This window comes from Phoca vitulina, unplaced genomic scaffold (genome assembly GCF_004348235.1).
Source record: "Phoca vitulina isolate PV1807 unplaced genomic scaffold, GSC_HSeal_1.0 scaffold40, whole genome shotgun sequence".
NCBI lineage: Eukaryota > Metazoa > Chordata > Mammalia > Carnivora > Phocidae > Phoca > Phoca vitulina.
The window spans coordinates 19,520,372-19,591,351 of NW_022589743.1; the positions used below are offsets into that span (position 1 = coordinate 19,520,372).

The following is a 70,980-nucleotide window of genomic DNA, read 5'->3' on the forward strand; positions in this document are numbered from 1 at the left end:
GCAGGGAGCCCAACGTGGGGCTCGATCCCAGAACCCTGGGATCATGACCTGAGCCAAAGACAGACGCTTAACCAACTGAGCCACACAGGTGCCCCCATAAAGTGCGCAAATCTTAAATGCATACCTCAATGGATGGATTTCTACATATGCATACACCCATACATATGTATAATGACCACCCAGATCAACTAAGTATAGAACATTTCCAACTTTCAGAGGGCTCCCTGGTACCTCCTACCAGGTAGTACATGTTTACCAATCTGACATCCATGGTGAGTTTTGAAGATCAAAGAAAAGACTAAAAGAAATACCAAGTTTTCTGCAGTACACCTTAGAGCTCCCGACTCAAGAGCACTTTTTCTCTGGACTTCCGGTTCCTTAACTAGGTGTGCTCATCTAAGGATTCTGAGACTCAGTGGGCATTATTCAAACACAATTTCTTCTGCCATATTGGGCTTTCTCTAGCAGGTGTTTTTTTTTTTTTTTTCCTCTTCAAGAGCTCCTTGAGTTGATATTTTAAAATATTTGTGATCAGAGTAGGTGAGTTAATATATAAGGAACTTAGTGCACATAGTAGCTCAGCATCTAGAAGCCCTAGATAAGAGATAGCTATTATACTGATATTCAGAGGAAACAAAAGAAGGCTTTGCCATTATTATTATTATTTATCTATTTATTTAAAGATTTTATTTCTGAGAGCGCATGTGTGCACGCTCACACACAAGTGGGGGCAAGGGTGCTGAGAGAAGGGGAGAGAGTGAGAAGCAGACTCCCCACTGAGCAGGAAGCCTGATGCCGGGCTCCATCTCGGGATCTAGAGATCATGACCTGGGAGATGAAGACAGGTGCTTCACTGACTGAGCCACATAGGTGCCCCTGCCATTAATATAATAATTCTTAGAGCAAGATAAACATAGATGCGAAATTTGAAAATAAGTGAGGAGAGTATTTATAGTTGGATTGATTTAAAAATCATAGTTAGCTATCAACTTTGCCTTGAAATGAAAGATTAAAATCTCTCAGCTTGCTGAACCCCTTGGACCTGAAGAAATTCAGCAAGTGCCTTTTGTTATTCTGTCATGCATTTATTTATTGAGTGCTTATTATTTTCTAGGCACTGTTCTAAGCTCTCAGATATCTAGTGAACAAAACAAATATTCCCTACCTGTTTGGAACTTACTATCTAGTAGCATCCCTACTTTTACTGTTAACACAGGCCGGGGATTTTCTTTACAAAGAAATTTCATCTTTGTTTTACATCCATGAGTTTCTTCCCCTCTCTCATGTCTTACAGCTGAGGGATCAAGAAATGAAGCTGAAGCCAACCTTTGCTTCAATTCTGAGACCAGTGGGGTAAAATGTGAAAGGGGAAAAGAAAAAAAAAAAAAAAGGAAAGGCAGAGAGGTGGAACATGGTTAATTGCTAAACTTAGTCCCCTTTCATAAATCACAAGGTGTTAATGCCAATGTTGAAATAAACAGGTCTAGCAAGAACTCCTGCTTTGGTTTTTTATCATCTTCCAGAACTTAAAAAGAATTCAGCTATGAAGTTATTATTTTAGGTTTAGTAATTATACCAACAATGTCGCTTCCAAGCTGAGTTGTCTGATGATTCCTTTAGAAATGCTAACTTGCTTGAGCAATGGTTTAAGGAGGGTCTATACCGTACTGATTTATTTCGGTAACTCCCAAACTTTTCAATACCAAGCTCCCCTCTTCTAAAAAATATATACTTTCTGATACCCACCCAGGGCCATGTGTTTTATTAAACGATCTTGTCTACAAAGGCAGAATAATTATTTAAATAATGAAAAGGCCTTCCCATTTAAAAATTAATCGGGCAATTAGAGATTCTAATTGGCAAGTGAAAAACCGGTGTTGTCACACTGGTTTACTAAGTCTAGTCGAAAGCAAAGCCATAGTATTAATGGACAGTCCGGCCAGTTTCAGCGTCCTTTACGATTTTCATTACTGACATTTTCAAATGTTTGCTATTGGAAAACGAGGACATAGGACGGCATCACAATAAAAGGAGACAATATTCCACAGAAAACGCATAGCACGTCTCTCTCAGGTAACCCCTCTAGACCCCGGGAGGTGCTTTCTCGGATCCCCGCCTTCGTCTAGCCTAGCGCGCGTTTAGCACCGCCCCCACGCCGGCTCCGCCCCGCCCCCACGCCGGCTCCGCCCCGCCCCCACGCCGGCTCCGCCCCGCCCCCACGCCGGCTCCGCCCCTCCACTCCCGTCCACGTGAGTAATCCTGCGTCGACCGGGTCCTCGCGGCAACCCCACAATCGGCCACAGAGAAGTGAAAGCCGCCGCGAGGGCCAGAGGGCCTTCTCCAGCGACGGAGGCGGTGGCGGCGGCGGAAGCGGAAAAGGCGGGACCTAGGGCGCACGTTGCGTGAGCACGTGCGAGCGCTAGGGCTGGGTCTCCGGAATAGAAGGTGGGCTCTTCCTGCGCTGGTTGGCGGTTGAGAGGTTCGTTGGTGGGTTGTAGACTTGTGACCTCATGGCGGAGATAATTCAGGAACGCATAGAAGATCGACTCCCCGAATTGGAACAGCTGGAGCGCATTGGACTGTTCAGTCATGCGGAGATTAAGTGAGAGAGAGCTGAGGAAGTGGAGGGGCTGGGGCGGGCTGAGGGGAGGGGAGGGAGTCTGGCGGGGGCAGGGATGCGAGGGGCACTTAATTGGGCTTATTTTTCCTAATCTGGCAGAAGCCCATTTTCATATTTTGTTGATGCCCAGAATTTCTCCTTCGATGCAAGGTGGTCTGTCCACTCACCCACCAAACGTCTGACAGCTCTTCATGGAACCAGTTCTTAGGGCTATAAAGGTGATAAAACTAGGATGCCTACCCATCAGGAGCTACCTGCCTTGTGTGTGCTGGGGGAGACAAATTAAACATTTTGCTTACGGTGCAGCGTACTGTACGTTGATTGTACTAGAGTGTACTGCCCTAGAGATGCAAAGAGTGCTGTGGGAGCCCAGGAGGAGTGGTTAAATCTTTCTAATAAGACTTGAAGATGGGGACCATTTAATTCAATTTCGTGTTCTACCCCAGGGCTTGGCCAACAACGTCTGGCACATGGTTGGCATTCAGTAATTTGTTAGAATTAAGTTGAATATTTTTTAATGGTTTTCTGCATTTTACAATGGTTGTGAATGTAGTAATGTGACTATGGGAGCCTTAAACATTTGTTAGTGAAATGGAACATAGCAATGTGGATTCTTAATGAGTGTTCAATAAATGTTATTATTACTGGTTTTTTTTTGAGATTTTATTTATTTATTTGACAGAGCACAAGCAGGGGAAGCAGCAGGCAGAGAGAGAGGGAGAAGCAGGCGCCTACTGAGGAAGGAGCCCGATGCAGGGCTCGATCCCAGGACCCTGGGATCATGACCTGAGTAGAAGGCAGATGCTTAACCGACTGAGCCACCCAGGCACCCCTGTTATTTTATTATTATTTTATTATTACTGTTAACTAAAGATAGTTATTAGTCTTGCACATCTTGCGTTAAATTCTTCTAATATACACATGTTGTGTTCTCTCTAGCTAAATACAGTGAATCTCTTCCTGTGAATCCTTTGTAGTGTTAATAAACCTTCCTAGGTAGAAACAGTAGGGACAATTGAGGTCTTTTTTTTTTTTTAGTCTGCATGTTGAAAACTCAGAAGTAAGAGGAGTTTAGAAAAGATACTTGATTATTATTAAAATCTCAGTGACCAGAATTTGGAGGAAAGTAAATCTTTACTAGTATCACATAAAAATACTGTAAAGTACTTAACATTATTTGCTTTGGTGGTGGGAATGTCAGTGGTCCTGGCAGTCTATTAAGATGATTTTCATGGAAGTTTTAAAATACATCCTGATGCCCCTAAGCACACAGAAGTAATCACATAAGAGAATACTTGCTTACGAAGGATAATTATTTGGGAATTTCAGGTTTTGGCAAATGGGTTTTAAATATATTAAAAATAAACTTAAAAAAACCCCAAAGTTCTTTAACTTATGCTCTTTTCAACTCTTACATCTTAAATGGCTTTCTCCTCAGGGCTATCATTAAAAAGGCTTCGGATCTGGAATATAGAATACAGCGAAGAGCTCTTTTTAAGGATGACTTTATCAATTATGTTCAAGTAAGTGTATAAGTTCATTACATTTTAATCCCTTCACAAATTTTAAATCAGTTCTAGAATGGTGAGCTTGATTCAGATTTCTATAAAATTCTAGAATTGACAATTAAATGGTAATTTTTGACCAGGAATAAAGGTGATTTAGGAATAACTGTAGCTAAGGCTATAGTCCTTGGCAAACTGAACTTTTTTTTTTCTTTTATAGTGTTAGTAAATCAGGTACTGCCAAATATATTGTGTATCAGGATGTCAGCAAGAGAATTGACTTACTATTTCTTGTGGGTTGGGAGGAGAGTGGGTTTGACGACAATAGGTGGTTGGAAAGTTAATATTTATGTGTCTGTAAGTCTGCTACCTTAGAAAGAGGTATGCTTCAAATTCTTCAGTACTATAAATAGAAGATTTGAGTGAATATAAAGTATATATGCTGGACCAATTTTCAGATGGAGAATAGCTAATATGTTGGATGATAAACTCTAGCTTCAGAACCCAGTAGTAAGATGAAATGTTACAATACTGAAGATTCTGACCTTAGATTTAACAAAACAACAGGTGAACAAGTGCGACCTGGCTATGAATCCTATATTTGGAAGAGGTTTGAGAGCTCATAGTAGTTTGCTAAATCAAAATGAGCCAAGAGCATATTACATCAAAAAATATAATCTCTATGTCAACTAAACTTCAGTAATAAGTTTTAGGTTTTTTTTTTAAGATTTTATTTATTTGACAGAGACACAGCGAGAGAGGGAACACAAGCAGGGGGAGTGGGAGAGGGAGAAGCAGGCTTCCTGCAGAGCAGGGAGCCTGATGTGGGGCTCGATCCCAGGACCCTGGGACCATGACCTGAGCCGAAGACAGATGCTTAATGACTGAGCCACCCAGGCGCCCCCAGTAAAAAGGAAAAAGGGAAAGAATAATCTAATTGACTCTATAACAAAAGTAGAGTGTTGGGCAAGTTAGCTGAAGACATTGCAAACAGTAGGCATTGAGAAGATGTTAGTTTGAGAAAAAGTGTTTTGCACTTATCAGACCATGCCTGGAGCATTGTGTTACGCTTGAGACTACATTTTTTTTTTTTTTTTTAAAGATTTATTTGTTAGAGAGAGGGAGAGCATGAGTGTGGGGAGGGGCAGAGGGAGAGGGAAGTAATTTTTTTTTTTTTAAGATTTTATTTATTTGTTTGACAGAGAGACACAGCAGGAGAGGGACCACTAGCAGGGGGAGTGGGAGAGGGAGAAGCAGGCTTCCTGCCGAGCAGGGAGCCTGATGTGGGGCTTGATCCCCGGACCCTGGGAATATGACCTCAGCCAAAGGCAGATGCTTAATGACTGAGCCACCCAGGTGCCCCGAGAGGGAGAGAATCTTAAGCACACTTCCCCCTGAGTGTGGAGCCCAATATGGGGCTCGATCTCATGACCCTGAGATCATGACCTGAGCTGAAATCAAGAGTCGGATGCTTAACTGACTGAGCCACTCAGGGGCCCTGAGACTACATTTTAAGAACTTTTTTTTTTTTAAGATTTATTTATTTATTTGAAAGAGATAGAGAGAGCACGGGGGTGGTGGGGAGAGGCAGAGGGAGAGGGAGGGAGTCCCAAGCAGACTCTGTGCTGAGCCCAACCCCACAACCCTGGGATATTGACCCGACCTGAAACTAAGAGACGGACACTTAACTGACTGCGCTTCCCAGGTGCCCCTCTTCTTTTTTTTCAAGTTTATTTATTTAAATAATCTCTATACCCAACGTGGGGCTGAAAGTCATGACCCTGAGATCAAGAGTCATGTGCTCTTCTGACTGAACCAGTGGGAATCTTTTAAGTGTTATGATTTTGATAACATGCATTTTTTGTATCTAAGATGTTTATAACCATGCTAATGCATGGATTTATGAGTTTTGCAGATGTAAGGTGAATTTTCAGTGACTGTTAAGACATTTACTACAAATTATGCTTGATAGCAAGTTATCTTGTTTTATATTCTTTTTTATTTTTAATTAAGCTGTCTGCCCAATGTGGGGCTTGAACTCATTACCTGGAGATCAAGAATTGCATGCTGTACTGACTGAGCCAGCTAGCTGCCTCAATCTTGTTTTATTTATTTATTTGTTTTTTTTATTTTTTTTAGAGAGCGAGTGAGAGAGCGAGAGCATCCAACCGGGGGGTGGGGGGAGTACGGGGAGAAGGAGACAATCTTACGCAGGCTCCACACCCAGTGCAGAGCCTGATGTGGGGCTCAGTCTCATGATCCTGAGATCATGACCTGAGCTGAAATCAGGAGTCAGTTGTTTATTTATTTTTTAAAAGATTTTATTTATTTGACAGAGAGAGACACAGCGAGAGAGGGAACACAAGCAGGGGGAGTGGGAGAGGGAGAAGCAGGCTTCTCGCTGAGCAGAGAGCCCAATGTGGGGCTCGATCCCAGGACCCTGGGATCATGACCCGAGCCGAAGGCAGGCGCTTAACGACTGAGCCACCCAGGTGCTGCCACCCCCAATCTTGTTTTATGTTCTTGATTTTTATTTATTTTATGATTTTAGCTAAATGTATTTCCTGTATTTAAAAGGTTATAAATGTTAATTGTTTTCTCTTTTTTTGTATGTTTTTTTTCCATAGTATGAAATTAATCTTTTGGAGTTGATTCAGAGAAGGAGAACTGTAAGTAGATATTCTGGAAGTTGGAAAAATTTAAATATTTTATTTATTTGAGAGTGAAAGAGTGCGAGAGAGAATGAGCAGGGAGAGCGACAGAGGGAGAGGGAGAAGCAGACTTCCCACTGAGCAGGGAGCCCGATGTGGGGCTCGATCCCAGGATGCCGGGATCATGACCTGAGCCGAAGGCAGACGCTTAACGATTGAGCCACCCAGGCACCCCTGGAAGCTGGAAAAATTTAGAATTAAGCAGTGTGGCTCTGTAGCTAGAACTTCGGTTTGGGAAGCAGTTGGTATTGATAAATTGTGTGGTGTGTGCTCATAATGGATATTTGTAATTATTTGTTTTCTTTATCACCAGTACTGTTTAAGATTAAGAATATTGCTGTGGCTAAATGTGATTAAATTGAGGCTTTGTGTATGTCCTTTCTTAGCGCATCGGCTATTCATTTAAGAAGGATGAGATTGAGAATTCCATTGTACACCGGGTACAAGGTGTCTTCCGACGAGCTTCAGCAAAATGGAAAGTAAGTGATCAGAACATCTTTAATTATAAGAGATGTGAAGATATGTATTTTATATACTGTGATTTCAATATTCAAATGCATTATTTATACTTGGGTGTGTCAATATTTAACCGAATTATAATATCATTGTTTGAAACTACTTACCAAACCATTAAGAAAATTGATCTCATTACCTCACCATTATTCTTTGAGGATGGTACTGAAAATGGTAGATTTGATACGTAATTAAGGATTAGAAATTTGGAATTTGTTTGGATAAATCTCTAAGTGAAGTACACCAAAGACTTGGAGGTAGAAGATGAATGGTTTAGAGTAGGGGCAGGACCTCACTCACTTGATATTCTTCGAGTGGGCTCTGGGACTGGGATATAGTATATAGAGAATACTTTGGATCTTGGGAATGACAAATTTTGGGTTGCTACCTCTGATTGAGACCATTTAAGAGCTGCATTGAACACCCTGGGTAGACAACACATTTTGTCTTGGTGCATGGTAGGTGGGAGTGGTGTCCAGATGGAGTTACCATGTTTAAGAGATCTAGGGCCTCAGTGAGGAAAAGCCTAATAGGCTGAGCAATGTGTTACCACATTGGCCTTTCTGAAATCTACCTCTGTTTCTAAAAAAAAAAATTAATGCAAAGTTGTATTATATATAAATTTAAAATTCACGCAGCTCACTACATTGCTTTTCTTGCAGGATGATGTTCAACTTTGGCTATCCTATATAGTCTTTTGTAAGAAATGGGTGAGTATTGGGCAGCTGTGTCTTGCTTCCTTATTCCTTCTTTCAGTTAGTCTGCCTTTTAAGTCCCACAGTTGGTTACTGAACTCCATGTTTTCTCCAAAGTTGTAGGGTTAGCAAGTGGGAAAAGAACCCAAGAAGGCTGAACTTCAGTATAACCTTTGTATATCTGAATGACTATGTAAATGGCTTCTAAGCCAGAAAATGATCTTTATGTGTGTATTTCTTCAGAAAAGTTGAAAATTTTTAGATATTTAGGATGTTTACATGTAGTGGTTTAGGTAGAAGAAAACCATGAATGTATCTGTATTTATATGTCCCTACAGCAGGAGATCTTGCCCCATTGGATTTTAAGTTAGTAAGGAAACAGTACCAGATCACTTAGAGATTAGTAACAATGATTTCACTGGATAGGAAGTAGAATTGCTTTTTCTCTTTTACAGGCTACCAAAGCTCAACTTAGCAAGGTATTTTCTGCCATGTTGGCCATTCATTCAAACAAACCAGGTATGGTGAGATCCTCGTCAGTTTTTCTTCTACCTTTTATTTTATTTTTTTTTTAAAGATTTTATTTATTTGACAGAGAGATCGTGAGAGCAGGAACACAAGCAGAGGGAGTGGGAGAGGGAGTAGCAGGCTTCCCGCTGAGCAGGGAGCCCGATGTGGGGCTCGATCCCAGGACCCTGGGATCACGACCCGAGCCAAAGGCAGACGTCTAACAACTGAGCCACCCAGGCGCCCCCTCTTCTGCCTTTTATGTAGACTCAAGCTATTTTGGAATTTACTTTGCTTAATAAACCTACAAGAAATCATTTTGAGAACTTGAGCATTAGGTACTTGGCCTTAACACTTTTGGTTTCCAAATAGCTGCCTCTTAGTTCATCCCAGCATATTGTGTACCACTTATTGCGTCAGGTATTGTATTTGTGGGTAAGAAGGACTAAGTTTCTTCTTACTTATTTCTTTGTTTTTAAAAGTATTTTATTTATTATTTTTTTAAAGTATATTATTTTATTTTTTTAAAGATTTTATATGTTTATCTGACAGACAGAGACACAGTGGGAGAAGGAACACAAGCAGGGGGAGTGGGAGAGGGACAAGGAGGCTTCCCGCCGAGCAGGGAGCCCGATGTGGGGCTCAATCCCAGGACCCTGGGATCATGACTTGAGCCGAAGGCAGACGCTTAAAGACTGAGCCACCCAGGCGCCCCTCATTTTTTGTTATTTATTTATTTTTTAAAAATATTTTATTTATTTATTTGACAGAGACACAGAGAGAGAGGGAACACAAGCAGGGGGAGTGGGAGAGGGAGAAGCAGGCTTCCTACCAAGCTGGGAGCCCGATGTGGGGCTCGATCCCAGGACCCTGGGATCATGACCTGAGCCGAAGGCAGACGCTCAACGACTGAGCCACCCAGGCGCCCCAATTTTTTGTTATTTTTTTAAAGGAAGCTCTACACGCAGGGCATCTGGATGGCTCCGTCTGTTAGGCATCTCCCTCTTTTTTTTTTTTTTTTTTAAGATTTTATTTATTTGAGAGAGAGAGCACATGAGAGGGGGAAGGGTCAGAGGGAGAAGCAGACTCCCTGCTAAGCAGGGAACCTGATGCGGGACTTGATCCTGGGACTCCAGGATCATGACCAGAGCTGAAGGCAGTCGCTTAACCAACTGAGCCACCCAGGTGCCCAAGGCGTCTGACTCTTGATCTCAGCTCAGGATCATGAGTTTGAGCCCTGCATTGAGTTCCACACTGGGTGAGGAGCTTACTTTAAAAATAAATAAATAAATAAAGTAAAGCGCTACGCCTAATGTGGGGCTTGAACTCACAATCCAGAGATCAAGAGTTGCATGCTGTCTTGACTGAGCCAGCCAGGCACCCCACTAAGTTTCTTTTTTTTTTTTTTAAAGATTTTATTTATTTGAGACAGAGAGAATGAGAGAGAGAGAGAGCACATGAGAGGGGGGAGGGTCAGAGGGAGAAGCAGGCTCCCTGCCGAGCAGGGAGCCCGATGCGGGACTCGATCCAGGGACTCCAGGATCATGACCTGAGCCAAAGGCAGTCGCTTAACCAACTGAGCCACCCAGGCGTCCCTAAGTTTCTTTTTAGATGATGATCAAATGAACTCTTTGGTCCTTTGAGGGACATTCTGTTTGGATGCAGTCACAGTTAAGGAGAATTTAAAGGGGAAAACCTAAAAACTTAAAGGGGAATATGTTAATACAGATTTTGCAAGAGTGACTGGCACAGGGTAGATACTCATGTTTTCTAAGAGAAAGACTTCCCTTGTGAATACTGTGAAATGGTACGTAATTTTATTTTATTTTATTTATTTTTTATTTTTATTTTTTAAAGATTTTATTTATTTTTTTGACAGAGACATAGTGAGAGCAGGAACACAAACAGGGGGAGTGGGAGAGGGAGAAGCAGGCTTCCCGCCGAGCAGGGAGCCCGATGTGGGACTCGATCCCAGGACCCTGGGATCATGACCTGAGCCGAAGGCAGACGCTTAACGACTGAGCCACCCAGGCGCCCGGTACATAATTTTATAGTGGAGGTGCTCCAGTGCCTATTCTCAAGTATTAGGCTCAACCAGGTTCACACAGCACAGGCTAAGGTAGGCTACATTTGGCACCAGTTAATTCAGAAGGATACGGCAGGACAGCATTAGGTGTGTATCTTTAGTAGAGTGCTCTTAGCAGTTAGGAGGCTGGTCTCTGTTTCCCAAGATGACAGTTCAGGTATGAGGGAATGAGATCACACGAATGGGTTGAGGAGCCACTCTGGCTTGGAAGACCTATGCATGGGCATAGCTTCCAGGGTTCCTAGAAAGGACTGTGCTCAATTTCAGGAGTCACATGTGCAAGAAAGCCCAGAGCAATGCTCTCTCTCATTCACAACCCTTCTAGTCCAGATGTGGTTACCAACCATAAGTCGTTTTTACCAAAAGAAATCTTGTCTGGTGACATAGCTGACTTTTTTTTTTTTTTTTAAGATTTTATTTATGTATTTGACAGAGAGAGACACAGCGAGAGAGGGAACACAAGCAGGGGGAGTGAGAGAGGGAGAAGCAGGCTTCCCGCTGAGCAGGGAGCCCGATGTGGGACTCGATTCCAGGACCCTGGGATCATGACCTGAGCCGAAGGCAGACGCTTAACGACTGAGCCACCCAGGCACCCTGACATAGCTGACTTTTATTAAGTTGGGAAATAGCTCGAGTGTTAAGGTTAATTTCTTATGTAGAAAGACAAAGGTTTTTGATTTTTATTAAGCCTTTATTCCCAACAGGTGTGATAAAAAATTTATTTTTAAAATTGAGCCATTCAAAAAAAATCATGAACTATTTAATAATAAAGCAAAAGAGCGAAATATTTTTATTTCGTTGATTCTAAAATGCATAATTTTCCAGCATTTTCACACTTTTAAAATTTGTATGTGAGTTATAATGATGTTGACTTCAGATTGGATGAGGCACATAAATATCCACGGATATTATCATTTACGTCTTTGCTTCAGACTACTCTAAATAAAGCAGTAATACTTTACAGTTAACCACTAGAAACAGTCTCCATCCCCTTTCTCTTTTGATAAGATTAAAAAAAAGTTCTTTAAGTATTAAAATTGGAACATTGATCTTTTTTGGTCTGACTCGGTCAACTTACTGAAATGAAGTCTGATGTTTTTCATTTATAGCTTTGTGGATTATGGCAGCCAAATGGGAAATGGAAGATCGCTTGTCTTCAGAAAGTGCAAGACAGCTATTTCTTCGAGCTCTGCGCTTTCATCCAGAGTGCCCGAAACTTTATCAAGAAGTGAGTTGTGTACCTGTAAGATGAGAGAGTGATGTCTGAGTTTTGGTCCTTTATGGACATACATTCTTTATTAAGTTAAAAAAGACTCTGAGTTATGGAGGCTAGGGATAAGTAGGGATTGCTGCTGGAGAAAAGGGGTAACAAAGATATTTCTTGGCCATTAATAGGTGTTGACCATGTGCAACTTCCATCTTGTTAGTGAGAGATGAGAACTCTGACCTACCCATTATGGTTGGGAGGGGTAGGGAATTGGACCCTACCTTTTTTAGTTGTGGGGCCAGGGTTCAGCCATCTTTATACGTTTTTTTTTTTTTTTTAAGATTTTATTTATTTGTCAGAGAGAGAGAGAGCGCACAAGCCAGGGGGAGGCGGCAGGCAGAGGGAGAGGGAGAAGCAGGCTCCTCGGTGAACAAGGAGCCCAATGTGGGTCTTGATTCCAGGACCCTGGGATCATGACCTGAGCCAAAGGCAGACGCTTAACTGACTTAGCCACCCAGGCACCCTGAATCTTTTTTTTTTTTTTTTAAAGATTTTATTTTAGGGGTGCCTGGGTGGCTTAGTTGGTTGAGCGACTGCCTTCGGCTCAGGTCATGATCCTGGAGTCCCGGGATCGAGTCCCGCATCGGGCTCCCTGCTCGCCGGGGAGTCTGCTTCTCCCTCTGACCCTCCCCCCGTCATGCTCGCTCTCTCTCTCAAATGGATAAATAAAATCTTTAAAAAAAAAAAAAAAGGATTTTATTTATTTTAGAGAGAGCATGCGTGCATGCATGTGAGCGGGAGGAGGGGCAGAAGGAGAGGGGAGAATCTCAGGCTGACTCTGCGCTGAGTGCGGAGCCAGACGCAGGCCTTGATCTCATGACCCTGAGATCATGCCCTGAACAAAGTTCCTTTTTATGCCCTGAGCTGAAACCAAGAGTTGGACGCCCAAACGACTGAGCCATCCAGGTGCCCTACGGTATAAACATTTTTTAAGAACTTGTTATTTTCACATGTCTTGTAACATAAAGTTCAAAGTACTAAAAATTCTGGGGAAGTCCAAGTTTACATGTTAGTTGTGCATGAGTTTTTCTTCATAATGTTTGACGGTAAATATTTGCCATTGATTTTTTATTTTGAAATAATTATGGATTGACAGGAAAGTACAGCGAGGTCCTGCATTCCACTAATCAATTTCTCCTGATGGTTGCATTTTGTAAAATTACATAATATGAAAATCAGGAAATCAGCATTGGTATGATGTGTCCTTATGGTTCTATGTCATTTTTTTTTACATGTGTAGATTTGTGTAACCACTACCACAATCAAAATACAGAGCTGTTCTACCATCACAAAGATCTCCTTCCTTATAAATGTCTGGTAGTTTCATAACAAAATATTATACTACTCCCAGACTTTCCCAGATCTGATACTTAATGGGTGTAAAATGACATCTTATGTATTTCTGATAAAAAGAAATTATTTCCAAAGGTTTTTAGTTTATTTTTTCCCTTGTGTAGTACTTTAGGATGGAGTTGATGCATGCTGAGAAACTGAGGAAAGAAAAACAAGAATTTGAAAAAGCCAAAATGGATGTGGTAAGATCCGAGTGTGTTGTCCCATGTCAACGATTTGTAGTGTTTCGAGCCTGCTTAGGAGTAAGAGAAAATTTTTGGAAGGTATTTTTGTTCCCAATTTAATGTCTTATTTTGAAACTTTAGAGTTGATTTAATTAAATGGGCTTATTAATAAAAATGGAATTTTGTGCTTTAAAAATAGACATTTGGAGTAATTGAAGTAGTCCTCAAGATTATTTATTACTGATGGAATGGTAAATGGTTTTCTTTAATACTTTATAGTTTCATTAAATGATGTACTAATCAGTTGAAGGAGTTTGAGGGAGGGTTATGAAATCTGTGGTTCCTAGCCTTCTTTCTTTTTTGTTTTATACAATTTTTTTGGTGTCAGTAATTTTAAATAAGTTTTAGAATGTTAGAGCTGAAAAAGGAACTTTGCTATCATCTGTTATTGTGGTTTCCAGCTGTGAACTTTTTTATTCAAATAAGAGTTGACACATAAGGATAAACAAGGCGTGTAAATTCTGACCTGTTTGGGTCTAAATAGAGAGTCCGACCTTAAGCCATGTGATCTTGCTATCACTCTAGGAGCCTGAGAGAACTTTCACTGTGGAAGTTCAGTGGTCTGGTTCAAGCTGCACATTTTACAAGTGAGGGAACTGGCCCAGAGAGACGTGATTTGCCAGAGGTCATACCTATGGCACAGGTAGTCTAGGACTGTTAATTTTCATCCTGGTGCTTTTTCTAGTTACTGGCCTGTTAAGTTATGTTTAATATAATACTCTTTAGGGGAATCTTGATTATCCTGAAGAAATCCTTAAGGGCGAGTTGGCACGGATCATCTACAAAAATTCTGTAAGCATAATTAAAGGTACGCATATTTTGAATATTTATGATGGGAGAGTGAAACATTCTATTTATAATAAGAAAGACCTTTAGCTAATTTGGAAATTTTCTATTAGAGATTCTGTTAGACTGTGCATAAAAATTCTGTACGAATAGTGTCCTCTTTCTTTAAGAAAAGGTTGATTGCCCCTTAGGATATACTTGAACATTTCAGTAAGTTTATTGAGTACTTTAGTTACGGTGGGGTGTTGAAAAGAAACAGGTGATTTAGAACATTTCTTTATATTGGGAAGAAGTTTAGAAGAAAGGAAGAACTTATGAATACTCCCGAATATCAATAATGGTTTTGATTGTGTAGTGGGTGCTTTGTTTATCTGTTTTGTCCTATTTCTCAATTAAAACCCCAAAACAAAAGAACTCTAGCATATAAGAAAGTAGTACTTTCTTGTAGAAGAAAGTGATACTTTAGAGTAAAATGATACTTGAGAGTCTTACTACCCTCCCCCACTTTTTAAATTTTAGGTGCAGAATTTCATGTGTCACTGCTTTCAGTTGCACAGCTATTCGACTTTGCCACAGATCTGCAAAAAGAAATTTATGATGAGTAAGTAAAGTCATGGAAAGGTGAATATGTCTATTTCTAATCTTGTGGTAAAAGTTTGAGATTGGGTGTTTAGAAAGGGGGAGAGAAGTTACCACGCTAAATCCTTGGAAGAAAGCAAAGTCTTAGGACTGTTGTATCATAGTAAGTTGTATAAAAAAATAGATTGCTGGAAAAGTTGTTTGACACCCTTATGGGCTTCCCTTGGGAAATAGTTTGCCTTTATTCAATAACAGATATCCTACAGCTTATATCAAAATGTATATTCCTGCTTTGCTGGCATGTCTTTTGTCCATAAAATGAGAGTGGTCCTTGTGAATGTTTATAGTTGATTGCTGCAGGTAATTTTATTCTTTAATGTTTGAGCGTATGGTTTGAGAATTATTTGCAGCCTACCTTATGAGTACTTCACTCTTACGTAGCACCCCTTACTTTCACAGGAGATAAAATAGAACTTGGATCAGTTTGCTCTTCGGATTTTTCAGGGCTTTGGTAGAGGATTAGGTTGTGCTTTTTCTTTGCCTCTATTATAGAAAATCAAGAGCCTGGATATAATAAGGTTCTCCAGGGCTTGAAGAGAATTGTCTTGTCACACATACCTGTTGATTTGACTTTGAGAGCTAACTTGAAAACTAACATTTGAGAATGATATCTAAAACATTCTGAAACCTAATGTGGCACAACTCTGATCGATTGACAAAATTTATATGGTGAGTGTGAAGCTATCTGGAGAGCCTAGTGGGGAGTTGTCTCATGGTAATGGAATTGTTAAAGGGGTGTCCTGGGTCTGTTTTTAGAGCATAGGGAACTGTCTCTGATATTCTGAGTTAGTCTCATGTCATAGGGCTGACATGAGTAAACTACTTTGCAGCCTTCAGGCTCTGCACACAGATGACCCTCTTACTTGGGATTACGTGGCACGGCGAGAATTAGCGATGGAGATGCAGCCAGCCGGAGAGCAGCCTGCCACGAAACAAGCCAGAGCAGTGGAGGTGGGCCGGAAGGAGGAGAGGTGCTGTGCTGTGTACGAAGAGGCAGTAAAGACTCTCCCCACAGGTGAACTTCGCCAGACCTTGGTGTGGTATACAAGTGGTAGTATTCACAAATGTGAAACCGAAGCTTCTGTTTCTGTTTCCAAAATCAGTTTTCAGGAATCTTTCTGTGGTAGTTGACCATGTGCCTGGCTTTCCAACTTCTTGTTTGCTGGTGGAAGATGGAGCTTTTATGACTTTCCTCGACAGTAGTGATGTTTATGTTCATCTGTTTGGGGGAGATGATACTTAGGAAATAGTAATTCAGAAGATTGTCCTTCCCTAATTATCTTTTGACACAGATTTACTTTCAGATTTTGTAATATGGGAGTATTAAGGTAGAAGGGATATATAACATGGATGAGGCTTTTACTTTTTTTTTTTTTTAAAGATTTTATTTATTTATTTGACAGAGAGAACACAAGTAGGCAGAGCGGTAGGCAGAGAGAGAGGGAGAAGCAGGCTCCCCGCTGAGCAGGGAGCCCGACGCGGGGCTCGATCACAGGACCCTGGGATCATGACCTGAGCCGAAGGCAGACGCTTAACTGAGCCACCCAGGCACAGGTGTCCCCGAGGCTTTTACTTTTTATATGTTACTCAGTTGCTTTTCCCCCCAGTGTTTGAGATGTTGATTGGCTGTAATGGGAATAACTAGTTTTTTTTTTACCAGACTAGTTTAAATTCTTCTTCTGGGGAATCTTTCCTTCACAGAAAAGATGTATGATGACTGTTAAACAGAGAGACTGGCGATCTGATCAGTGTAATCTCTCTGACTTTTCCAGAGGCCATGTGGAAGTGTTACATCAACTTCTGCTTGGAAAGGTTCACTAAGAAGACCAGCAGTCAGTTCCTCAGAGAGAGGGTAAGGGACTTAAGTTACATGCTTATAGTGGCTGACTAGAAAGTGACTGTTTTCTGGAAGAAGAGCAGACACATGGCTCCTTTGGGGCCTGGGACAGCTTCCAAGAGCTTCATGCTTAACCTAAGTTCTTTCTCTTTGTGGGTGACCTAGTCATTCTAAAGGTCTGAGTCTGTTGCATCCTTATTCGGGCCACCTGGTTAGGAGGCGCTCTCTTACTGGACTGTGCTTGGTGCCGCTTTTTGGCTGGTCTAATCATAAGTGAAACCACTTCAAGTTCCTTCTCTCTGTTTTCAGAAATGTGCAAAACTGCACTTGTTCCTGTCAGAGGCCAAAGACCCCTACTGGGATGTTTATAACGAACTGAAGGATTTTTCTGATTTCAGAGGCTGGAAAGAACCATGATGGCATTCAGGAAGGCACATGAACTCAGACTTCTACCAGAATTCCAGTACAAGCAGTGGGTAAGGACACATTCACTGCCAATAACACATACTTAATTCCAGTTGGTTCCTGCTGGTGTCATGTGTTTTTAATATATAGTTATATGACTAAGCCCATTTGGAAGTTTGGAATGGAAGACGTAGAGACATTACGTTTGTCTCTCAGTATTTGGTGTATGCCAAAAATGAAATGTGTACCAGTAAAGGGAGGAATGTTGTATAGTGGGAAACACTCAGAATAAGGAGTCACAAGTTGTATTTATTTTGTTTGTCTCCCCATCCATCTTTTCCTGAACATCCTTTTCCTGAATGTATGCCTGACCCAGAATAACCATTGGTATGGTAACAATAAAGACAAATTAGATGTGTTCCTATGTTTCAGAAGCTGATATTTTAGTAAGAAGCTTATTAACCCATCCCTGCTCTCTGGGGCGGGTAAGGATTATTACGGCGACCAAGATAATGTACTGAAGGAATATGTAGTCTAGATCGGGTTTTGTCACTTAATAGCTAGGTAACTTGGGCAAGCCACTTAACCTTTCTGAGTTTGTTTACTTGATTTTAAAATAGTGATAGTTATCTTTTTTTTTGCCAGCTCACAAAGTTCTTGACGTGTACAGAAATGTTCATACGTTAACATTAAAAAATACTTTTTACATATAGCTAGGTAATGCATATACTAGTTTGCTGTATTATACCAGGACTGAGATACCCTTTTCCCATTATGGCATCTATCTGGGAAAAATCCCAAGCTTGGATGAGTTCAGCTGCTCCCATTTGAGCTATTGAATACTGGCAGGACAGTCACCCCGTATAAATTTAGGTGGACTTTGCTTTGAGTATTGCTATGGCAGCCCTGCTCTCTTTCTGTAGTGACTATTTGGTCATTCACCACTCTGGCTATTCAGACATCCTCTGCTCCCCAAATCTCTGATGCTGCCCTTCCTAAGCCTACTACCTCATTTACCTCATCACTCTGGTGCCCTTGCCTTTAATGAGAGCTGCTCAGTATACTGCCTCTAAACTTAAAATGCTTAGCTGATTCCTGCATCCATCGTTTTTCCAGATTATTCTCCACAGAATGATCTTTAAAAACCGGTCAGATTATTCTGTGGCTTCCACTGTCCTTTGGATAAAGCTGATCATTCTCCCTAATACCGTCTTGGCCTCACTTGCCAGTTCTCTAGTATACATTCTACCCCTTCAGCCATGTTGAACTTGGATTTCCTTTTGTATCCTTATGAGAACATAAGCGGTCTCTTATGCACATGCTTGTTGGGAGAGCCTTCTCTAACTAATGCCTACTCTTCCTTAAGCCTAGCATAAATGGTGTTTTCTGTCTCATGGCTGCCATAGACCCTGTTGGGTGTTCCTGCTTTGTACTCTTATAGCATGTGATTCTTTTTCTGTCAAGGCAAGTATCAGACTGTCTCTACTTCTAGACTTGAGGCCCTGGGGCAGTGGAGAACGTACCTGATTTCCTCATTATTAAATCTAGCATGTATAGCGAGCAATAAAAATGCTTGTCGAATGAGCAGACTACATATTGCCATTTATTTGCTGTTCCACAGTTTTTTAAAAATAGAATTGGTTTGGGGCGCCTGGGTGGCTCAGTCGGTTAAGCGGCTGCCTTCAGCTCAGGTCATGATCCCAGGGTCCTGGGATCGAGCCCCACATCGGGCTCCCTGCTCGGCGGGGAGCCTGCTTCTCCCTCTCCCTCTGCCTACTTGTTCTCTCTCTCTATCTCTCTGTCAAATAAATAAAATCTTAAAAAAAAAAAAAAATTGGTTTTAGGTTTTTTCCCTCTTCTGTTACAATAGTGTGGATTTAAGCATTTTGAACATGTAAGATTTCCTTCTGTGTTGGGTTATATATGTTAAAATTTCCAAGTTTAAGATATGAACACCTCCATGACTCTTGTTACACAGTGTCAAATTACATTTCAAAAAAATGGTACCAGTTGATTGTGTGCCCAACTCCATTTGAATGAATAAACATGTTTCATTATCAACCCACAAATACTGGTTTTGTCTGATTTTTATATTCTGTTTGGTGGGTGTGGGTTTTATTATAGTGAACTATTTTATTAAAAACTTAACTTTCAATCTAAATTATTTAGGCCCTCTACTTTGTACGTCTTACCTATTTTTTGGTAGCCTTTAGGAATAAGAGCAGGCAATGGAAGAGAATTTGATTGTTTACTTTGTGCCTGTTTGGCAGCCATTGTCAAAGGTTAAGTGGAGATGATGTTGAAATCACTGCCTTACATGAGGTCTTTTTTTGTCTCTCCCCCCCCCCCCCCCCCCGCCCCACGTAGATGATTTAGCTTTCAGTGGATAATTTTCCAGTGATCCTTTGTCTTACCCAGATCGAGTTGTTGCTGCATCAGGACTTTTTAAAGGAAGCTCTGGAGGTAGCAGTAGCCGGGACTGAATCGTTTAGAGACTCCGTGACGATGTGGCAGATGAAGCTGCAGGTGCTGATTGACTCTAAGAGCCCTGATGTAGCCGGGCTTTTTGAAGAAGCTTTTGTGCATCTGAAAGCCCAGGTCTGTGAGTTGGGTCTTTTGTATTTCATTGTGTTTGGGAAACCTTTTGAGACTGAGCCAAAGCTCATTTGAAGTGTGCAAGAGGGCTGGCCCCAGAGTGCATGTGTGCCTATATCAAGGGTCAGGAGTGGAAGAATTCCCTACCATTTACTAGCCTATTTCTAATTTGTTATTTGAAAAATGACTAAATAAGGGGCGCCTGGGTGGCTCAGTCATTAGGTGTCTGCCTTCGGCTCAGGTCATGATCCTAGGATCCTGGGATCAAGTCCCGTGTCAGACTCCCTGCTCAGCAGGAAGCCTGCTTCTCCCTCTCCCACATCCCCCTGCTTGTGTTCCTTCTCTCGCTCTCTTTCTCTCTGTCAAAAAATAAAACCTTTAAAAAAAAGAAAGACTATATGAAATTCTCTATTTTATTTTGATATCTTATAAGTGAGAAATATTGAGTATTTTTCTCCCTTGCTTCCAAAGCTGTATTTAAGCCCGAGTTATGTATTTTATTTTTTTAAGTTTTTATTTACTTAGAGAGCAGGGGGAGGAGCAAAGGGGAAGGGACAAGCAGACTGTGCCTAGTGCAGAGCCCAATGCGGGGCTTGATCTCACGACCCTGAGATCATGACCTGAGCCGAAAGCAAGAGTTGGACACTTAACCGACTGAGCGACCCAGGCCCCTCCAACCCGAGTTTTAAACAGACATATATATATATATATATATATATATTTTTTTTTTTTTTTTAAGATTTTATTTATTTATTTGTCAGAGAGAGAGAGAGCACAAAGCAGGGGGAGTGGCAGGCGAAGAGGGAGAAGCAGACTCCCCGCTGAGCAGGGAGCCCAATGTGGGACTCTATCCCAGGATCCTGGGATCATGACCTGAGCCGAAGGCAGACGCTTAACCAACTGAGCTACCCAGGCGTCCCTAAACAGACATATATTTCTAAATCTTAAAGCTTTACAGTCAATATTTTTTTAAAGAGATATTTATTTATTTATTTATTTAGAGAGCAGAGGGAGGGGGAAGGGAGAGGGAGAATCTCCAGCAGACTACTTGCTCAGCGCAGGCCCGACTTGGGGCTCGGTCCCATAACCCTGAGCTTACGACCTGAGCCAAAATCAAGAATCGGACACTTAACTGACTGAGTCACCCATGTGCCTTCTAGAATCTTTTTTTTAAGATTTTATTTTTAAGTAATCTCTGCACTCAATGTGGGGCTTCAACTCACAACCCCAAGATTAAGAGTTGCACGTTCCTGACTGAGCCAGCCAGGCACCCCCTTTTATATTAGTAGGAAAAAAGTATTCTGGAAGTTAAAGTGGGGAAAAAATCTTCATTCTCATTTGTGTGCGTCTCTGGGGCATGAGTGAAGATCAGATAATTGAGTTTGGATTAAGTAGTACTTGTGTCGTAGGTCTTAGACAGCAGAGATGTGACCTGGGTAGCTGTGGGTCTGACCAGCTATGGACACTTCATTGCTTCATTCACAGATAGCCGATGGTAATAACTGTAGGTAGTACTCCAACAGAAGGGTGCTAGTTTTGACAGGAGAGTGCTGCTTTGGGGGTCTTGGTCACAAGTCTGTCTGTGCTCTGGCAGGCCATCCCTACTGGGCACTGAGAATTTGGTCATGGTGAGGACAGACTGGGAGTGAATCTGTATTTTACATATTGAGTATCTCAGTAGGAGCCTGTCTTTATGGTGACTAGTTCTCAGAGCATAGAGCTAAGCCATCAATTTCTAACTTTTTTTTCTTTCTCACTGTGACCAGGTCTGTCTGCCATTGTGGATTTCTTGGGCAGAGTGGAGTGAAGGTGCGAAAAGCCAAGAAGACACAGAAGCCATTTTTAAGGTCTAGGCCCTACGTTCTGAGTCTTGTGGTGGGTGGGGAATGAGCAGATAGGTTCACTAGTTGGCTAGTTTTAGGGTTATTTTTATAGCCGATGTTCCTAAAGCACTGTTAATTGAGCAGCCTGGGATGGTTCTGGGAAAATTTGTTTTGATATTTATAAATATCCTCATGTAGCTTGTGTCTTTTTTTTTTTTTTAATTGTAGAAAGCTCTCTTAGCTGTCAAAGGTGCTAACTCAGTCACTCTGAAGGATAAGTACCTGGATTGGGCTTACCGAAGCGGTGGCTACAAAAAGGCCAGAGCTGTGTTTAAAAGGTACTCACAAACTTTCATCACTGTTATTCATCTCCCCACCCCGCACTCAGCCTCCCATGCCCAGGTTATATGTATGGCAAACAGTATCTGAGGAAGAAATCCAAGAGATTTTTTCAGAAAGTCTTTTGTTGAACAATAAAAGCAGTTCATACCCGTTGGTGGAAAATTAAAAAAAAAAAGAGAGAGGTAACTATTAACTCATGGTAATCAGGAGAAAAAAACATGCTTAATGTATCATTTAAAAACTTTGTTTTCGGGGCACCTGGGTGGCTCAGTCAGTTAAGCATTTGCCTTCATCTCAGGTCATGATCCCAGGGTACTGGGATCGAGCCCCGCGTCAGGCTCCTTGCTCAGCGGGGGGCCTGCTTCTCCCTCTCCCACTGCTTCTCCCCCTGCTTGTGCTTTCTCACTCTCTCTCTCTCTCTGACAAATAAGTAAAATCTTAAAAAAACAAAAAAAACCCTTTGTTTTTGCATATTTGAGATTATACTATAATCACATTTTGTATACCGCTTTTGTTGGTGAACATTGCACTGGCCTTTTTCCTGTCAGTAATAGTTCTTCATGAACGTCATTCATTAGAAATAGCTGTATGGTACATCGCTCTGGGGATGTACCATAGTTTAGATGGTCATAGTAATACTGCTTTGGTGAACATTTCTGCACAAATATTATTTGTTCATACTGGAAATTACTTCCTTAGAATATATTCTTAGAAGTGGAATTATTGGTCTCCTTCAGAAAGACCTTGAGATGCAGTAGAGGGAACTTTAAACTATAAAAGCGGGGAAGAGGAGAACAGGAAGAAAACTGGGTAGGAAAGAGTTTGGTGGGGGTGAAGAGTAAGTCCCTGGACACCGAAAGTGTTGAGAGTGACTGGTGGTCAAATCCAGTGTTTGTGGCCAGGTCTTTATGAAACCATGCGTTGTGGAGGCGCGGGCGTAGGGATGTAGTTAGAGTCATGGGATGTAAGAAGCTTGTTGTCTCTGTGGACGATAACTATTTTCTCCTTTTCCGTAGTTTACAGGAAAGCCGTCCATTTTCAGTTGATTTTTTCAGGAAAATAATCCAGTTTGAAAAGGAGCAAGTAAGTGTTCTATTCATTTCTTGTCTGGGAAAATGAACTGGTGGTTACTCTCCTATATGGCAGCATTTTTGTCATTTAAAAAGTTCTCATATATAGTATAAATTTCCGGTCCCCTCACCTAACCATTTTTTCATAGAGATGGTTAAGGAATGGTAATCAAGCAAAGAAGAGAAAGTCCATGTCTGGAAAATAGAAAACTCAGATGTCACCTCATAGGGGAAACCCTCCCTACCAGGTTGGGCGAGGTGCTGCTTCTCTGCCTCTGGAGCACCCTGTTTGTCTTTCGTATTGGGTCATGAAGTAGAGAGTAGGCAGTAACTGTTTCTGGTGTGGGTTTTTTTGTTTTTTTGTTTTTGTTTTTTGTAAGATTTGTTTATTTATTTTAGAAAGAGAGCGAGTAAGCATGTGTGCACAAGTCGGGGAGAGGGAAAGAGGGAGAGAACCTCCAACCAGATTCCCTGCTGAGTGTAGAGCCCATTGCAGGACTTGATCTCACTACCCGTGAGATCATGACCTGAGCCGAAACCAAGAGTTGGACACTCAACCGACTGAGCCACCCAGGTGACCCATGTTTCTGGTGTTTTTAACTGAACTTGTGAGTGAGGGAAAATACAGGAAGGTCTCCGTTTAAAAAATAATACATGAGGGGCACTTGGGTGGCTCAGTTGGTTGAGTGTCCAACTCTTGATTTCAGCTCAGGTTACGATCTCAGGGTTGTGAGATTGAGTTCCGTGCCGGGTATGGAGCCTACTTAAGATTCTTTCTCTCCCTCTCTCTCCTCTTCTGTGTCTCCTCACCGCTCTCTCTCAAAAAAAAAAAAAAAAAAAGTGTAAAAAATAATACACGAAAATCCAAAGGTGTCTGTAATCCCATCATAGTAACTCAGCCAACCATATTTATTTTAATTTTTAGTTTACTTTCAAGTTTTTGTTTACGTGTATACACACAAGTTTTATTTCTGTCTTATGTGCCATGTGGAGGTTTTCTCTTACGTTTTTTGACTTAACGTTAATTTGTGAATACATTCCTGTGTTTTTCCGTGGTTGTCATCTTGAACGGTTGTGGTGTTATTCTTAAACCCACAGTTTTAACTAGTCCATTACATATAGGTTGTTTCCCAGATTTTTGATACTGAAAACAAGAGTGCTATAAACATTTTGTTTAGACAGCATTTTTTTCTTCTTTGGAATTCTCTTTTTGAGATAAATTTCTGGGACTGGAGAGAACAGTCCTTTTTAATGCTTCTTTTTTTTTTTTTTTTAAAGATTTTATTTATTTATTGGAGAGATACAGAGAGAGAGCTAGAGAGCACCAGTGAGGGAGAAGGAGAAGCAGGCTCCCCACAGAGCAGGGAGCCCGATGTGGGGCTCGATCCCAGGACCCTGGGATCATGACCTGAGCGGAAGGCAGACACTCAACGACTGAGCCACCCAGGCGCCCTTTAATGGTTCTTCATATTTTGTAAGATGGTCCTTCAAAAGAAGTGTACTTCTTTATAGTGATAATCAGGAATATCAGTATGTATATTTCCTCACACCCTCTCTAAATCTGCAGTTTTGCTTTTTCTCCTTTATTTTGGTATTTTGATTGGTGTTTATTATTTTTACTTGAATTTTGAAAAATTACTAGTGAGGTTGAACTCTTATTTTTATAGTTTTAATCATTGTGTGGGTCATTTATCTGTTTTTGTTCTTTTCATACAAGAGGTAATACAGCGTAATAATTAATAACCAGGCTTTGGATTAATAACATAATAGGTATGTGTCTTGGGCAGTTCTCAGCATTGGCATCTTCCTCCATCAAGAAGGTCATAATACCTGTTTCAGGGATGTGCAGATTACAAGGCCAGGAGGGGGTACTACATAGAAAGGACTTTGCACAGTCCTGTGCACGTTATGAGCCCTTAACAAAGTGTGATTCTGTTCTTCATGCATGTGTATGATATGGAGTGAAGTTGACTTTCTGTAAAATAATACCCGTTGGTGGAAGGGAAGAGAAATTTGAATGAGGAAATAGTTACTTGACTATACAAGAGTATTTTTAAACTGTAGAGGTTACTCTCCTTTGAAAATGAAACAAAAGAGAATACATTTAAATGGAAATAGAAGAATGAACATTTATTGATTGTAAAGTTAGTACCAGCTACTCTGCTAGGTTCATAATTAGTCAGCATTTTTTTTTTTTTTTTAAGATTTTATTTATTTGACAGAGAGAGACACAGCAAGAGAGGGAACACAAGCAGGGGGAGTGGGAGAGGGAGAAGCAGGCTCCCGGCAGAGCAGGGAGCCGGATGCGGGGCTCGATCCCAGGACACTGGGATCATGACCTGAGCCGAAGGCAGACGCTTAATGACTGAGCCACCCAGGCGCCCCAAGTCAGCATTTTTTAATTGAATCCTTGTAGTTGCTGTAAGAGATATCATTATCCTTCTTTTATGGGTGAGGAAACTTTTAAGGTCAGAGGGTTTAAAAAACTCGGGGAAGGTTATATAGTTAATATTTATATATGCTTTGGCTTCATATAAAAAGTTTTAAGGTGGACATAGCTAATATTTCCCGGGGTCCAGACACACAAAAGAAAGAAATCCTTAGCCACAGGGAGTAAACCTTCTCCATTTATTTATTTAAATCCTAGTCTTCCCTCAGGGCTTTCAAATGTATTTTCCTGTGAAGCTGCCCCTGTTCCCCCAACTGAGAATCAATTAGGCTTTTTTCCATGCTGCCAGAACAGAGTGCTTTTATCACCGTTTGACATTGACTTCACTCTGGTGAGTGCTCCATTTGACTTTTCTCTGGATAAGGTGAGAGCTAGGCTGTGTTCGTCCTAAACCCTGAGCCTTCTCCCCTTCAGATACCTAATAGGTGGTAGCAGTTTTAACAGTGTGGTGGAAAGGAATTTGTGACATTATGAATTAGGCTTTTGAGGCAAGATTGTCTCATTATTTTTGTTAGGAATCCTGCAAGATGGCGAACTTAAGAGAATATTATGAGAGGGCTTTGAGAGAGTTTGGATCTGTAGATTCTGGTAAGTAAACTTCAGTTATAGACACATCTGTTTGCAGGTGTGGTCTGTAGCCCATCAGTATGGTTAGAACAGTGCTTAACTCTATTAGGTCATGGCCCTCTTTGAGAATAAAACTTACATCCTTGCCCTGCCTTCCCCCTTACTTTGTGTGTAAATACTTGCAGACATAATTTGGCTTATAACTTCAAGTTCACAAGGTCAAGAGTTTATGGGTCTTCCATTAAGAACTCTGGAGTAGAGAACAATTTGCTTGGTTTGGTTCTCTAAAAAAATGTGATATTTGTAAGGGAAAGGTTAGTGTAGGTCAGAGTAAAAGTGGGAGCGATAGGAAAGGGGTAGTGGGATGCTAACTGACATTAGTTGTCATTGGCTGTTGCCACACTGTCCTCATTTTTATAGGACTTGTGAAACATTTCTGGGTATAGGTATGTCATATAAAATCTGTTTACTTACGAACTCAGAAACAATGTCTAGTAGTTAAACTTAGATTAAAAAAAAAATACGTTAGCTTTTACAAAGTTTTAGCAGACCTTCTGGTGAAATGAATGAAAATGGCATTTTTAATAAGCCAAGCAAGTTTTATTAGGCATTGGTAACATTTAGAGTGAATGTATTGAAGCTCAGTTTCACCTTGAAAGAGACTGAGCAAAATCCTCCCTCTAAAATATTTAGTATTTTTGGTGTATGAACTACATAGACTGTCATGATTTAAAGTGAAGTTTTCCACTTTAAAAAAAGTTTGATGTGCCTTAGTGTAAAGAAGCTGAGAGAGGTATTGTTTCACTCAGGGCTCTAGGGAAATGACAGCAACAAGTTAAGTTTCTTAGAAATCTTACACTGAATCAATATTAAATAGTTAAGTTTACATGATAAAGTCTTGTCAATGATCTAATTGTATGTTTACAGTAATTTTTCGTTCCTTTTAAAGATCTTTGGATGGATTACATCAAAGAAGAATTGAACCACCCACTTGGTAGACCTGAGAACTGCGGACAGATCTATTGGCGAGCCATGAAAATGTTACAGGGAGAGTCAGCAGAGGTTTTTGTAGCTAAACATGGAATGCATCAAGCTGGCCATTTATGAGAAGAGGGAAAACACAGCCAACTTTGTGAAATAGTGTTATAAGCCCTCTGGCCAGATTTGTGTTGTGAGTTCTTCTGCAGTTTGCTAAGAGATGGCAGACAAAATGGCGGTCTGGTTTTTGGACATACTTTAATTTTGTTAACGCGTTAATCTTTAATTCCAGAAAAGAGAATTGCTATTTAGTGGCCCAGAGGCTACTTGTTACGGCCGGACTTACTGTAGGTCCTAAATGTTTTCCAAAATATATAGAAATCCTAAACTTGAGTTTCTTTTGTTACCCCTGGTTAAGAATGTGTATCTCTAATCTGGACCTAGGGGGCCAGTGAAAGTGGAGGAGAAAGTACAATTCCATTTTTTCTTCTCTTCTTATTAAAAAAGTATACATGGTGTGCATTTGTTGTAGGAAACATGGAGTGAGCAGAATAACGTGGGGAAGAAAATAAAAGCATCCCGTAACCTCATCCTCTGGAGTTAAACTTATTTCCTTTATGAGAATTAGATTTATACTATTAGATCATTTACTCATTCATTCATTCATTCATTAAGTGTTCATTATTAGCAGGAAAGAAGAGAAGCTTTTTGGGATGGAGGTAGGGGTTGGAGGAACAGGGCTGGACATCCCGAGAGAGCTTGTTGATGCCACAGAAGAGGATTCTGGGTATTGGGGTCAAAAGACCTTTGAGAGGATAAAGACATTATAAAAGTGTCTTCTATCCTTGGGACTGATGCTTAGAGAAGTGTCTACAGTGGGGAGGCCCAGCAACAAAAGGAGGGCAATGGGTAGGGAGTAGATTAGAGCAGCAGAGAAGGCCTTCAGAGGCAAAGGTGGAGGATGGCTTGGAGCAGAGAGGACATTCTGGGAGCAGGGGAGGCAACTGTTTGAATTTTACATCCTTTAACTGAACATTGATGTCACTGGGAGAAGCATTCAGTTTAGTTTGACTTAATATTGTTACACTTGTGTTATTTTTCCATGTCATTAAATAGCCTTAAAAACATTTAATGAATTTTTAACATTCTATTGTATAGATGAGCCATGACTTACTTTGCTAATCTCTTGTGGTTGGACCTTGTCATTTCTAATTTTTTTCTTATAAATGCTGTTGATGAAGATTCTCATAAATCTTTGTCACATCCCTGATTATTTATTTAGGAGATTGACATTTGATGGTAGAATTACTGAATTAAAGGATATAACTATTTTGAAGAATATTGACATGTATTGCCAATCTGCAGTGTATGAGAATACTTTGAAGCAGTGTAGGAGAATGTCAGTACCTTTACCTGTAGTGGGTATTATGTTTTAAATTTTTACCATTTGAATAGGTGAAAAGTGATATGTCATTGTTCTAATGTGCAGTTTTTATATTAATGAAGTTAATGTGCTTTTCCTGGTTCTCTTGTTTTTTAATGTTGACTGTTTTCTAAACTTTTTTCTTACTAATTTGAAAGAATTTTTTAAATATTAATTTTTAGTTTGTCTCTCCTTTATTGCAAATAATTTGCCCCTAGCTTTTTGTTGTTTGTGTGTGTGTGTGTGTGTGTGTGTGTGTGTGTATGTGTATGTGGTGGTTTTTGATTCCCAGAGGATATTTTGGCGTGTGTATGACTTCTATTGTTGAAAACCCTTCCTCTTGCTGAAGAGAACTCTTTTTTTTCCCCAAGGAGTTAACTAAATTTTCTACAATGTGGTTTGTGGCCAGTCATTTTTCTATTGATTTGTGGTACTTTTTTTTGTTTTAAGATTTTACTTATTTGAGAGAGAGCGCACACGAGCAGGGAGAGGAGCAAAGGGAGAGAGGGAGAAGCAGACTACCTGCTGAATGGGGACCCCGGTGGGGGCCTTGATGCCAGGACCCTGGGATCATGACCTGAGCGAAGGCAGATGCTCGACCGACTGAGCCATCCAGGCGCCCCCCCCTTAAAAGATTTATTTTTAGAGGGAGAGGGAGAGAGGATCTCAAGCAGACTCCCTGCTGAGTGGGGAGCCCAACGCGAGGCTCAGTCTCATGACCCTGAGATCATGACCTGAGCCAAAGTCAAGCCGCAGTTGAGTTAGATGCTTAACTGACTGCACCACCCAGGCGTCCCTGTGGTACTACTTTTATTACATATTAAGTTCCTATGATATTAGAATCTGTTTTAGGACATTTTTACTTTGAGCTTTTGTACTCTAAATGTTTGCTTGCCACTTGTTTTAAAATTTCCTCTCTCACATTTCCATTAAGGAAGTTTAGCATTCTAAATCCTTAATGGCATTTTTGTTTTAGGAAGAAGATACATGTCATGTTGCTTTTAAGAGATGAGAGCAAAGAGGGTGGTGGTTGGCTCTTTTTTTTTTTTTTTTTTTAAGATTTATTTATTAGGGAGAGAGAGAGAACGTGTGGAGGGAGGGGTGGGGGGAGGTGGATTTCAAGCAGATTCCCTGCTGAGCGCAGAGCCCATTGTGGAGCTCCATCATGACCTGAGTGGAAATCAGGGTCTGGCACTTAGCTGACTGAGCCACTCAGGTGCCCCCTGGTGGTTGGCTCCTTAAAGCAAGGCTATGAAGGTGGATCACCCTGGGGTCATCACAACCCTATATCTGGGGCTCACTGTTGCAGGTTGTGAAGATACATCTAGCTAGTGCACCCAGAGCTTCACTGTTAGATATGGTAGCTTCTAGCCATGTTGGCAATTTAAATCTATTGAAACTAAATATTTTCTCATTTACACTGACCACATTTCAAGTTCTCAACAGCCACATGTTTATCATACTGGACACTACAATTAATAGAGCTTTTATTTCCACCATTAAAGGTTCTAGTGGAGAGTGTTGACCTCAGTCCAGTTAGATTTGGGGAAACCTGACTCATGGGTCAGAACAGAGCACACATTAATTGGTCACATTCTTTTCTCTGCAGGAAAGTCTACATAGAGGAAAGAAAAGGTACTGTGTATCAACTCTTAGGCTAAATTTTTTTATAGTAGGAAAAATTTTTATTTAAAATTTTAGATTTGAGTATAGTTGACGCAATGTGAACATCAGTTTCAGGTGTACAACATAGCCGATTCAACAACTCCGTATGTTATGCTGAGCTCCCCACAAGTGTAGCTCCCATCTGTCACCATACAAGTCCACTGTAATATCATTGACTATATTTCCTATACTGTACCTTTTATCCCCGTGACTTACTCATTCCATGACTGGAAGCCTGTGTCTCCCACTCCCCTTCACCTGTTTTACCCTTCCCCCCTTACACTAATTTTTTTCAAATGTCTTTGATGGTTCACATTCGTTGAGGGAGATGAAGGAATAAGCTCTCTAATGTCCCAAAAGATTGTCATAAGGTGGCCTCGTGAGCAGGAATCCCAGTTTCTAGGTTTTCTGCTACTTCATTGTTAAAATGATCATCACACCCTGAGCAGGTTTCTTAAGAAGAGTTTAGGCAGGGGCGCCTGGGTGGCTCAGTCGGTTAAGCGTCTGCCTTCGGCTCGGGACATGATCCCAGGGTCCTGGGATCCAGCCCTGCATGGGGCTCCCTGCTCGGCGGGAAGCCTGCTTCTCCCTCTCCCACTCCCCCTGCTTGTGTTCCCTCTCTCACTGTCTCTGTCAAATAAATAAATAAAATCTTTAAAAAAAAAAAAAAGAGTTTAGGCAGCCTGGGGAAAGGCAAGGAAGGGTGGCTTTAGAGTTGGGTTTATCCCCAACTCAGGCCCTGCCCGTCTGCTCCTGCCCTCAGGCTATAGAGGGCCAGACTTTGAGCATTAAAAAATAGGAGTCCAGGCCAGACTACTGTGACAGCAGAGAATGTTTAGGGTTACTGTGACTGTCATATGGGTGTCTGCACGTCGTTTTCATCATCTATCCTGGTTTCTAATCAACTTTATAAGAACTTATCATTAACTTAGGGTGGAGAATCCCTGGGCACATCCATTTGTGGGGGGGTTATAGTCCCATTCCAGCCTGAGTTCTGCAAACACCTGTGACGAGAGAGTGAAATGTGGTTGGAACTCAACTGCATTCAAACTTTTGAGAGCTGAGCTTTGTAGACTATCAGGGAGACTCGGGTAATTGAATATCCTAGCAGGAATTCGAGGTTTGGGGGCCGAAGCACATCCAGCGTGGTGGGGCAGGGGTAACGGTTGGCACTGCAGACCCAGCTAGTCGTCAGCCCTGGGATGGGCACCCGCAGGAGCGCCAAAAATCCGATCCCGGGACCCGTAGGTAGGGGGGCTTCGGCTGCCACGCGCACGCGCCCCGCCCCTCCCGCCCCGCGCAGCCCCGCCCCTGGCTTCCTCGTGACCCGTGTCCCGCCCCCCTCGGCCGGGAGCGCCCCCGGCTGATTGGCCCCTCCGCGGCGTATCCTCCGGCTGGCAGCCAGGCGGGCGCGTCACGTGGCCGAGCAGCGTCCAGGGCTCCGATCCGCGGGCCGCCAGGCATGGACCGTCAGGCCGCAGGAGTCCGGGCGCTGGGGGCCGCCGAGCCGCCTCGGGGTCCGCCGCTGCCGAGCGCGCGGGAGGCGCCCCCCAGCCCGGGGGTGAGCGCGGCCGCCAGGAGCGGCCCGGGGCGGGAAGTTGCGGGGCTCGCGGGCCGGGCCCGGCGGGGCGGGGTTGGGGGCCGCGGGGCCGCGGGAGCGCCGTTTGGGCGCGCGCTCGCGCTGGAAACTGCCGGGCCGCGGCGGCCGAGGGCGTGGGGGCTGGGGGGGACGAGCGGAGGCGGGGGGGCGGGCTGGCCGTCTCGGGGGCGCCTCTGCGTACTTGCTGAATGGGAGGTGATGCTGACGACCGAGAGCTGGGGGCCGCTGCCGGGGGCCTGGGCCGGGGCCAGGTGAAGGCGGCGAGAAGCGCGCTGTCCCCGAAGGACCTGTGACCAGGGGTGGGGATGCACGGCTCACCCTGAGCACCGCATGATGTCTGATGCGCTCTCTCCTTTTCTGTTTACTGAAACCAAAGGCCCGGCTTGACGCAGGGTTTCCAGAAACTTGTTTTCATTTGCGCGCCAGACAGCTCCTGGTTTTTCAAAGACCGTTATTACAGTCGTCACCTGTCCTTGTTTACAGCCAGTCAGTTCTGCTGGGTGGTGAGCTCCGTGAGGGTAGGAACCCTCTGTTGAGTGCTGTTAACCTGGCGCCTCGCGTCGTGCCTGCCACGGTAGACACGGCTGTTAATGGGAGGGAGGAATGGAATGCTTGTTTAAGCATCAAAGATGGTACTAAACCCGAGTAAGATAGGAAAAATGCAGTGATAGACTTATAAAAAAAATTACTTAGGGGGGCGCCTGGGTGGCTCAGTCGTTAAGCGTCTGCCTTCGGCTCAGGTCATGATCCCAGGGTCCTGGGATCGAGCCCCACATCGGGCTCCCTGCTCGGCAGGAAGCCTGCTTCTCCCTCTCCCACCCCCCCTGCTTGCGTTCCCTCTCTCACTGTGTCTCTCTCTGTCAAATAAAATCTTTAAAAAAAAAATTACTTTGGAGTGCAGACAGGGTGAGACTGATTCTGCCAGGACGTAGCAGGAAGGGATGTATGCTTCCTCTCCAAGGTGACAGGGTGGTAGTGCCTGCAGAGGTGTGGAGGTGAGGAAGGACAGGGCAGATGGCTGGGAGCTGGGGGGGCAGAGCCTCAGGGCCAGGGGAGAGAACTGTGCTCAGCAGGTTGAGGGGCCCTCATGGGTTGGTGTGAATGCCATGGCCAATTTTATGTTCCCATGTGGAGGGCTGTTGAAGGTTTTTGAGCAGAGTGAGGCTGTTAAGGCTGGGCAGGGTGGGTGAGTGGGAGGGCAGGGAGCTATGGCAGTGGTCCACGGGAGAGGTGCCACCAGCTGACCTGTAGCGCTGACCAAGGGTTGTCACTGACTACAAGAGGTGGAATTTATTCATTAAATCTAGGGATGACTAGGTCATGAGCTAATTGGGGCAGGTGCCAAGTGCACTTCAGGTGTAGGAGCTAAGAAGGCGGATTTAAATTCAACAAATACTACATTCCTGCTACGTGCCAGGTGTTTTCATAAGTGTTACCTTGTCATAAGCCCCCTGCAAGGTCAGAACAGTCATCTCCAGTTTCTGGAGAAGGAATCCCAGGCATGGGGGTTGAAGTGGTCTATCAGGGTCACACTCTGAATGAATGGCAGAGCTGGGATGGAAACCATGTCTTTCTTATGCAGGCTGTGAACATTTCTTGTTCCATTTACAAAGCAGTCTTGGAGGTGGTAGGATTTCAGGAACTTTTGAGTGATGGGAGCAGAAAAGCATATAGTTGGCAGTAGGGGAAGACTTCTTTCTCTTCAGCATCACTTAGGAACTACAGCTCTGTTGCCCCCTTGTATCAGGAGACAGAATTTGCTAGAACGTGAAGTCGCTGAAAAGGTAAAAATGAACATGGCAGTAGCACCTGCAGGAAACAGCTACCAACCCTAGGGCTGAGGGAACGTAGGAATGAGGTGGGAATGATTAAAATTTACAAGCTCAGAGGGGAGGCTTTGCAGAGCTGAAATTCCAACTTCTGAGGAGGAGGTGCTGCCCACAGCCACTGCTGGGGTCTTCGAGCTTGGAGGAGGGGGCTGAGGGCCTGGGACTCAGACCCCCAACGGGAGGGCCCAGGGAGGAGGTTGGCTCCGCCAGTGCTGGCCAACTGTGAACTGGATCCATCGGCCGCTGTAGGAGGGCGCTGTTGCTGCCGCTGCCGGGGGCGAAGTGTCACCCGGGGTGAAGTGTCGCCAGGGTGGCGTCTGCAGGAATAGGAAGGAGCGAGGCCCTTCTCCCTCGGGCCTTGCCGCGTCTCCTAGGGCAAAGCAGAAGTGGGGGTTACAGAGCCCCAGCCCCACCCTCACAAAGGTGAGGGTGCGAGATGGTAGCTTAATACCGGGTCCTGGGTAACCTTCTCTTCTTCCTGCAGGCCAGCTTTGCTCCCGCTGACCACTCCGGGCAGGAGAGAGAGACCGAGAAGGCCATGGATCGGCTAGGCAAGTAAACAGTGGAGAAGATGGGGGTGGATGTGGGGAGGGACTGTCTCTGCGTCTTGTTGACCCCTTTCCAGCCAGTTCTCTTTGCTGCTGAGTTGCGTTTTCTGCCTGGTGCTTCCACAGTGCCCTCGTGTGGTAGCGTGGCTGGAGCTTCCTTTAGGGAAGTCCTGACCTTTCGTCCAGAAAACCCTCCCCTTCTGCTGAGAAAGGCAGCTTAGGGCAGCAGCAAGAGTATGGGGCTTTGGAGCCAGGCAACACTGTTTTCACTTTCAGCTCTGGCTCAGAGTCCTGGGCTCCAGTTTTGAGGCCTTAGATAAGTCACTTATCCTTTCTTCCTCTTTAAAATAGGGATAATAATGCTTACCTCAGAGGATGGTTCTGAGGATTGGGTGGGAGGATCTCGAGCTGTAATAACCACCAGCTACTGGTGCTCTTTAAATCTAAGCGAATTATAATTAAATACAATGAAAACCTCAGTTCCCTATTCACATTAGCCACATTTCAAGGGCTCAGCAGTCACACGTGGTTCCTGCTAGCTAGCCTGTTGGAGCACAGATGAGAGAATATTACCATCATCACAGAAACTCCGGTTGGATAGCCCTGGTCCAGAAGAAGCACTGTGCCCACACGGACACGTAGGTCCGGTCATAACAGCTGACACTTGCTGAGTAAGGGCCAGGTACAGTTCCAAGTGTTTCTTTTCCTGTTCCCCCCTTTTTAAAACAGCTCTCACAACAATCCTATTTTCATATTTACAGATGAGAAAACTGAGGCACAGAGTAAAAATTAAAAAAAAAATGTGGTCAAACACATACAGAATGTACCATTTAACAGTTTTAAAGCATACAGTTCAGTGGCATTTAGTCACAATGCTGTGTAACCACCATGGCTATTTAGTTCCCAAACACTTTCAGCACCCCACAAGGAAACCCTGTACCCGATAAGTAGCCACACCCCCTTCCCCGAGTCCCTGGCGACCACTGATCAGCCTTCTGTATGGATTTCCCGTGCCGGTGGAATGATATGCCAATTGGCCTTTTATGTCTGGCTTCTTTCACTCAGCATAATAATTCCAAGATTCATTCGTGTAGCGTGAATCAGTACGTTCCTCTTTATGGCCGAATCCTCCCGTCATCTGGATATACTACCTCTAGCTTGCTTATTCATCCCGTGGATGGGCATTTATTTGACTTGTTTCCACCTTCTGGTGATTGTTTCCACCTTCTGGTGAGTGCTGTCACGGACATTATTGTACCAGTCTTGTTTAAATACCTGTTTTCGATTCTTTGGGATGTCCATTTAGGAGGGGAAGTGCTGGGCTGCGTGCTAGTTCTATGTTTAAGTTCTCGAGGGCGTGGCCGAGTCCATTTCCGCTCAGTCACACAATGACTAATCGGCACAACTGGTATTTGGACCGGGGTATCCGGCTCCAGAACCCATGCCCTGAACTACTGCTTTTTTGCTTGTAGCTGCCATTATTATACAGTGTTAGTAGCACGGCTGTGTTCAGGCTGATTCTTTTCCCAGCTCTGACCTGGCTTCCCCATAGCATGGTATGCTGGGAGGTCCATTATCCTCCCCCAGACTTTCTTCCATTATTTTGAGACCTTTTGAAAATACACTGTCCAGCCCTCCCCGGTACAGGGAAGAGGAGACGTGGTGGCTGTTTGTTGTCACTGGATGGGTTCCGCTCTTCTGCCTGCTTTCCTCCCGCCGTCCCCTTGTCCTGTGCTCCTTGAGGATGAAGAGAGAAATAGAAGAGTACAAATTCAATTCAAGTTTGTATTGTGAAAGCTTGTCATTTTCCAAATGCCCTTTGCCTCAATTAACCTGTAAACTACCTAAACATATAAACTGTGCTTGATTTGCTTGATTCCCTGTGTGAATTACAAGACCTCGTTTAAGGTAAAACGTTTTACTGAAAAAAAAAAAAAATCAACCCTGCTTCGAAAAAGGTAAACAGAAGAACATTTTTTTCTTTTTTTTAAGTGCTCAGGTGGCTAAGGAACTCTGTACCCTTGTTTTGCTGTCTCAGGAGTCTGCCAGACATTTTCCAAGCACACGAGTAGGCCCTGTGTCATTGCTGGTGGTTTTAAGACCTTCTTCCTTCTGTTGATTTCTTAGCCAGTGGAGCACAGAGCATCCCTAATGGTAGTCCTACCCACGGTGAGGGCATCCACTCGGAAGAGGAAGGCTTTGCTATGGATGATGAGGATTCGGATGGGGACCTGAATACCTGGGAGCTGTCAGAAGCGGTGTCCGACTGTCCGCCCAAGGAGCAGGCTGCTGATCTTTTTAACGAGGACTGGGACTTGGAGTTGAAGGCAGATCAAGGGAATCCGTATGGTAGGTGTGGCGTTTCTGGGGTCCTAGGCCAAGGTTCGGGGACCCTCCTACCAAATTACCCCAAAGGCAGACAGTTTGGAAGATGGACTCAATCCGTGAGCTTAGCCTGATACCTGTTACAGGGCTGAAATGTCTGTGACAGCTTCTCTTTCATATTGGGAAAAAAATGCAAATTTTGTAGTTGACTCTTAAAATATCTGTGTGAATCTAGCAGCTGCAGAGAGAAGTGCTGTCTTCTGCAGTTGCGGCCTCTGCACTGCTAAGGGCCCTCCCCTGAGAAGCACCAGTCGGGGGTGCCTCAGAACACACGCGTTTGCAGTCCAAGGAGGGCTCTGTGTGTGTGCTTTTGAACTGCAAGTGTCTGTCTCCTAGACACTTTTTGGCTGTCTGTCTCCCCTCCCCTCCTACCTTTAATCTGTTTTTTTTTTTAAACTGCTTGCAGATGCCGATGACATCCAGGGTTGCATTTCTCAAGAGGTCAAACCTTGGGTGTGCTGTGCCCCGCAAGGAGACATGATCTATGACCCCAGTTGGCACCATCCACCCCCGCTGATACCCCATTATTCCAAGATGGTCTTCGAAACAGGACAGTTTGATGATGCTGAAGATTGAGTCTGCAGCTTCTTGCCTGGTGGGTGGGCCTGCCCTCCAGATGAAGGTCTCTCTTCCTTTCATTGAGGTGAGAGGTCACGTTTGAGGACCCATTCCCAGTGATCCCGGAGTCAGGAACACAGACTGGTGTTAACTAAGGTCCCAGTGTCTTCCAGTTCTGTTGTTGTTGTTGTTTTTAGTGAGCTCTTCCTTGGGACATGTGAGTGTTTGTGTCTGTGTCAGGAGGAGTTGTGTTCTTTATAAATAAAGGTAGAAAAAATTTGATATGCTTTTGTTTACTCCCCCCCCCTTTTAATTGGATACTTACCAGCAAAGCTTTACTCCTTCAGTTCAAGTCCCTGGCTTACATTTTAAGGATTGGAGGTACTCGGACCCTTAAAACTACTCTATGAAAGAAAATAATTTTTTGGCCAGAGATTAGAATCCAAGAAATGTTGGTGATTTTGTGGCTGATTTCTATTTCTGCTGATGAAAAATTGACCATTTACTTAGTAAACAAGCAAGCTGGAACATGAAATGGCAAATAAATTAAACCAGCAATTATATAGCCCTCAACTGGTATGAAAGGATTTTGAAACTTATTTTCCATTTAATTATTTGCTCTTTATAATTACTATATGAAGTCAACGATTTTTTTAAATTGCCTTATTTTATTTTTTAAAGATTTTATTTGTAAATAATCTTTACACCCGGGGCGCCTGGGTGGCTCAGTTGTTGGGCGTCTGCCTTCGGCTCGGGTCGTGGTCCCGGGGTCCTGGGATCGAGCCCCGCATCGGGCTCCCTGCTCAGCGGGAAGCCTGCTTCTCCCTCTCCCACTCCCCCTGCTTGTGTTCCTGCTCTCGCTGTCTCTCTCCGTCAGATAAATAAATAAATAAATAAAATCTTCAAAAAAAAAAAACCTCTACACCCAATGTGGAGCTTGAACTCACAACCCCAAGATCAAGAGTTGCATGCTCCCCCTGATTGAGCCAACCAGGCGCCCCGAAATTGTGTCATTTTCGAGATGAGGAAAAAAAGACTCAAAATGTTTTGACTTCTGCAAGATCCCAGAGCCAGGAGATGGCAGAGCCGTGCCCTAACCGCACACGTGACTCTGAGGTCGGCTTTCCTTGGCCGCTCACCCCCTTGTGAGTACAAGCCTAGAGGTGGGTTCTGGGGGCTGCGCCTTGGCAGGTCTGTGATGCACCAGACTAAGTCGCCTTTGCGTCTCTTGCTGGCTCAGGGATTGCGTCTTACCTCCCTGCCTCCCTCTTGAAGCTGAATCAAGAACAATTTCAGATCTGAAATCCAAGTGAAGTCCATAGCTGTTAAATTAACATTTAACCATTTAAACGATTTTTCAGAGGCCCCACAAAGTGTGTGAGCAGGGCAGAACCTTATGAGGCAAAGCGGTGGCTTTCGCTGTGAGGGGCCTCATGACCAAAACTACCCTAGGAAGAAAAAATGGCCCCCTCCACCATCCTTGCTAAAGGGACAGTCATAGACCATACCACCACACTGCTCTGTCTTTCTTCCTCCTCCCAGTGCCGGAGCTGATTAGGCCGGTGTGAAAATGAGCATTTCTGGTGTGAAAAGGTGAACTTGAGAAACTGAGCCAAGGAGTGTCAGGGGCTTGAGGAGGATGGCAGAACGGCAGAATGCAAGGCTGTACTCTTGACAGGCCGTGTTGGCCCATGCGTAAGCTGGGGCGGTGAGGTAGCTGAAACTGAATAAAAGTGAATAAAGGCCCAAGTCGTAAGGTGGGAGAATGTACGGATGTTGGAGGGAGGGAAGAAAACGTGGCACGGAAAGGCCATGTGCGTGAGAGGCTGAGCAAAGGAAGTTCACCAGGTCCTGCTGCTGTGATCCGAGGAGCAGCTGAGAATCTAGGACACTCTTGTTTTGTAGGAGTTAATCTTTGCGGTTCCTCCTTCTGGTTGTTTCCAACAAAGTGGGTAGGAGGGCAATAGGGTCCACTGGAGGAAGGATGTAGAAAGTTGGGTATGTCGGGAGAACAAGAGAAGGAGGGAGCTTAGTCAATTGTGATTCAAATAGTGTTCTGGTGCCCCCCCCCCCCCATTGGGTGATCCAAGCATGGTGAGGATGTAGACGGTAACTCTCCAGGCTGTGAACATCGGTTATCTTGAGGAGGTGAGGTGGGAAGTAAGGGGAAAAAAGTAATGAAATGGAAAAATACTAATGATACAGTAAGTGAAAATACATACTATAAAACTGCTTTGATAATATTGTAAAGATGAAAAAATTGCATATGCAAGTGATAAGGATTAACACCAACAAATGGAAACAATCTGATTCTGTGGTGGAGTTGCAGGCAGTTTGCTTTCGTATTTTTTTAAAAAGATTTTGTTTGTTTATTAGAGTGTGCGTGAGCGGCAGGGAGGGGCAGAGGCAGAGAGAGAGAATCTCAAGGAGACTCCATGCTGAGTGCGAAGCCCAGCGTGGGGCTCAATCTCACCCTGAGATCATGGCCTGAGCCGAAACCAAGAGTCGGACGCTTAACCGGCAGTCACCCGGGTGCCCCTTGAACTTTTAAAAAGAAGAACTTTTAGAAAAGTCTTTGTGTTAAATTAGATGAGAATTTAGTTAGGATTCCTTTTCTATTTATTTATTTTTAAAAATAGCATAGAGGAATAGAACAGAGAGAAATGTCCAGAAGCAGTGAGTTTTCCAACTGTGCTTTAATCCAAAAGCCTTCAATCAACGACCAAGTAAATTTTGTTCTCTCAAAACTAGAGTGTGTATGACAGATGACTTTGTAGGATAAATTATTGGATGGACAAAATTGTGGTTATTTTAAAAATAATTGAATAAAAGGAAATATTGCAATGATTTCTAACCAGTGTCCTATAACGAAGAATTGTAATTTTTAGGTATTCAAGAAAATGAAAACAAAACAAAACACCAACAAAACTTCTATCTATTCAGATCTCTGAATGCCAAGCTGAGAAGTATCAATCTCATGGGGAGATGTGAACTTGGATGTTGCTTAGTTTGGCTTTGTACTATGTGTAGGAATCCTCTCTGCCCACTTCTAGTCATGGGGAGCTCACTACCTCAGAAGGGGCCCGTCCACTGCTGGCTAGTGCTCTTTGTTAGAAAATTCTCCCTTGGGGCGCCTGGGTGGCTCAGTCGTTAAGCTTCTGCCTTCGGCTCCGGTCGTGATCCCGGGGTCCTGGGATTGAGCCCGGCATCGGGCTCCTGCTCTGCGGGAAGCCTGCTTCTCCCTCTCCCACTCTCTCTGCTTGTGTTCCCTCTCTCGCTGTGTCTCTCTGTCAAATAAATAAATAAAATCTTTAAAAAAAGAAAAAAAAAAAAAAGAAAATTCTCCCTTGTATTAAGTTGGAATCTACCCATTTGGCCCTGGTCTGCTCTGTGGTCCTGTCTTTCAAATATAGGAAATTAGCAATCTTACCCTCCTTCCCCTCTGGCTTTTTGTTTTCTAGCTAGTCAACAGACAATTGCGTATATATGTCTGGAATCAGAAAGGGAGAGGAGGAGGGAGGGAGGGAGGGGTGGGAATGTGGTGGGGATTTTTGAGGTTTTGGTAGGTGTTGTTGCATTGACAGAAGTCGAGTTTGTTCTGTGAGGGCTTGTAGTAAGGAGAGGGCCAAGGACAGGACCTTGCGGCACATTAGCAACGAAAGGATAGATGAAAGGATCGGATCCCAGAGCCAGGCTGTGGCAGGGAAGGAGGAGGAAAACCGGGGGAATATAGGTGCCACACAAGCCAAATCTAAGAAGAAGAGAGTTTTAAGGAGGGGGGACAGTCATCTTTTATAGAGAGACACCAAGTAAGATGAAGGCTAAAAAGGGCTTTTTGGGATGTGGGAATGAGAAAGTATTTATATAATGTACGGACTTGGGGCAGGTGCGGGGTGGGAGCATGGGCATTTCAGGCTTAAACATTTTGGGGGATGCATGCGGCCACTTGAGCTGCTGCCTTTGGCACTCTTGTTTTTCTTGACTGGGGGGTGTGGTGGGGGTCGGGCAATGGTGCCTTCCAGCCAGCTTCTCTCAGGAGGAGATGTGAGCTAGCCTGGGAGGAGTCTACAGGAGTGGGCAGGAGCCGCTGGAGAAATGTAGGTGCTCAGGGACTGTTAGGAGGAACAAAAGAGAAGCTTTTATTCTGACATTTCTTGCAAGCAGTATCACTTGCCAAGAAAAGAATCACAACTGACCACAGCAAAAGTTTTGAGTGAGGGAAAGGAGAGTAAATAGGTGTTTCTCAAGTGACCGGATGACATTTGTGATATGCCTTTGTTTCTCTCACGCCCTCTCTCCTTGCAGGCATGCTGGTCATTGCCTTACTGGAGGCATGTGATGGGGTCGAAGACAACCAAGACATTTTTTCTATCTTTTCTTTTATAGAAAGCAACTTATTTTGTTTTTATATGTTTCTTTCTCTTTCCTTCCTTCCTTCCTTCTTTTTTTTTTTTCCACTTGTAAAGAGGCAGGGGGATTTTGGACCAAAAGACTATGTGTCTTGAAGAAATTTGGAGGGAAAGAATGATCCTCCGCCCCCCTCCCCCAAATCCCCTGGATTGTGAGAAGAAAGATGGGAGAAGACATAGAAATCTGGGGATGCTAAGAGCAGATGGGACAGGAGTCCTGCTTCATGGTGTGTCCCTGGGAGTTAGGTTCTCAGTGATAGATGTTGGTGCTTCATTTTTTTTTTATTAAGATTTTATTTATTTATTTGACAGAGAGAGCATAAGCAGGGGGAGTGGCAGAGGCAGAGGGAGAAGGCTCCCCGCTGAGCAGGGAGCCTGATGTAGGGATCGATCCCAGTACTCTGGGATCATGACTTGAGCTGAAGGCAGATGCTTTACTGACTGAACCACCCAGGCGCCCTGATGTTGGTGCTTGTAAGCAGTCAGGACGATCTTGCAAAAGATGCCCAGGCCTTGAGCATGCAGAGAAACCAGTGGACCCAGAGGGGCCACAGGACAGGGAGAACCGTTGAAGATGGACATGGGATGACCTGATGCCCACAGCCCTCATTTGCCTTGGCACTGCATGAGGAAGTAAGGAGAACCCCAGAGGCCTTGGAAGGAAGCTCAGGGTCGGAAAGTAAGATGGTCAGAATGGTAGTTTTGCTTCTTGAACCCCCAAATGCAAGAGAGGCAAAATTAAGCTTAACAGATGAGAAAAAGTAACTGCTCGGGCTGGGGGACAGGTCATCAGCTAGGCAGAGATGGTGTATTTAAAGTATCATCATGGGTTGCTTAATACCAGAGTGCTGATAATTCTTTCTTTTTCTTTTTTTTTTTCTATTAAAGATTTTATTTATTAGAGAGTGAGTGTGGGTGAGCATGAGTGGGAGTGGGCAGAGGGAGAAGCAGACTCCCTGCTGAGGGGGAATCCCGACATGGGGAGACACGGGGCTCAATTCCAGGACTCTGGAATCATGACCTGAGCTGAGGGCAGATGCTTAACTGACTGAGCCACCCAGGCGCCCCTCTTTGTTTTTATTTTTCTATCTGGATGAAAACCTTTCAGTTCTTGTACTGTAGCATAACAAACAGAACCATGCCATTCACAATTTGTATAAGTAATTTTGTGTTTTTTTGATGACTCCAGTATATTTCTGTTATGACTTTCTTCCCTTTGGGAAATTCTGGGGGGGAATATACCCTTTCATTCTACCCCTAAATTAGTTTGGTTTAAGGTGGGGACAATTTGGTCATCACGAGACCCCAAGAGGGTATGGTGGGTGGAGCTTCCCCAAGCTTTGCTCTTTTTTCTTTTTTAAAAGATTTTATTTTTAAGTAATCTCTACACCCATCATGGGGCTTGAACTCACAACCCCGAGATCAAGAGTTGCACGCTCCACTGACTGAGCCAGCCAGGTGCCCCCCGAGCTTTGCTCTTAACTGCCTGATTGGCTGGGTAAGTTGACTGTAGAAGCTGCAGGCGACCACTCTATGTATCAAAATAACTGGCAGGACTCTGCAAAGCTTGCCTGCTCTGAGGAAAGACGGAAACACACTCATCGGCTAAGTAAGTACCTTGGTGCTACACTGCCCTTGGTTTTCCAGAGTTTGCATTCTTGGATCCAACTTTTCATAAGATGGTTGGAATATGGAGAAAGAGAAAAACACCCTAAACCCTGGCCATAGCCTATCTGGATTCTGCCTCCCAATTCTCCCTGCACAGACTCTCCACCCAAATAACTAAGAATGCTGGATCTGGAGGACTGTGTCTGTGTGTGCGTACACATGTGTGTGAGCGTGGCAGGCCAGGGAGAAGAAGTGGGAGGGTGTAACAGGAAGGCGAGTGGCGGGGCTGGCTCCCACTTTGTTGACTTAGTGAATCTGGCTGCAAAGTGAAGGTCTTTGGAAAGAATGGCCTCCCTGCTTCTGACAGTTTCTACTGAGCTGGTTCCGGGACTGAGCTAGATCTTGCAGGTGTTCATGGGCAGATGGACAGTTCCCTTGGGTTCCCGGGCACCAGGGTTTGCAGAAAATCCACCAGGATTTGTACTTGATGGTGGCCTGTGGAGTAAAACATAGGCATGGTTTCTGAAGAAGCTATTTCTCTCCACCTTACAGGATTTTCTGGTGCTCCCCTTTGAGTCAGAGAAATTTCCCCAGGAGGCACACTTCCATTTCTGACCATTGCAAGGTGCAGTTGGTTTTCCTTTAAAAAAAAAAAAAATTCTGGTGAGATAATTCTGACTTAAGAAGCAATTTCCTCTGACCGCTTCTCCTTCGCTGTTCAACAAATGTGGCAGATTTAAGTTAGAGCCATGTGTTTGGCAACTCTGGGCGGACGCGGGAATTTCTCCAGGCTGCTGCCTGTGGCCCTATTCCATTTCTCCAGCAGGTGGCAGTAAAGACCCACTGACGCGCTGTCTTCCGCGTGACCCACTGGGTGAGGGGCCCTGGTGAGGAGTGGCTCAGGGTTACCTTCCTGTTAGTGGGCTTCCCGTGGGTTGGCAAACTTACCTGTGAATTCACGGGCAGGATTTACTCCTGATTTTAGACGTGACATTTCTCAGAAAAGGTTATTGTGAAATCTAGGGTAAGGGTCACCATTGCACCTACCCCAGGGGCTGGCTCATGCTTAGTATGTGAGTGCTTAGTATGTGAGTGCTTAGTATATGCTTGCTGACTTCAGCCGAAGTGTGCATATATGTGAAGGAAAGTAAAATGCATCTTGCATTTTACCAGATGATACATTAGGTGGTTTTCCTTATGAAGTCAGGCTTATAAATCTCATTTTACAGAAGGAGAAGTTGAGGTTCAGGGAGGTGGAAAAATTGGCCAAAGTTCACAAAGATAGGATCTGATCCCTTATCTGGGCTTCTGTGCTTGCTCTCCTAAGGTGGGAAACACTGAGATTTAGCAAACGTCTAGAACAAATTTCGTTTCAGAAAAAACAAGGGAATGCAACGCAGGTTTGATCTTTATTCATCAGTTTATTTCTGAACACCTGCTATATGCTGTGTGCTGAGGCCGGAGGGGTGGGGGACCCGATTCCTGCTCTCGGGGGGCTCAGAGCCTAGGGGGAGGGTGGCGGCACACGAATACACCATTACGGGAGTCTGGGAGGACTGCGCATGCCCAGCGTGCTGTAGGAACCCAGAAGAAGGGCGGGGCGCTCCAGGTGACCCCTCGGAGGAGAGGGCCCTGGTGCTGAATCCTTGAGGACTTGGCCAGGCAAGCCGTGACGGGGATCGTCCAGGCAGAGGTGCTGTGTGTGCACAGGCCCCAGCTGGGAGAGGACTCGCGTGTTTGGGGAACTGGACGTGTTTGGGAGGGACGTGGTGAAGGTGACGTGAGGTGAGCCAGGGGCCCTGAAACCTAGGCCGGGGCGCTTAAGAGGTTTTCAGCAGGAATGAGACACTGGCAGACCTTCATTTTCCGAAGTTCCCTCTGGTTCCTGGTGGAGAACATGGCGGTAGGGGCCAAGATGGAAGGCAGGGAGGTGTCTGGGGGTTGTAAGCTAGTAAGAGGATGGTGACCTCAAGTAGAGTGATGGCTGTGGAGCCGGAGGGACACTGACAGGTTGGAAGGTAGAGCTGGCAGGAGTGGGGACAGAGTGAGGGTAGGGCGAGGGACGGGAAGGAGTCTGGGAGGACCCTGGGGTCCTGGCTTGGGCAACTGGGTGGATGCGGTGGGTTCTTCCGTGTGAATGATCTTGGCAGTTCATGAGCCCTTTCCCATCCAGTGTTTGTAGAGGAAGGTGCTCTGTGTTCCAGATGTTCACCTTTGTTCTCAGGGTTTGGAGGATGCCTCTGTGCTGTGCAGCCCTGCACCTTGAACATGGGACAGTCAGGCCTTAGGGTACCCTCCATCTTTCCTGTGCTTTTCTCTCTCTCACAGATCATCCCTCAGATGCTCAGGAGATGGTACTGGGGTGGACATTCTGGTTGCCTCTCCTGCGTCCATCCCGCTCCACCGTAAGACCACCCCTTTCTTGTGCAGCCTGTGGACCTTGGGGAAAGCTAACCCCGCCCCTGGACGTGGGGGCGGGGCATGGGGTTTAGGCCTAAGTTAACATGCGTAATCAAATCTCCCATCCTCTGTGTTTGTCTCCTGGGCTGCCTAACAAATTACCATGAACTTGGTGGCTTAATGTGACAAAAGAAATTTATTTTCTCACAGTTCTGGAGTCCAGAAGTTCAAAATCAAGTTATCATCAGGGCTGTGCTCTCTGAGGGGCTCTGGGGGAGATGATGTTCTTTGACTCTTTCAGCTTTTGGTGGTTGCCTGCCTTCCTTCGCTTGTGGCTGCTCACTGCGGTCATGGCCTCATCTCCATGTGGTCTTCCGCTGTGGGTCTCTCTCCTCTTCTGTTTCTGTTAAGGATATTTGTCATTGGATTTAGGGCCCACCCACTACTCCAGGATGATCTCATTGTAAGGGCCTTAGCTTCACTGCATCTACAAAGACCCTTTTTCCAAATAAGGTCACAGTCACAGGTTCCAGGGGTTAGGAGAGAGGCCTATCTTTTTTGGGGGGCTGCCATTCAACCCAATACAGCTCTGTGGATGGCAAGACAGAATGAAATTGGGACCATGATGACATCATTGAGCCCCCTATCGAGCAGCCCAGCAGCCCGCCTACTTCAGGACTTCTGGTTATGTTATTCAATTAAAGTTCCTTACCGCTCTAAGCCAATCTGATGGACCTTGTCCCCTGTCACTTGCTGCTGAATGTGCCCCTCTGGAGTCCCACGTGTAGGCAGTTGGGTGTGAGGGAGAGATCACAGCGATTGGAATTTTCTGCCGGTCTCTATTGTTGACTGTGTGACCTTGGGCAAGCGGCAGCCCCACGGACCGCTGGTTTGAATATATAAATGGGGCCCTTGTCCCTGCAAAAGGCCCTTCAAAATGGAAGCCACTGTGGTTTCTGTTGTTAGGGCCTCTGCATTCCAAGAAAGACGTACTAGAACTGGAAAGGGGCCAGACAATGGAGCGATGAAGGGCTTTTCCCATGGGGGCACACTCCTCGGTTAGAATTCTTCAGGCTGGAAAGATGGAGGCTGGGAGGAGGCGTAATCCCCATCCTTCAGACGACAAGGCTCATTGACAAGGTAGGACAGACCTGTTCATTACATCCCAGAATCCTCAGCAGCCGAGGGCGCCACTCCTAACAGTTTGAGAAGCTGTTTTGGGGCAGGCCATAGGAAGTGCTCCTTTTCATGGTAGGGAGGTGAACTTGAGGCTCTCGGGCAGCCTGGTGCCGTCCCCTGCAGTCAGGCGGGCCTGGCTTCCACTCCTAGCTGCAGCGCTGTGCGTGTGAGCAATCTGCTTTTCTCCCCGTGTCTCGGATTGCTCACTGGTAAACTGGGGGCAATAACTGCTGCTTTACAGCTCCCCACCTCTGACACACGTGATCAGCTTCCTGCTTATTCCCGCAGGCGGCCTGACTGCAGACCCCCACTCCCCTCTGCCTCGCTCAGGCCATGTCAGCGATTCTCGCCCACCTTTCCCTCATTGTCTGTTTCCCCCTTCCTTCCGAGATTATTCTTGAGCGCACAAGAACCCTGATTGTCTCTCCCATCTGAAAACAACCCTCCCTCCGTCCCACTTCCCCTCGAGCTCCTGCCCACTTTGTCAGCCCCACTTGGCAGCAAAACTCCTTGGGAGAATTGTCTGTACTTGTCTCTTTTGCTCAAGGAATCTTTGTAAGATGGATACACTCATGTAACTACCATACAGGTTAAAGAAAAGGAATATTACCAGCACCCCCAGGTGCCCTGTCCTCTTCCCAGTCACTCAGCCCTCTCTACCCTCCAAGGAAACCACTGTCCTGATTATCACACCATAGATTAGTTTTATCTTTTTTAGTTTATTGTAGTAAAGTACATATAAAGTTTACCATTTTAACCATTTTTATTTTTATTTTTTTTTTTTAAGATTTTATTTATTTATTTGAGAGAGAGAGAATGAGAGAGAGAGCACGAGAGGCGGGAGGGTCAGAGGGAGAAGCAGACTCCCTGCCGAGCAGGGAGCCCGATGCGGGACTCGATCCCGGGACTCCAGGATCATGACCTGAGCCGAAGGCAGTCGCTTAACCAACTGAGCCACCCAGGCGCCCCATTTTAACCATTTTTAAAAAGTAATCTCTAGGGACGCCTGGGTGGCTCAGTCATGAAGCATCTGCCTTCGGCTCAGGTCATGATCCCAGCATCCTGGGATCGAGCCCCACATCAGGCTCCCTGCTTGGCGGGAAGCCTGCTTCTCCCTCTCCCACTCCCCCTGCTTGTATTCCTGTTCTCACTCTCTCTCTCTCTCTGTGTCAAATAAATAAATAGAATCTTTAAAAAAAAAAAAAAGTAATCTCTATGCCCAACATGGGGCTTGAACTCATGACCCTGAGATCAAGAGTTGCATGTTCTTCTGACTGAGCCAGGCAGGTGCCCACCAACCCCCCTCCATTTTAACCATTTTAAAGCATACAATTCAGTGGCATTCAGTATGCTCACAATGTGGTGCAACCATCCCCATTACCAAGGTCCAGAACATCTTCATCACTTTAGAAGGAAACCCCACAGCCATCAGCAGTCACTCCCCATCCCCCATTCTCCATTTTCCTCAGCCCCTGGCAACCACGAATCTGCTTTCTGACTCTATGGACCTGCCTATTCTGGACGTTTCATATAGATGGAATCATACCGTATATGGCCTTTTGTATCCGGCTTATTTTACTTAGCATGATGTTGTCAAGGTTTATCCATGTAGTAGCAGGTACCAGAATTTAATCCTTTATTATGGCTAAATAATAGTCTCTTATATCACTATACCACATTTCTTCATCCACTCATCAGTTGATGGCCACTTGGGTCGTTTCTACCTTTTGGTGATCGTGAGTAGCGCTGCCGTGAGTGTTCATGTGCAAGTTTTTTTTTTTTTTAAGATTTTATTTATTTGAGAGAGAGAGTATGAGAGAGAGAGCATGAGCAGGGGGAGAGAGGCAGAGGGAGAGGGAGAAGCAGATTCCCCACTTAGCAAGGAGCCTGATGCAGGACTCGATCCCAGGACCCTGGGATCATGATCTGAGCCGAAGGCAGTCACTCAACTGGCTGAGCCACCCAGGCGCCCCTCGTGTGCGAGTTTTTGTGTAAACACATTTCATCTGTTGTTGAATAAATTGGCCACATGCTTTTTATTCTCTTTCTGTCTGACTTTATACTCTGCCAAGATTATGTTCTGTGACCTGAGATTCATCCACATTATTGCAAAGCAGTAGCTTTCTTATTTGCATAGCCGGGTAATATATCATTATGTGAAGATATCCCCATTTATTGAATCTACTGTTGATGGATTTTGTCCAGTTTATGTACTTATTTGAGAGAGAGAGAGAGAGAGAGAGCGTACAAGCAGGGGGAGGGGCAGAGAGAAAGGGAGAAGCAGACTCCCTGCTGAGCAGGGAGCCCGACTTGGGGCTTGATCCCAGGCTCCTGGGATCATGACCTGAGCTGAAAATAGATGCTTAACCGACTGAGCCACCCAGGCGCCCCCCAAGGAGTGTTTGAAAGTTCCAGTTGCTCTGACATTTTCACCAACACTTGACATTTCCAGTTGAATGTTTAGTAGACATCTCAAACCCAGCAAGTCTCAAACATAACTTCTTAGTGTGTCCTATAACCCTGCTCCCTATTCAGCCGACAGCAGTGTTGTCCTTCCAGAAAGCTTGGAGTTATTGTGATCGTTCCTATTTTTGATACCTTACGTCCAGCGTCAGGAACTGATTTGGCTTCCAGACACATTTGAACTATGACCTCATCTCCCATCCTGCTATTGGCCTTGTTGGAGCCCCCACCATTTTTCATCTAGATGACTTTCTGTTTGGGTCTCCAGGCTTCCATTCCACATATTCTGAGCATAGCAGCCAGGGTGGTCATTTTTTTTTTTTAGAAATTGTGGTAAACTACACAGAACATAAAATTTACCACTTTAAACGCACACGGTGCAGTGGCATTAAATACATTCACAGTGTTGTGTGGCCATCAGCACAGGGCGATCCTTTTAATATGTAGGTTAGATCACCTTACTCCTCTGCTCCAACTCCTTCCAGGGGCTCAACGTTGCAGAGAAGAGTCCACAGTTTTATGGTTTTATAGTTTTATAGTGGCCCACCAGGCCTTGGCCAGCCTGGTCTCCTGTGACTTCTGTGACTTCATCTCCTTTTCCTTGGCTCTCTCCACGCCAGTCCCTGAGGCCTGCTCGCGTTCCTGGAACGAGCTGGGCATGGCCCTGCCTTAGGCCCTTTGAGCCTGGATTGCTCTGCCCCTAGATATTCCTACGACCATCTCTCCTGCCCCCTTAAAGCTTTGCTCACTTGACTCGAGGACTTTTGCCCACTATATGAATTTAAATATGAGAGCTGGCTTGTTGTTCAAGAATTCTCCGGGTAAAAGTTTTTTTTTTTAACTTTCCACCCACTTCCAATGTTTATTTAACATGGGCAGTTTCCCTCACTGCTCTGTGGGGAGTTTTATTTCATGAGCCGCTTGCTAGTCCACTCCTGTGCTGGAGATGTGGCCCAGCTTGACAGGAGGCTTTCGGTCAGATTCTCCACCTTGACTGGGCGAGGCTCTCTCTCCCCTTTCATGTACTCTCCCTGGGCCTTGAAAAGCTAGCTCAAGGTTGCTTGGCTTTGGCATGTTTCCGCAGGGAGAAAGCCAGTTTCCACATCCTGTCCGGGTTCCTGCTTTCCCTTCTTTTTTTGGCCTCTGACCCTTTCTGCCAGCTCACTTGGTGCCTTTAAAGGAGTGAAACATTCCATCCAGCACTTTTAGTGTTTCAGCAGGAAGTAGTTCAGAGTGTCTAGTCTACTCTGTTGCCAGAACCAGAAGTGCATTAAATGTCAAATTCAGGAAGGCAGCACATTATAGTAGAAAAGACCGGGTTCAGGAATCCTTGGTCCCGATCCCAGCCCTCAACTGGCTGTGATTTTAGACAAGTCACATGGACTCACATGGACCCTCTGGGCCTCAGCTCCTTCCTCAGAAACATAAAGGCTGAGGGGTGGGTGGCCTCCTAGATTCTGTGACTCCATGGTCCTGAGAGACTGTCTCTGTTTTGAGGGAGCGCATGACGGGGGGTGGGGAGCAGAAGCTCCCACTTCAGGTGGCCTCTCTGTGTGCTCTCAGTGGTCTGCAGGGCCCTGGGTCTGGTTTTGAAGAAGAGATGACAAGTGCAGAGTTGGTGGTAAGAAATTTGAAATCAAGAACAATAGTCAAGGGGTGGGTCAGTTGGTTAAGCGACTGCCTTCGGCTCAGGTCATGATCTCAGAGTCCTGGGATTGAGCCCCACATTGGGCTCCCTGCTTGGCGGGAAGCCTGCTTCTCCCTTTTCCACTCCCCCTCCCCCTGCTTGTGTTCCCTCTCTCGCTGTCTCTCTCTCTCTCTCTCAAATAAATAAATAAAATCTTAAAAAAAAAAAAAGAACAATAGTCAATTCCTCACAGATTGGGGGAGGAGGATTTGGGAGAGCAGGGGGAGACCAATTTATAGTCAGGGCCATTGTTTCTGGGTAGGTGGGCAGAACGGGGGATTGGGGGACAAGACTCAGTAAGTCTGTGGGTGAGGATCTGCCACTGGGCTGGTAACTAGGCCCCCCACTGAGAGGAGGATCCTGAAAACAGAACCTTAGGACCTGACCCACATCCCCACCTTCCTTCCCCTCTGACACCTTACATTCAATGGCAGGAAACTTTTCCCTCAGTCCCTGAGTCCCTCTTATCCTTTGTCTTATATATATGTGTATATCTATAAAATTTTATATTTTCTAGTTTTATATTTAATTATATGGATTTACATAAATACGCTTATTTATATATAACTTCAATTAATAGACTTTATTTTTAGATTTTCAGAAAAACTGAGAAGACAGTTGAGAGAGTTCCCATATAACCCCACGCCTGGTTTCTCTCTTTACTAACATCTTACGTTAATGTGATACCTTTGTTACAATGAATGAAGCGATGTTGACGCATTGTGATTAACTAAAGTCTATAGTTTATTTAGATTTTCCTAGGCTTTTTGTTTTTTTAAAGATTTTATTTATTTATTTGACAGAGAGAAACACAACGAGAGAGGGAACACAAGCAGGGGGAGTGGGAGAGGGAGAAGCAGGCCTCCCGCTGAGCAGGGAGCCCGATGCGGGGCTTGATCCCAGGACCCTCAGACCATGATCCCAGGACCCTCAGACCATGACCCGAGCCGAAGGCAGACGCTTAACGACTGAGCCACCCAGGCGCCCCAGATTTTCCTAGGTTTTGCCTAATGTCTTTTTCTGTTCCGGGATCCCATCCGGGAAACCACATTTACATTTAATTGTCAGGTCTTCTTAGGCTGCTGCTTTTTTTTTTTAATTGCGGTGAAACACACAAAACACACAATTTAGCCCCTTTTCAGCCTACAGTTTAAGTATATTCGCACTGTGGAACAGTCATCACACTGTCCAACTCAGAACTTTATCATCACCACTGATCAAACTCTGTACCTATTGAACAACAACTCCCCATTTCCCCCTCCTCCCAGCCCTTGGTAACCTCCATACTACTTCCTTTCCTTCTTTTTAAGAAAAGTTTATTTATTTATTTTTTCACTAATCTTTACACCCGACATGGAGCTTGAACTCACGACCCCGAGCTCGAGAGTCACAGGCTCTTCCGACTGGCGCCCCCTGTACTGTTTTCTCTAGGAGTTTGACTATTCTGGGTACCTCATACAAGCAGCACCGTACAGCATTTGTCCTTTTTTGTGACTTCCTGTTTTTGTTGACCTTGACGGTTTTTGCGGAGAACTGGTCAGGTATTTTGCAGGATGGCCCACTATTGAAATTGGTTGGATGTTTTTCTCATGAGTCTGGTTGTTCGAAGTATGTTTGTTATTCTATGCCACACAAGATCCTATTGTGCTAAAGATTCAGGGATAAAAGCCTCGGGTCTTAGCTTATGCTCATTTTACAAGGGACACTTAATCTCAGGGAATTTTACTTACTTGTTAGAATCATGCAGTCATTCAATAGTAAAGATGGCATTGAACTCATCCTTTTGACTTCAGAGCTGCACTTGCCCCTCCACACTCCCTTTGCCTAGGCCAACCAGCGCCTGCGCCCCTCCCCCTTCTTGGGGCATTCATAATCAGGGGGACAGGGTGGGTCAGAGCTGGGCAGGCTGCCAGGTGCAGGGGGAGCACCTCTTCTTAACCAGCAGCAGCTCGCCAATGAGATTTTTCTGGAGGTTTTCTTTTTAAATTCGAAATACTTTATATACACACGTGAGTGTATATAATGCATGGGGTCAGTTTAAAGAAAAATAATAAAAAAATACCCAGGTGCCCAGCACCTAACTTAGCAAAGACAGGATTTCCAATACTTTCTACATGCCCTGTATGCTCCACATTCCACCCTTGCTACTCAGTACCCCTTGCAGGTGATCACCATCCCGGATTTTGTGTTTGTCACTCTCTCACTTGTCTGATTTTGCCACATAAACCTGTGTCCCTAATATGTTGTTGAGTCTGGAGAGTTCTTTGGACTTGTATTAAAAGAAATCACACTGGGTATGTTCTTTATATATATATATATATATATGTATACATATATATATTTAAAGATTTTATTTATTTATTTGACACAGAGAGAGAGAGCACAAGCAGGGGCGGCAGACAGAGGGAGAAGCAGGCTCCCTGCTGAGCAGGGAACCCCATGCGGGACTCGATCCCATGACCTGAGCCAAAGGCAGATGCTTAACCTACTGAGCCACCCAGGTGCCCCTGGATATGTTACATTATGATTTGCTTTATTTTACAATGGTTTTTTTTTTTTTTTTTTTTTTTTTTATTTTTGGGGCCCCGGGGGGGGGCAGTTGGTTGGGCGACTGACTCTTGATTTTGACTTGGGTCATAGTCTCGGGGGGCATGGGATGGAGCCCCTCATCCGGCTCCACCCCCTGCAGGGGGTCTGCTTGGGATTCTCTCTTTCTTTCCCCCTCTGCCCCTCCCCCACTGGTGTGTGTGCACACGCTCTCTCTCTCTCTCTCTCAATAGATAAATGAATCTTAAAACCCCAATGTGTTTACAGTGTGATGTTTAACATTGTGTTTATGGCATTCACTCATGAAGTTGTGGCTTATGCATATTCATGGCTATGTACTATTTTAGTATATAAACAGAATATATATATTTTTAATACATTCTCATATCCATGGGTGTCTGGGCCATTTGCAGTTTTTGTTTTTATGAGCAGTGCTGCTATGAACATTCTGGGGCCCATGTGGTGGGAGAGTTTCTCTAAGTATATTATGATGAGCAGAGTTACTGTGTCATAGAACACATACCAGATAACACCAAACTGTCTTTCAAAGGCTTGGGTCCATTGTCACTCCTACCAGCAGCGTGTGAGGGTTCCCCATAGTCTATATCCTCAGAGCTCTCATTGGTGCTGGTCTGTCCACTCTGCTATGCCCACAACTCAGATGCCCTTTGACCATACTCAGGCCTCACTCTGGTTTGGTCATCCCAAGGCTGACCTGGACTTCCTGTGTCCCCTGAGAGTTCGTCCTTTCATGTTTTGTTTGTTCAGCCTCTGGGTCCAGGCACAGAGCCCCTGGATTCTGGGTCCCAGCAGGACCCTATGGCTCCTGGGGGGTCAGGGATATAAGACCTGACTTTCTCTTGCCAAGCCAGGTGGCACTGGAATTTTCCAACAGTGTTGTCTCTCCACACACCCAAGAACCAGGAATCCTGAAAGAGAGCTCTAAGGGCTTTTCTTGAGGCCTTTTTGGCAGGTTAGAGCGAGCACTATTAGCACTGGGAGGAGGACGTGACATCTGTGCTGGCCCCAGGGCAGGCCACATGGACGTCTCTGTGCACAGCGCCAGCTCATCCAGCCTCGGGCCTAAGGTGTGTGCGTGTGCACAGAGCGGGCCCTGCCCTGCCCGGACAGCCCCGGAGCCCACCTCCTACTGCATTCACCTCACTGCCAGATTCTTCTTTTTTGGCAGTGGCCGTGCTGGGGATGGTGCCCAGTGTTGCAGGCTTGGAGTGTCTGCAATTTCCTTGTCGTGGGGAAGGCTCAACAGGTGCATCATGGGTACCAACATAGGCCAACTTGGGTTAGAATCCTGGTTCTATCTTTTACCAACTGTGGTATCGTGTGCTGGTGACTTAACCTCCCTTAGCTGCTGTTTCCCTTCATTTATAAACTGAGAACACCATCTATGTCTACAGGGTCATTAAATGAGAAAGAGTATGTAAAGCATTAACATTCTCCCTGGCACTCTGGACCCTAAGAACTGTTTCGGGTAGTTATTGTGACATGGTGGGAAGAACTGGGTTTGAAGCTAGAAGGACCTGGGTTTGGTCCTGATATTGTCACCTCTTCGTTGTATCATTTAGCCTGTCTGAGCCTCAGTTTTCCCCATCTGCAAAATGGTGATCCAAACTTCTACTTCATTGGATTAATTGAACTAAAATATGTCACCACCCCTTGGCAGAAGGGGTTGCTTAATAAACATCAGTGACTATCATTACATGAGATGGAAGGCTTTTGTTTTCACTAATGGGACATAGAGACTCAGTGACACAGAGAGTAATCATTTCCTGTGGAACACCCCAGATGTCGAATTTTTAAGTATTTATAAATATATTATTAAAAAAAAGAATATAAACATTTTGGAAAAGAGAAAAGGAGAAAAACCCCTAGAATTCCCCCAAGATCCTACCACCTGAACACAAGTATTGTGACCATGTGGTGTCCTTCTTTCCAGGGCTTTTTCATGTGGGTTTAATGAAGTGGTTATAATTGTCACTTATATGCATGTCTGTATTCTTTTTCCCTTGACGTGCAAATACTGTGTCACAAACATTTTCCCATGTTGCTATATGTTATTCATAATTGTAATTTTTTAATGGTTGCATACCACCCTTAAGTAAGATCTTTTAACATAAACTTCTCCAGTATTTCAGGTTTTTTCCTAAGGATTCCAGAAGTCAAATCACTGGGTCACCTTTTATGGCTTCAGATTCATATAGCCAAATTGCTTTCCAAAAAGATGGTATCAATTTGCAATGCAGTAATGTCTGATAGAGCTCATCCAACTGCATAGTCATTGGTATTGGGTATTATAAATACAGTTTTCTTTTGGTTGATTTATGAACTATGTCTTGTCTTTATTGGCAGCAGTTGCCAAGCTGGAGAAAGTAAAAAGGACTTAAGGAGTCACAACAAACTTCATTAATGCAGAATCATGGAGTCAAAAAGAGCTTGAGTGGCATATTAACTTCTTGTCTCTCTGATTTTACCCTCTGCATTTAGACTGCAAAGATGGATGGATACTATATTTTAATTTCACATAATTTTTAAAAAAGATTTTATTTATTTATTTGACAGAGAGAAACACAGAGAGATGGAACACAAGCAGGAGGAGTGGGAGAGGGAGAAGCAGGCTTCCCGCTGAGCAGGGAGCTGGATGCAGGGCTCAATCCCAGGACCCTGGGATGATGACCTGAGCCGAAGGCAGATGCTTAACGACTGAGCCACCCAGGCGCCCCTTAACGTAATTTTTTTTAAAGTTTATTTTTTCTCTTGTAAGAATAAAATGTGATTTTTATTTTATTTTATTTTTTTAAAGATTTTATTTATTTACTTGACAGAGACACAGCGAGAGAGGGAACACAAGCAGGGGGAGTGGGAGAGGGAGAAGCAGGCTTCCCACAGAGCAGGGAGCTGGATGCGGGGCTTGATCCTAGGACCCTGGGATCATGACCTGAGCTGAAGGCAGACGCTTAATGACTGAGCCACCCAGGTGCCCCAAAATGTGATTTTTTAAAAAAAGATGTATTTATTTGAGAGAGAGAGAGAGAGCAAGAGCATGAGCAGGAGGGGTAGAGGGAAAGGGAGAGGGAGTCTCAAGCAGACTCCACACAGAGTGTAGAGCCTGACTCGGGGGCTTGATCTCACGACCCTGAGATCAAGACATGAGCCAAAATCAAGAGCCGGATGCTCAACCCACTGAGGCACCCAGGTGTCCCAAGTAAAATGAGATTATTAAAGACACTTTGGAAACTACAGAAAAAGTTGAAAGATAAATCATTCTTAGTCCCAAGGTTAACATTTTGATACATTTCCTCATTTTCTTCCAGTCTTTTTTCTCCAATTTTTTTCCTTTTACATAACTGAATATACTATATGGACAATTTTTAACTTACCTTTCTCACTTAACAGTATAATATAGGTATTTATCTATGTAAACATATATAGACATCCTTTTTATAGCTCATGTATTTTATTTTTGTCTTTATTTTTAATTATTTTTATTTTTTTAAAGATTTTATTTATTTATTTGACAGAGAGAGACACAGTGAGAGAAGGAACACAAGCAGGGGGAGTGGGAGAGGGAGAAGCAGGCTTCCCGCTGAGCAGGGAGCCCGATGCGGGGCTCGATCCCAGGACCCTGGGATCATGACCTGAGCCGAAGGCAGACGCTTAACGACTGAGCCACCCAGGCGCCCCAATTATTTTTATTTTTTTAAAGATTCTATTTATTTATTAGAGAGAGAGAGAGCATGAGCAGAGGGAGTAGCAGAGGGAGAGGAAGAGGAAACCAATCTTCAGCAGACTTCGTGCAGAGCACGGAGCCCCATGTGGGGCTGGATCTCACCACTGCACGATCATGATCTGAGCCAAAACCAAGAGTCGGAACCTTAACTGACTGCACCCCCCAGGTGCCCCTTGTCTTTTTTTATAAAAGGAAATACATACTCATGATGTTTAAAAATTTGCATAGTGCTGGGTGTACAATGAAAAGTCTCTTTGCCACCCTTGACCTCAGTCACCCTCCGAGAGGAATCATTGTCATTGCTTGCTTGGTATTCTGAGAAAATCTATGCATATGCAAAAAAAACCGAGCTTTCCCCCCTACACAAATAGTAGAATACCAGACATTGTTTTGCACCTTGCTTTCTTGATTTTTTTCACTGAATGTATCTTGGCAATCATCCCACAAAAGCACATATGGTTTTGACATGGTCTTTCTTTTTAACAGCTACTAGTATATATATTGCATGGATATACCATAATGTATTATCCAGTCTCCTATTGAGGATTAGTCCTTCCTCTTGTTCTTATAGACAGTGTTTCAAGCAACAGACTTACTCTTCATGCACATGTGTAATATCTGTAGGATAAATTCCTGGCAGTGAAATTTTGCCAAGTCAGCAGATTTGTTTTAAAATGTATACTTTAGGGGCTCCTGGCTGGCTCAGTTGGTAGAGCATTCGACTCTTCATCTCAGGCTTGTGAGTTTGAGCCCCACATTGGGCATAGAGATTACTGAAAAATAAAATCTTAAAAAAATAAAATAAAATGTACACTTTAATTTTTGATAGATACCATCAGGTTACCTTTCATAGGAGTTGTACCGATTAAAACTCTACCCAATACCATATAAAAGTACGTTTCCCCATACCATCGCCAGCACAATGTTAACAATGCCTTTGATCTTTGACAAACTGAAAGTCAAAAACAGTATTTCAATTTTACTTTAATACACATTTTTTTCTTATAAGAAAGCCTGAATAACCTTTCAGAGCTGCTTATCTTTTGTTTTCTGAACTGACTAGATACCATTTTTAATTGCTGAAAAATATCCTGTGGAGAGGATTCACTGTAATGCATCTAACCATTCCTTCATGTTGTTCCTAAATTTTCGCTGTTATAAATGATACGATAGTGAACAGCTTTTTTGCATTAAGTTCCTTTAGCATTCTGTATTGTTTTCTTAGAATGAATTCCTGGAAATGAAATTTGTGGGTCAAAGGGTATTGGCATTTAAAGACATTGCTCCTGGAAAGGCTTATGCTAGTTTGCAACCCCCCTAACAATGGACACATGTGCCAACTCACTTTCCCATCACCAGCATCGGCTTACCATATTTAAAGGATCTCTCCGGACACAGCTTCTGAAGACATATTGTGTGCTCTAACCCAGCGTTAGCCTAACTTTAAAGCCAGGAGACTTTTTCTCCCTTTGTATCACGAACCAAATCCTTCCTTGTCAAACCGGGGCCCAGCTTTGTTCTGGAAGAACTCAGAGTTCTGCATCAGAGATGTCAGTGTCTATTTTCCTCTCTTTGTAAAACCCCACAGCCAGGCTCGTATGAATCACTGTGGAAGAAAAACATTGCCATTGTTCCAAGAAGTGCTCAAATGCTTCTGCACTGGCTTACCAATTGGAATAGATTGCCTATGGCCCAGGAGGTGTGGGGGCAGCACAGGATGCCCGGCTCTGCCCAGGGAGGTGCTGTTTGATTCCCACTCTCACTGGGTGTGGCATAGTCAGTGAGGGTGACCCTGGGCCAGGTGTCCTGTGTGCTGGGCCGCATCAGAGCCGGTGTCGCCTGGAAGAATAGACATTTGCTTTCATCTGCTCAACATCTTTTTCCTCTTTTGATAATAGGGCTTCTCTCACTCTTGCAAATTACTGTACTGTGGCCTAGCCTTGGCCTGTTAGAACCCCCCTTCCTCTTGCCCTGGACCCAAGAAGGACCAGTCACAGTCCCTCTGGGATTTTGACATGTATGGATGCTAGGAGAAAGAAACTTTATTTTCCCATGAAGTTTGGTAATCTGGGATGCTTTAGGCTTAAGGCTGCTGGTGGTCCTCTTTCCCTCCATGCAGAAAATGCCATCTGCAGTAGAAGCCTGGGAGTATGGAGCTCAGGAAAGACACGAAGAGATGAGGGAGGAGGGGCGGGAAGAGCCCGTCTTCACGCCAGCCATTTGAGTACCTGTCTGAACTGGATTTCTTTCCGCATCTACCGTGGAAAAACTACAGTTCACCTGGAGAGGCCAGAGAACTTATATCTGAGAGGTGAGCAGAGAGTTCTAGAAGAGGGAGCTGAGGGCTGGTACTCGAGGAAGATATTGGTTGTCAGATTCAAACATCTCAGCTGTGTGAGATGACAGTCGGGATGGGGCAAGGTACGAACTGGTGGCTGGGAGTCTGAGAAGCAAGTCAGGAAGTACAAAGCCAGAGAGATGAAAGAATTGGTTGCATTCATCTGGGTACAAGACGGCCTTGAGCCACGTTTGCAGTGGGAATGACAAGGAAGGAAGCCGCGATCGTAAGGAGAATTGCAGAGAAAGAATCAGCAGGACTTGGTGACTGACTGGTAGCCTGTATTAGTCTGCTCGGGCTGCCGTAACAAAATAGCACAGACTGGGCTGCTTAAACAACAGAAATCCAGTGGCAGAAGTCCAAGATCAAGGTGCCAGCCGCGTTGGCTCCTGGTGAGGCCTCTGTCCTCATCTTGAAGATGGTGCCTTCTTGCTGTGCGCTCACTTGGCCTTTTCTTTGGGCATGCGTGGAGAGAGAAAGAGAACTCTGGTGCCTTTTCCTCTTCTCATAAGGACGCGGGTCCTATCAGATCAGGGCCCCACCCTTGTTAACTTGACCTCCGTAAAGGTCCTATCTCCAAATACAGTTACACTGGGGGTTAGGGCTTTGACATATGAATTTTGGGGGGGCCACAACTCAGTCCAAGATACTAACCAATTAGAAATAAGTTTTTGGAGCAGGATGACTGATTTGTTTGGTTTATTCTTTCTTGTGCTTTGAAAAGATATTTGTAATCACGGGTACATGTGATTTAAAAAATTCTGTTCTTGGGGCACCTAGGTGGCTCTGTTGGTTAAGCGGCTGACAATTGATTTCAGCTCAGGTCATGATTTCAGGGTCCTGGGATCAAGCCCCACATCAGGCTCTGCGCTCAGTAGGGAGTCTGCTTGAGGATTCTTTCGCCCTCTCCCTGTGCCCGTCCCCCTGCCTGATTGCTCTCTCTCTCTCTCTCTAAAATAAATAAATCTTTAAAAAAAAATCTGTTCTTTTCACTTATCATAATATCATAAGCATTTTCCCATATTGCTATGTAGTGTTCATGACCAGCATTTTTGAAGGCTACGTTGCATTCCTGGTGGTACCCTATTATTATTCTTCATCTTTATCTGAACTAGTTTCCCTTGGGTAGCCATCCAATGGCAAGCCCTGTCTATCCTTCCTTTTATCAAGCTCCTTGTCTCCATTGCTTTCTCCCTGATGGCCAACACCCTGCCTTAAGGTTGGATTATTTGCATACCAGGGGCTTCCTCGCTGGTCCAGGGGTCATTCTGCCCTTCATTGGGCCCACTCCTCCCACCCAACACAGAGGACCCAAATGAATCTTAATGCTATGTTTTTCATGTCCCTCCTCTACCTTAACATTAACTGGATGATAAAGTCCAAACTCTTTCCCTAGGCATTAGAAGTCTTGCACCATCTAATATTAACCTAACTTGGTTACCGCTCACCCACTCTGTTTCTGTATGAACTTTTTCTGGAGTCTGATTGGCCCCTGACTGTCGATCCAACATTTCCTGTCGTTCCCAGCTCATTTACTTTGTTTCATCTAGATGTCTTTCTTGTTTATCTAGCTCTTTTCAGGTTGGTTTATCAAAACATATCTACCTGCATATTTGATTTTCCCACTAGACCATGACGTCCTTGTAGGTAAGGACTATGCCCGACTCATTTCTGTAATTTAGGTGCTGGCACACAGCCCGGACTCAAATTCTGGCTCTGTCATGTACAAACTGAATGACCCTGGACAAGTCACTTAAAATCAAGCATCAGTTTCCTCATCTGTAAAACTGGGAAAATAATAGCACCTAATTCATACGGCTATTGTGTATAATGTGCATTATGTATGGTTATATATAAAAGTTACCTCACAGAGACCCAGGACAGCGATGCTTTAATAAACCTTATTGGTTTTCATGCTGATGCTGATGAGCACTCTGGAAATGTTTGTTGAATGAATTTCAGACTTCGCTCCTGCACAGACAGAAAGGAACAATTGCTTCTCTTTCCCTTGATCCCTGGCCTCCTCTCTAGAACCTCTTGGCAAACATGCCCACCATCCAGCCCTGACTCAACAGAGCAAGAAGCCTCAAATGCTAAGGAGCCTCTCCTGGCAGCTTGAGTGGGTTTGTCTTCAAGGCCCCCCAGGTTCTTCTCAGGAACCAGCTTCATGGGGTTTGATTGACCTTTCCAAGTAGGACACCCCGACTTACTTGGGCTGGTGCCCTCCACGAGAATCTGCGGGAGCCAGCGATGGGTTTCCTGCCCACAGCCAGGACCCCTGCAGCGCCTCTGATCAGGCCTGCCCCTAATGTCCAAGGGGCCCACGACGAGAACTCAGTAGGGGGCCTGCAGACGGTAATCCGTCCGAATATTTAGAAGATTTAGAATATTTATTTTTGTGTTTTCCATGTAGCAGTTAATATAGACAAATAATGAATGTTTTATTTCTTTTTTTAAATCTTATACCTTCATTTCTCTTCTCTTCCTCCAATACAATGTTGAATGAAAATATAAGCAGTTACTTTTTTTTTTTTTGGTCTCAAAGGGAAAACATTCAATGTTTCACTCTTAATGGGATTTTTGCTGTCAGTTTTCTGTAGATACATGGTAGGAGGCTAAGGAAATTCTGCCTCTAGCTTTGTAAGGATTTATTTTTACATTTATTTTGTCATGAATGGATATTTAAATTTGTCAAAAATGTTTTACTTTTCTGAGATGATCATGTGATTTTTCTCCTTTAATCTGTTAATTATAGGAATTGGTTTTCTAACATTAAAACAATTTTGTATTCCTGCAACAAGCACAACTTGGTCACCATTGTTTTATGCATTGCTGGAATTTGTTTACTAATTTTTATTTTTATTATTTATTTACTTTTTCTTTCAAGTTCTTATTTAAATTCCAGTTAGTTAACATACAGTGTAATATTAGTTTCAGGTGTAGGATTTAGTGATTCATCATTTACATTCAACACTTAGTGCTCATCACAAGTTCCCTCCTTAATCCCCATCACCCATTTAGCCTCTCCCCCAGTCACCTCCCCTGCAGCAACCCTCAGTTTGTTCTCTATAGTTAAGAGTCTGTTTTATGGTTTGCCTCTCTTTCCCCTTGCCCCCATGTTCATCTGTTTTGTTTCTTAAATTCCATGTATGAGTGAAATCATATGGTATTTATCTTTTTTCTGACTGACTTATTTTGCTTAGCATAATACTCTCTAGCTCCATCCACGTCCTCACAAATGGCAAGATTTCATTCTTTTTTTTTTTTTTTTTAAGATTTTATTTATTTATTTGAGAGAGAGAGAGCTTGGGGGGGGGGTCAGAGGGAGAAGCAGACTCCCTGCCAAGCAGGGAGCTAGACGCGGGGCTCGATCCCAGGACCCTGGGATCATGACCTGAGCTGAAGGCAGACGTTTAATGACTGAGCCACCCAGGCGACCCTTCATTCTTTTTTTTGGCTGAGTAACATTCCATTGGATACACACACACACACACACACACACACACACACACCACATCTTTATCCATTCATCAATTGATGGACATTTGGGCTCTTTTCATAATTTGGCTATTGTTGATAATGCTGCTATAAACATTGGGGTGCATGTACCCCCTTTGAATCTGTATTTTTGTATCCTTTGGGTAAATACCTAGTAGTGCAATTGCTGGGTTGTAGGGTAGTACTATTTTTAACTTTTTGGGAAAACTCCATACTGTTTTCCAGAGTGGCTGCACCAGTTTGCATTTCACAAACATTGTAAGAGGGTTCCCCTTTCTCTGCATTCTTTCCAACATCTGTCGTTTCCTGTGTTGTTAATTTAGCCATTCTGACAGGTGTGAGGTAATATCTCATTGTAGTTTTGATTTGTGTTTCCCTGATGATGAGTGATGTTGAGCATCTTTTCATGTGTCTGTTGGCCATCTGTATGTCTCCTTTGGAAAAATGTCTATTCATGTCTTCTGTCCATTTTTTAACTGGATTATTTGTTTTTTGGGTGTTGAGGGTTTTTTTTTAAAGGATTTATCTATCTATCTATCTATCTATCTATCTATCTATCTATCTATCTGTCTATTTATTTAGAGAGTGCATGAACAAGGGGAGGGGCAGAGGGAGAGGGAGAGAGAGAATCTCAAGCAGACTCCCCACTCAGTGTGGAGCCTGATGTGGAGCTCGATCTCACGACCCCGAGATCATGACCTGAGCCAAAATCAAGAGTTGGATGCTTAACCGACTGAGCCACCCAGGCACCCCTGGGTGTTGTTTTATAAGTTCTTTATATATTTTGGATACTAACGCTGTATCAGAGATGTCATCTGCAAATATCTTTTCCCGTTCTGAAGGTTACATTTTAGTTTTGTTGATTGTTACCTTTGCTGTGCAGAGGCTTTTTATCTTGATATAGTCCCAATAGTTTATTTTTGCCTTTGCTTCCCTTGCCTCAGGAGACGTATCTAGTAAGAAGTTGCTATGGACGATGCGTTCTCTTCTAGGATTTTGATGATTTCCTGTCTCACATTTAGGTCTTTCATCCATTTTGAATTTATTTCTCTGTATGGTGTAAGAAAGTGGTCCAGTTTCATTCTTTTGCATGTTGCTGTCCAGTTTTCCCAACATCATCTATTGAAGAGACTCTTTTTTCCATTGGATATTCTATCCTGCTTTGTTGAAGATTAGTTGACCATATAGTTGTGGGTCATGCTGATCTTTAAAAAAGCATTTTGCATCTATGTTCATCAGTGAAATTGTCTCATAGGTTTTCTTTTATGCTCTGTCCTTGTCAGTTTTGGTATTAATTTTATGCTAGCCTCATAACATGAATTGGGGAGTGTTTCTTCCTTTACTGTAATTTGAAAGGATTTATGTGATATTGGAGTAATTTGTTCCTTGAATGATTGGTAGAAGTTACTAGTGAACTGGTGTTTTCCTTGTGGCAAAATTTTTAACTGCTGATTCAATTTCTTTAATGGTTATAGGACTATTCAGTTTTTAATTTCTTCCTGAGCCAGCTTATTTTTATAGGAATTTATCCATGTTTTCTAAGTTTTCAAATTTATTAACATAAAATGGTTTATAATATTCTCTATTTTTTCAATCTATATTGTGCCTTCGGTTATTTTTTTCTTGGTCAATATTGCTTTGTTAGTATTATTAATGTGTTCAAAGAATCATATATTGGTTTTGTTTATGTGCGTTTATTTCCTATTTCATTATTCTGTGCTCTTATTTTTATTATTTTCTTCTTTACAACTTTCTTTGGGTTTGTTCTACTATTAGTTTTTCTAGTGTGTTTTTTTTCCTTAATATGTAATAAAAGCATATAAAAGTATACATTTCCCGCTAGCACAGTAATGATTTAGCTAAACTCTATATGTTTTTTTTTTTTTAATTTTATTTATTTATTTGACAGAGAGAGACACAGTGAGAGAGGGAACACAAGCAGGGGGCGTGGGAGAGGGAGAAGCAGGCTTCCCGCTGAGCAGGGAGCCCGATGTGGGGCTCGATCCCAGGACACTGGGATCATGACCTGAACCAAAGGCAGACACCTAACAACTGAGCCACCCAGGCGCCCCTAAACTCTGTATGTTTTAACATATAGTACCATTGTTATTTAAAAATATAATAAATATTTTAAAATATCCACTGATTTATTATTTAAGCTATGACTTTACAAAATGTGATTTATTTCCAAACACATTTTTTTTTTCTAGTTTTCTATTTGTAACTGACTTCAAATTTAATTGTATTGTGACCAGAAAAAGTGGTCTATAGGATGCCTGGGTGGCTCAGTCGGTTAAGCGTCTGCCTTCAGCTCAGGTCATGATCTCAGGGTTCTGGGATCCAGCCCTGGGTCAGGTTCCCTGCTCAGCCGGAGTCTGCTTCTCCCTCTCCCTCTGTCTCTCTCCCTCACCCACCCCTGCTCGTGCTCTCTCTCTCTCAAATAAATAAATAAAATCTTAAAAAAACCCATAAACATCTTATATAAAAGATTTCCAAACTGTTTTCTAAGGAGGTTACCATTTTACATTCTCACCCCCATTGTGTGTGAGTCTCAGTTGCTTCACATGCCTGTCAACACTTGGGACACTTTAATTTTAGCCATTCTAGGGGTGTGTAGTGGTATCTAATTGTGGTTGTAGTTTGAACTTCCCTAATGACCAATGATGTTTAGTATCTTTTCATGTGTTTATTTGCCATCTATATATTTTCTCTGGTGAGGTATCTCTTCAAATCTTTTGCCAGTCTTCCAACTGAATTGTCTGTCTTCTTATTATTGAGTTATAAGGGTTCTTTATATATTCTGTATATAAATTCTGTATAATATTCTGCATATATTCTCATTATATGTACACTATATATTCTAGACACAAGAACTTTGTCAAACTTTGTCAAATATATCTATATTTTAAATTAAAAAAATTTTTATTTATTTGTTTTTAAAATTTTATTTATTTGACAGAGAGCACAAGCAGGTGGAGGGGCAGAGGGAGAGGGAGAAGCAGACTCCCCGCTGAGCAGGGAGCCCGATGTGGGGCTCGATCCCAGGACCCTGGGATCATGACCTGAGCTGAAGGCAGACGCTTAACGACTGAGCCACCCAGGCACCCCCTAAAAAACATTTTAAAGATTTTATTTTTAATAATCTCTACACCCAACGTGGGGCCCGAACCCATAACCCTGAGATCAAGAGTCACACACTCCACTGACTGAGCCAGCCAGGGGCCCCTCAAATATATTTGTTTGCAAATAGTCTTGTTGCCACTGTGGCAGTGTGACTAGTTCTCATCAACGACATGTGAGTGGAAGTGATGTGTGCTGCTCGAGGGTCAGCTTGTAAGAAGCAGTAGAGCTTCTCTGCTTTTCTGTGATCTTTCCATCGGCTGTGAAAAGAGCCCAGGGGACGGTGGACCCACAGGGGGAAGAAGCTTGGGTCCCTGCCTGTCCACTAGAACACTGCAATGAACTGTAGTGAGAAATGACTTTCTATCCTGTTTAGCCGCTGGCATTCCGAAGTTCATATGTTACAGTAACTAGTGTTCTCCTAACTCAGAGAATGCACCTGCCGTCTTTGGTATGGTTGGAGACTAAACATGAATTTGTAATCAGAATGACATAGGAGACTTCAACAAAATTTTGTGTGAAGAGGCCATCTGAAGCTATTTCCAGAATCTGGAATTCTTTGCATTAGGTCAGTTTATTTCTTAAGGAATGACAGATAATCTGGCTTGGGAAAATACTTATGTAAACCTTTTTACTCAGTCTTTCAAGTGTTTCTTCATAACGGTGAGAGATAATTTGCTGAGTTATTTGCAAGAGTGCACAACCAGGTCCACCAGTGGAAAGGTTTGCAGTTTTTGCTCGTTGGTCGGATCAGTGGCGTTGCTTCTGGGGGACCAGAGGGGTTGGGTCTGATATGGCTTCCATTTAGTGAGCCAGCCACCTTACGTGGATTCTTTCCCAGTCCTCAAAACACCATCATGAGGTAGGGAATATCATTCCCATTTTATAGCTAAGAAAATTGAAGCTCAGGGGAAGGAAGTCACTTGCTTAAGGTTGCAGGAAGGCTCAGCTCCGGGTGTGTCCAGCCCCAGACTTGAACTCTGCTGTCCTGGTAGGAGTCCAGCTGAATAGGAGGCCATAGTTCCACTTCATTTCCCCCAGAGTACTTGGTTCTGGGTTCCCTGCAGTGGGTCTCAACCATCAGCCAGTTTGTTCTCACGTTCATGGCTTGGGGCTGCCTCAACAACCAGTTCTTCTTTTTCTTTTCTTTCTTTCTTTTTTTTTTTTTCAGACTTTGGCCTGAAACAGAGCCATAAGTGCTAGACCTCAGCAGGGGAGGACCTGTGTGTGTGCACCTGTGTGCCCATGTATGCTCCAATGACCTGGTACTGGTGTAAAGGAGAAAGTGACAGCCATGAGTCTTCTTTCTTCCTGCTCTCCTTCCTCTCTACCAACCATCCCGTGGCCCTACCTTTCCCAGACACCAGAAGTATGGATGTTTCCCACCCTGGAGGAAGCAAGGCTGGGTGTCCCAAGAGAAATCATAGTGTCCATCTTGAGCCTGTGTATTGCCAAGGAGGTCTCTGCAAGTCATTTTTGGGACATGTCTTCAGAGCCCCTGGTATCCAAATACTATGGTTACAATTAAGTTTTTAAAAAGTGCTGTAAAAAATAAGAAATGGAAGTATGAGGTTTTTAAAATTTTCTTAAAAAAATTTTTTTTTTAATTTGAGAGAGAGAGAGATTGAGCACAAGCAGGGAGGGTGGTAGGCAGAGGGAGAGGGAAAAGCAGACTCCTCGCTGAGCAGGGAACCCGATGTGGGGCTCCATCCCAGGATCCTGGGATCATGACCTGAGTGGAAGCCAGACGCTTAACTGGCTGAGCCACCCAGGCGCCCTGAGAATTTTTTTAATTTTCAAAATTTGTAATGTGGTTTTCTTATTTTTATAATTAAAAGTGATTAAAAAATGCAATGAATTGCACAAACTGTTTCTTCTCTATTTGAAAAATAACCTGCCAGTAGCTCAGCTTTGCTTCCTGCAAAGTAGTAATACTATTGTGTCAAGGAGGCTTTTAACCATCATTTAAATTTTTTTATTGTGGTGAAATATACAAAACATAAAATTTACCATTTTAACATTTTTAAATGTACATTTCAGTGGCACTAAGTATGTTCACATTATTGTGCAATTATCCTCCCCACCCACCTTCAGAACTTTATCGTCCCAAACGGAAGCTCTGTACCCATTAAACACTAAGTCCCCTTTCCTTCCTTCCCCCGCCCTTGGTGACCTCTGTTCAATGTTCTGTCTCTATGGATTTGACTGCTCAATGTACTTCATGTAAGTGGAATCATACAATATGTGTCCTTTTGTGTCTGGTTTATTTCACTTGGCTTAATGTCCTCAAGGTTCTCCCATGGTGTAGTGTGTTGGAATTGCCTTCCTTTTTAATGCTGAGTAATATTCCATCTAGGCATGTACCACATTTTGTTTATCCATGCATCGGTCGAGGGGCATGTGGGCTGTGTCCACTTCTGGCTACCGTGAATAGTGCTGCTCTGAGCATGGACGTGCAGATAACTGTTTGAGTCTCTGCTTGCACTTCTCTTGGGTATACACCGAGAAGTGGACTTGCTGTCAAGGAGGTTTTCAGAACTCATTTTTGGGACTTTTCTAGGACATTACTTGGAATTTCCTCAGCTATAGCCAATCTTTGTCCTTTGAAAGTGGATTTTTAGAAACTTCCAGCAGTTTTGGGGAGGCATCAAAATCGATTGGCTACCTCATCTGATAAAGCAATGCTGAGAAGTAGAACACGTGTCTTCCTTTCTGGATCAGGGAGCTGGAGCAGAGAGGGGGTTGGAGCCTGCCCAGTGTGCATAGTAGTAGTCACGGGGCCAGGGGTCAGGCTGGGGTCATGTTCTCTGACTTTGAAGCTATCGTTGGTTTACCAAATTGGGGAATAGCATTTTGGATCAAAAGGTGTCATTATGGAATTGATTTTAAAATACTTATTATAGGGGCGCCTGGGTGGCTCAGTCGTTAGTCGTCTGCCTTCGGCTCAGGTCATGATCCCAGGGTCCTGGGATCGAGCCCTGCATCAGGCTCCCTGCTCGGTGGGAAGCCTGCTTCTCCCTCTCCCTCTGCTCCTCCCCCTCCCGTGTGCGCTTGCTCTCTATCTCAAATAAATAAATAAAATCTTAAAAAGAACTGTGTTTTCTGATTTTTTTCCTGAAAGAAATAACCTTCTGTCTTAACATTTTAAAAAGTACAAAATGGTAGGATAGCATATAAGAACTCTGAGAAGCCGTAGAAGAAAAATTAGTGCAAGACAGGAGACAGCTCAGAATGCAGTAAGGAAACCAAACCCCACAATAACAGCGCTGCACAGATCACACTGAAAACAGAGGTGAATTATTAGAAACGAGATGCCTGCTCTCTAGAAGTAGTGGTTGTACGTAATCAACGAAGTCTGATTAATGTGGAGGGACATAACAGTAAAAATGTGTTACGGCGGGGTGTCTCGCAAGGCAAGCTAGAGTGAATTGAGTGCTAAACACATAAAATAAATATATGAATCTAGCTGTATCTACTGTAACTCACAGCACTGCAGGAGCTTTTAAGGGCCGCTAATAAAATAATAACGCATTTTATTTATCTGACATCGTGTTTGGAAATGCAACAAATCGTTTCCAGGCGGCCATGCATCTCGCCTCCCACGGTCAGGAAGGCCAGTTCTCAGCTCGTAGTCAGATCTTCCCTTCCAAGCAGCCTAGTGAGTGGCTCTCGCCATGAAGGCAGTGTCTCAAGCTGATGGAAGCATTTCCCTCCTGACTGCATGTCTGAGGTCTTACCTGTGGCATCTGCAGCTGCCCGTGGAGAGGCAGGGGCTCCATCCCGATCCTGTCATGAGTGCCCAGGTCTTGCATCTAGGACCATAAAGACCACAGTCCTGGGCAATCTCCTCCTTGGTCATTCACTTCCACAAAATTCCCCACTTCCCCACTCATGCTCCCACCTCCTCCTGCACCCCAGTTGGCCCTAGAACTTCTTTGCCTAGCTCGGGGGTTCCCAGCCTGGCTGCCCGTTCACTAATGTCTAGGCTGTTGCACCCCCAGGGGTGGGACTAGGGAGCAGCTTTTGCAAAGCTACCCAGGTGATAACAATGGGCAGCCCAGGCTAAGAATCCCTGGCTTAGCTAAACCCTTTTCCCTAATGGAAGGGGAAAGGAAAGGTGCTCTTGTTACAAACTTTGCGCCAGGTCTGTTTCACTGGCCACATCACCACCCTTGAGGACAGAGCTGGGCCATCCTCACTGTGTCCTATTCTGCAGTGCCCACCATAGTCCTTTAATGGAGTAGATGCACAGTCTTGTCCTCAGTGAAATAAAATCGAATTTCTTATGGTGGGCCCTGAGATTTAGTCTCCCCACACTCCCATCCAACACTCAAGTGAGCCAGACGCATGGAGTTTGGAGTAAAAAATCCCAGGATCAAGATCTGTTTTTTTGGTTTTGTTTTTTTAAAGATTTATTTATATATTTTTGAGAGAGAGAGAGAGAGAGAGAGAGAGTGAGCAGTGGGGAGGGGCAGGGGGAGAGGGAGAGAGAGTTGCAAGCAGACTCTGCACTGAGCACAAAACCCGACTCAGGGCTTGATCTCACGACCCTGAGATCACGACCTAAGCCAAAACCAAGAGTCGGACTGTACCACCCAAGTGCCTCCAAGTACCACCCAGGAGCCCCCAAGATCTGTTTTGATAGCAAATGAACGTATAAGCTTGGCCATGTTCCTTAACTCCTATGATGTTACTTTCTATCTGAAAATGGGACTAGTACTTTTGTTCATTGATCCTCCTTGGTTGGGAGGCTGGTGCTGAGTGAACTTGGCACATATCATTTCCAGTCCTCTCATCAACCCTGTTAGGTAGATCTTTTTGTTACCTTTTTGCTGATGGGAAAATAGACTCAGTGAACTGAACTTACTTGCTAAGGTCACACAGCAAGTTACTGTCTGAACAGGGTTCTGTATCTGCTCTTGGTGATTAAGGGGCTGGGATTTGAAAATAGGCTAGGTTCAAATGCCCCGGCCACGTCTTGCTAGCCAGGCAACCTGGGGCATGGT

General features: G+C 44.0%; 2 protein-coding genes across 2 annotated transcripts; both read left to right on the plus strand.

The window, feature by feature from the left end:
• The first annotated feature begins 2,276 nt into the window (after positions 1–2,276).
• Positions 2,277–27,562, plus strand: UTP6 (UTP6 small subunit processome component). Its single transcript, XM_032428968.1, has 19 exons — positions 2,277–2,602; positions 4,059–4,143; positions 6,753–6,794; positions 7,223–7,315; positions 8,012–8,059; positions 8,500–8,563; positions 11,747–11,865; positions 13,362–13,439; positions 14,208–14,289; positions 14,787–14,868; positions 15,737–15,921; positions 16,679–16,758; positions 17,142–17,219; positions 19,567–19,746; positions 21,510–21,590; positions 21,795–21,904; positions 22,925–22,991; positions 25,943–26,015; positions 26,944–27,562. The coding sequence occupies exons 1-19, from the start codon at positions 2,511–2,513 to the stop codon at positions 27,099–27,101; spliced, it is 1,797 nt and encodes a 598-aa protein (XP_032284859.1). The 5' UTR covers positions 2,277–2,510; the 3' UTR covers positions 27,102–27,562.
• A 3,857-nt stretch (positions 27,563–31,419) lies between these two features.
• COPRS (coordinator of PRMT5 and differentiation stimulator) lies at positions 31,420–37,628 on the plus strand. Its single transcript, XM_032429286.1, has 4 exons — positions 31,420–31,621; positions 33,974–34,040; positions 36,165–36,386; positions 36,829–37,628. The coding sequence occupies exons 1-4, from the start codon at positions 31,523–31,525 to the stop codon at positions 36,996–36,998; spliced, it is 558 nt and encodes a 185-aa protein (XP_032285177.1). The 5' UTR covers positions 31,420–31,522; the 3' UTR covers positions 36,999–37,628.
• Positions 37,629–70,980: the final 33,352 nt, after the last annotated feature.

Bases quoted from the DNA above. Each gene is read 5' to 3' on its own strand.
- UTP6 (XM_032428968.1), top strand. From the start codon at position 2,511: ATGGCGGAGATAATTCAGGAACGCATAGAAGATCGACTCCCCGAATTG. The intron at 11,866-13,361 runs GTGAGTTGTGTA...TCCCTTGTGTAG, and splicing joins GCCCGAAACTTTATCAAGAA to TACTTTAGGATGGAGTTGAT. The intron at 14,869-15,736 runs GTAAGTAAAGTC...ACTACTTTGCAG, and splicing joins CAAAAAGAAATTTATGATGA to CCTTCAGGCTCTGCACACAG.
- COPRS (XM_032429286.1), top strand. From the start codon at position 31,523: ATGGACCGTCAGGCCGCAGGAGTCCGGGCGCTGGGGGCCGCCGAGCCG. The intron at 31,622-33,973 runs GTGAGCGCGGCC...TTCTTCCTGCAG, and splicing joins AGGCGCCCCCCAGCCCGGGG to GCCAGCTTTGCTCCCGCTGA. The intron at 36,387-36,828 runs GTAGGTGTGGCG...AACTGCTTGCAG, and splicing joins AGATCAAGGGAATCCGTATG to ATGCCGATGACATCCAGGGT.